Consider the following 58539-nt stretch of genomic DNA (forward strand, 5'->3'; position numbering starts at 1 on the left):
TAACCTTTTGGAACTTGTGCCTGCTTGCTTCAAACCCACAATTAGAACTCTCTGAGGGAAACCTGTTTGGATACTGCCTGCTGGACCCCAATAAAGGCTTTTGCCCACACATCCATATCTCTCTCCCTGCCTGTCCCCTATGACCTCCGTGTGTGTGGATTCCAGGGATGTGTGCCCTCCAGGACCTGTATGTAATAAAAAATCTTTATTTCCACCTTGTGTCTCTCCTAATCACCAAGGGAGTGCTTTCCATCTTAAAGATCCTAAATTAAAACAACATCCCATGTGCAATTCCTATCAATGTTCTAATAGCCTTTTTTGTGTGTGTGTGCAGAAACAGAAAAACCCATCCTGAAATTCACATAAAAAGAAAAACCCATCCCGACATTCACATAAAATTTCAAGGGACCAAGATACCAAAACAATCTTTTTGCTTTGTTTTGACAGAGTCTTGCTCTGTCACCTGGGCTAGAGTGCAGTGGCGTCAGCCTAGTTCACAGCAACCTCAAACTCCTAGGCTCAAGAGATCCTCCTGCCTCAGCCTCCTGAATAGCTCAGACTACAGGCATGCGCCACCACACCCAGCTAATTTTTCCTATTTTCAGTAAAGACAGGGTCTCGCTCTTGTTCAGGCTGGTCTTGGACTCCCGACCACAGGTGATCCTCCTGCTTCTGCTTCCCAGAGTTCCAGGATTACAGGCGTGAGCCACGGTGCCCAGCCCAAAATAATCTTAAATAGGAACAAAGTTGGAGGGCTCACACTTACTAATTTCAAAACTTACTACAAAACTACAGTAATGAGAACAGTATGGTACTGACATAAGGACAGACATAGAAAACAAGGAAATAAAATAGAGAGCTGAGAAATAAATGCTTGAATATATGATCAAGTGATTTTCTACAACACTACCAAGATCATTCAATGGGGAAAAGACAGTCTCTTCAGCAAATAATGTTGGGAAAACTGGGTATCTACATGCAAAAGAATGAACAATTCCATTATGATGGAATCGTTATATATCTTCACTGTGGTAGGTGTCACAAGAAACTACCGGTGTGATAAAACTACACAGATATAACATACACACACATACACATGAGTGCATATCTGGTGAAATCTGAGATCAGTGGATTATATCAATTTCCTGCTTGGGACATTGTACTATAGTTATGCAAGATGTTAGTACTGGAAGGAAATGGATGTATTATTTCCTACAATTACACGTGTATCTACAATAATCTCAAAATTAAAAAAGAAGTTTTGTTGAAAAGTGAATCACTATAGTCTGACTCACACGCAAGGGGAGAAGAATTAAACTCCGAAGAGACTGAATGTTTTTATCTCTCTCCTGCCAAAAAAACCCCCAAATGTTGAATCCCTAATCCCCAATGTGATGGTATTTGGAGATGGGGCCTTTGAGAGATAATTAGGGTTAGGTGAGGCCAAGAGGCTGGGGCACTCTTGATGGAATTAGTGCCCTTGTAAGAAGAGATACCAGAGAGCCTGCTCTCCCCCTCTCTTTCTGCCACGTGAGGACACAGCAAGAAGGTAGCACTCACCAGGAACAGAATTTGCTGACACTTTGACCTTGGCCTTCCTAGCATCTAGAACTGTGAGAAATAAATGTCTGTTGTTTAAGCCACTCAGTCTATTGTATTGTTACACCAGAGCAAAAGACAGGAACAGTAAGGAATTTACAGCCATCACACCAGAGGTTTGTCATGGAGGGAACAGAGTGTTAGGATTAAGCCTGAGCTCTGAAGTTGGAAGGAACTGAGTTCACACCCAGGCTGGGGAACTTGGACAATGCCCTTGAGCTCTCTGAACCTCAGAAGTCCCTTCTGTAAAGTGTAAATAAGGGGGTTGTGAAGCTGCCTTTAAACTGCAAGACACATGGCCCAGCACCATGTAGGCCCTCAATAAACAGGGTAAGTGCAGTTCTTATCAGTAATATTAATGTATTTTTTGTATTTGTTCATGCTAAGGATACAGTGGAACAGGCAAGGCAGGGTCTTACACGGTTTCAGGTGCCAGGCTGAAGAGCTTCGACTTGCCCTCAAGAGCACTGGGGAGCCATGGAGATGTGTGAGCAGGGGAGAAACGGGGAAAGGTCCCCTTGGGACTGGAGCCAGTGATTAGGAATTGAAGTTTGGGACACTGGGGAGGACACCGGGACAGACACCCAAAGTGTGTCTAGACCTGAGAGGTGGCCATCAGGATGGAGAGAGTGAGAAAAAGACAGTAGCTCAGGATGAGTACTGGGTATGGGACTTGAATGCTGACCCCATGAGCCAGGTTGGGAGGAGCAGTTAAGGGGGGTGGGGTCGGGTATGGATTTCAGTTTTGACTTTGCTTTGCATACATCGTTGCCTTTGCTTAGGATGTCTTTTCTCATTGTGTCCCAAAGATCCCTCCTCTGAGAATCCCTCCGGAGCAGACTCGGTTTGCAGTTTTCCCGGGAAGCCGACTGCTCATCCGCCAAACATCTTAATCCCAGCGTACCTCGCTCATCCTGTCCCTGGGATTTTCCCTGGGGCAGTCTCTGGCCAGATCCATCGCAGGATCCTCGCGGCCTGGAGGGAACATTCATTATTTGTTCATTAAAAAGTAAACGGGATCTGTACGAAGGTGCCGCAGACCAGGCTGTGGCCACACGGGGGCAGCAGTGGACAGGTCAAAGAGTCTGAAAAGGATGCTCAGGCGCTGGATCAGCGCAGTATCCCCAGAGCTTCCCTTCCCAAAACATCCCCTCCTTTTTTAAAGGGGGGGGCACCATGACCCAGCTGTGCCCACCCACCTAGGGGCCCATGACCCACAGCCCAACAGCTGGTGAACATTGTGCAAAGCCTAAGTCAGATCAGTCCCTCCTCTGCTCAGAACCCTCCATGGCTCCCACCTCACCAGGGGTAAAAGCCCCCTTCCCCGCAGTCTCCAAAGCCCCACAGATCTGGGCCACCCACCCCCTCCTCACCTCTCTGTCTTCATCCCCACCGTCATTCCCCATTGCTCACTCTGCTCCAGGCACAAAGCTGTTTTTGGTTCCTCAAATCAAATTCACGATTAATTTGGGTTTTCGAAGCTTTGAGGCCTAGAAAACTCCACCCTTTTGGTTCCTTTGTAAATGTGTAGTCAATTCAAATTAGGTTTAAAAACACAGTTTCCCTTTAGCCTCTAGATACAATTATGGAGATTATGTTTCTTATAATATGGAAAAGTGGATCCTCAGTTTTTGTTTCGAGACAGGGTCTTGCTCTGCTGACCAGGCTGGAGTGCAGTAGTGTCATCATAGCTCACTGCAGCCTCAAACTCGTGGGCTCAAATGATCCTCCTGCCCTAGCTTCCCCAGTACCAGGGACTATAGCGCCAACCAGCCTGAGCAAGAGCAAGACCCCATGCTCTACTAAAAATAGAAAAAAATTAGCCAGGCTTGGTGGCACTGTCTGTAGTCCCAGCTACTTGGGAGGCTGAGGGAGAAGAATTGCTTGAACCCAAGAGTTTGAGGTTGCTGTGAGCTAGGCTGACGCCACAGCACTGTAGCCCAGGCAACAGAGCAAGACTCTGTCTCAAAAAAGAAGAAAGGAAAAGAAAAAGGAAAGGATGAAGAAAGAAAAGAAGAAAGGAAAGGGAAGGAAGGAAGGAACGAACGAACGAAGGAAGGAAGTCGGTTTTGCTATGTTGCTCAGGCTGGTCTCGAGCTCCTGCCCTCAAGCGATCCTCCTGCCTCAGTCTCCCAAATTGCTGGGATTACAGGCATAAGCCACTACACCTAGCCCGGGATCATGACTTTCTAAGAAGCCAATGGATACCTATTAGTGTTCATCTACAAATTTAGTGAGTTGAAATCATGTAAACATTTTACGTGGCATTTATAAATGTGATATATTTAATTCTTTAATGTTTTTTAAATGTCTCCACCATAAAACCCTTCTGAGGTCCCTAGCAGTTATAATACAAATCTAAAATGTAAACATATAAGTAAGGGGGCAACTTATGTTCTCTTAAACATTCTGATAATACTTCTAAACTCAGCCACATAGCTGAGCAAAGTGGCTCACACCTGTAGTCCCAAGTACTCAGGAAGCTGAAGCAGAAGGATTGATTGAGCCCAGGAGTTCGAGGCATCCGTGGACTATGATAGAGCTTGTGAATAGCTGCACTCCAGGCTGGGCAACATAGCAAGACCCCATTCTTTAATAAAAATATATATATAATAAACTCAGCCAAATTATGGTATATTTTTCAACTTAAGTTACCAAGCTTTAGCAGATAAAAAAAAAAAACACTAGCAACACCGGTTCTCTCCAATTGGGGGACAGGGGTCAGGATTTAAAAAACCATTTGGGATTTTTAAAATTGAAATTACAAGTTGTGGGGCCTTCAATTTTACCTCTACTGCTTCTTTTCATTAGAAGGAAAATGTATATTTGAAGCAATTATGACAGAATGTTAACATTTGCTTCATGTGGTGGATACAGAGGTGTTTTTAAGATTATCATCTGTACTGTTCTGTATATTTTAAGTTTGTAATTGTGGTAAAATACATACCAAATAAATTTACTATCTTAACCACTTTTAAGAGTACAGTTCAAGGCCGGGCGCGGTGGCTCACACCTCTAATCCTAGCACTCTGGGAGGCCGAGGCAGGTGGATCATTTGAGATCAGGAGTTCGAGACCAGCCTGAGCAAGAGCGAGACCCCCCGTCTCTACTAAAAATAGAAAGAAATTAGCTGAACAACTAAAAATATATATCAAAAATTAGCCGGGCATGGTGGCACATGCCTGTAGTCCCAGCTACTTGGGAGGCTGAGGCAGTAGGATTGCTTGAGCCCAGGAGTTTGAGGTTGCTGTGAGCTGGGCTGATGCCACGGCACTCACTCTAGCCCGGGCAACAGAGTGAGACTCTGTCTCAAAAAAAAAAGAGTATAGTTCAGTAGCATTCAGTGCACTCACACTGTTGTGCAACCATCACCGCCATCCATTTCAATTACTTTCTCATCCTCCCAAACTGAAATTCTGTTTGTATGGAACACTAACTTCCCATCCCCCTCCTCCAGCCAGACACCCACAATTCTACTTTCTGGCTCTATTAATCTGATGACCCTGGGGATCTTATATAAATGGAATCATATAGTATTAGTCTTTTTGTGACTCAGTATAATGTCCACTATGTTCATCCATGTTGTAGCAAATGTCAAAATCTTTTTCAGGTGAGGTGGCTCACCCGATGAGATTCAAAACAAAAAATAAAAATGGCTGAGCATGGTGGCTTATGCCTGTAATCCCATTTCTTTAGGAGGCCAAGGCAGGAGGATCACTTGAACCCAGGAGTTCGAGGCTTCAGTAAGCTAGATGATGCCACTGTACTCCAGCGTGAGCAATAGCGAGACCCCATCTCTTAAAAAATAAAAAAATAATAAAAGTAAGGGCAAGCAACACAGGCCGTCACTTAGAAGGCTCTGTAACCTGGAGCAAATGACTTAAGCTTTGTGGGCCTCGGTGTCTCATCTCTAAAATGGGAATAAGAAGGGTACCTATCTGTCATCTCATGAGCTTGTTATGGGTATTATCCACATTATTCTACACAGAAATACTGAGGAATGCCTGGCACCTAGGATGTGCCTTTAAAACACTTTTTATTAATATATGAAGTGGTTGTAACAGTCAAAGGAATTAAACAGTCTGTTGCCTGGTCTAGAGTGCAGTGGTGTCAGCTGAGCTCACAGCCACCTCAAACTCCTAGGCTCAAGCAAAGTGATCCTCCTGCCTCAGTCTTCCAAGTAGCTGGTATTACAGGTGCATGCCACTGCACCTGGCTAATTTTTCTAGTTTTTAGTAGCGATGTGGTCTTGCCCTTGCTCAGGCTGGTCTCGAACTCCTGACCTCAAGGGATCCTTCTGCTTCCACCTCCCAATGTGCTAGGATTACAGGTGACAGCCACCTTCCCTATCGTAGTTTTTTTTTTTCCAAAGAGAATCAGTAGGGATTTCTACATAGGAATTTGATCATCTGCAAAACCATAATTTTATTTTTTCCTGTCCAATATGGATGCCTCTTTTTTTTTCTTGTTTAATTTCTCTGGCTACAACTTGCAGGTATGTTGAATATAAGTGGTAAGAGTGGTCACCTTTGCCTTATTATGTTCAAGAAGTTTCTATTCCAAGTTAAGTGCTTTTTATGAAGAAAGGGCATCCAATTTTGTCAAGTACTTTTAGTATTTAATTTCCAATTGGTTCAAATTATGAACCTTTGTTTCAACTTTGTGTCTTTCCTCCCTCCCATTCTTTTTTTTTTTTTCCATTACTGATAAAACTTCAGGGAGAATAAGGTCCTCCATAATGTAATATTCATTATTTTTTTCCTCCAGAGATTCTCAAAAGAATATTATCAGGGTTATGGGCTGCTTGAATCCCTTTAGTGTGGCTACAAAGGAATACCTGAGACTGGGTAGTTTAAAAAGAAAAGAGGTTTATTTGGCTCACAGTTGTGCAGGCTGTACAAGAAGCAGGGCAACAGGTTTTTGTTGCTTTCTGGTGAGGACTTTGGTGCTGCATCAAAAGAGGGTGGAAGGTCTCACCAGGCACATGCAAAGAGGGACCAAACAAGAGGAGGAACCTCTGCTTCATAACCCACTTGTGGGGACCAATCCATCCCTGAGAGAACTAATCATGTGTTACCAGAACAAGAATTCACTTCCTACTCTGAGAACAGAACAGGCTTTCATGAGGGATCTGTCCCCATGACACACACATCTCCCACTAGGCCTAAAACCAACACATTGGGGATCGAATTTCAATAGCAGTTTTGGTGGAGACAGACCACATCTAAAGCATAGCAGGGGCCTCCTGTATGGCAACAGAAGCTTCACAGTTTAAGAACACCAGCCTTGGTTCAGGTTTGAACACCTTTGCTGAACTACAGGGACGCCATGGGTGTTGTCTCTGATAAGCTATGATCAGGGTCTTTGTTGAGTCAGAGGCCAGGGCAGCAGCGGCATCAGCAGCAGAGGTACTTAAGTGTCCTGATAAGTGTGAACTTCAGGATACCATCTAATGGCAGCCTCCCACCCACTCTCCTCTTTCTTTTTTTCAAATAACTGCTCTTTTAGGAATGACCACCCAACATACACAGCATATAATCTCACCACCAACCCCTAGCCTAGACCTATAGGTCAAGGCCAATGCCCAGCATCAGTTGCAGCTTCATTCTAAAACACAGGTAGGTGTCCAGGTGCAAATGCTTGACCCAGGACCACTTTAAGGAGTACCCAAATTCCACATTCCTCGATACCAAGGACTTCTGGCAAGTGCCTACTTTGGTCGTCTAAATTAAGAATTGAGACTTGGCAGGCCTCTACAACACAGAGCAGCAAGCAGCAGCTCAAGGTGCATGCTAGCCATCAGGCAGCAGGGGAGGTTAATGACTCAAAACAAAAGACAGACCCAGAGGGTGGTGATCACCATCTAGATATAAGGTGCCAGCTGTTATGGTCACCTGAAAAGCTGTGGTTCTGATGCTGACACGGATGGGTATGTGGCACACACAAACTGAGAGAGTATTAAAAGGGTTATTACTCATATAATTGAGGTCACAGGGAGAGCAGGGAAATCCTCTAAAGCAAGTGTGAAATGGCATGAGAGAGGAAAGCAAATGGCATTCATATCCCTTACAAATATTGACACAAAAATATTCAAATAAGTAACAGCAAGCCATATTGAGCAACATAATGAAAGCATTATGCAACATAACAAAGTGAGATTTACCCCTGGAATAAAAAGATGGTTCAAGATATGGAAATCGAATAATGTGATAACACACATTAGCAAAACAATGGGAAAAATAGCAATCATCTTAATTGATGCAAAACAAAGCATTTGACAAAATCCAACACCCATTCACAAAAAAAAAAGAGAAAGAAACAACACAATAAACTTGAAATAGAACTTCCTCAAAGTGCTATAAGCCATATATGAAAAACCTACATCATCATTCTTGATGGTGGAAAAACAGATTTTTAATATCTAAGATAAAAAACAAAACAAGGATATCTGCTCTTACCCATCCTTCTCAAAGTGTTAAGAAAGCTGGTTCCAGGAAAATCAGACAACAAAAGCATTCCAGATTAATACATATACACAAAATCCCACAGACAAACAAAAATCACAAACATTTTGTCACTATACTCACAGATGAACAAACTCAGACACAGGCACATAAACTCACAATCCCACAGATTTAACAGCCCAGACACCAAAAGATGATCCCAGAGACACATAGACCCTGGATGTTCTGATCTCATCTCTGGGTTTCTCTGGCTCCTCAGGAAAGATACATTGCATATTTTTGCTTGTTTTCTTGTGTCCTAGAATGTTAGTATCAAGGGACAGAGATATTAGCACATCTTTGTTCACTAAACCAATTAGAGAACATGTTATATAGAAGAGACTGGTATTTACTGAGTATCAGGACTCAGACAGACACACACATAAATGGGTTTTACACAATCCTAATCATAGACCAAAATACACCAGATCTTCAAAGACTGCATTGTTCTCACCCCCATCCCATGTGACAGAGGGAACTCCTTGGCTCCCAAACCAATCACAAATGTGGCTCCTTGAGCCCATTCTGATGGTAAAGGGATTTCACACTTCCAGAGCAGAGTACAAAAAATCTTACCTCTATAAGAGTACAAAATAAGAGCCCAAGAATACAAAAAGGTGGACCTGCAATGGGTTGAGTAATAATGTTCCAGCCCCTCAAACTGCTCTAAATGTTTCCAGAAATATACCCCACATGACTTGATCCTTTGTCAGTTTGCTTTTCCACTGAGACCTCAGTTAGAGCAGCAAGGGTGTGTATCGCATGGCTCATCAGACATGCCTTCCATTGCCACTTATGGGTAGCCATCACCTCCAGAGGCCACATCTGCTGGCAAACCTTGCTCCAATTAGCCTCATGGGGCCCTACTGTATTCACAGAGGCCTTGGATGCTGCCACTTGACCCATACCTGCTGTTGGGGGAGATGTAGAACTAGTGAGCTCAGACTATAGGTCTCCAGGTGAGAGAAAGATCACTTTCGAGGCCCAGAGAAAGAATGGAAGTTGTCACAAGGGGAGACAGTGACCTCTTTCCCTTCATAGTGCCACTTCCCTTCCAGGACACTCTGATTTGTTCTGCAAGAAACAGGGGGCACTGCTTCTGACAAAGGAAGGGCCCAACACCTACTACCCCTGTTCAATTCACAAAAGGGAGAAATCATCAGTGGCTCCAGAAGCCAGTTGGTTGGGAATTTACCTTCCCTGATAGGGGTGACGTGAAGAGTCACCTCTTGGCCTGTGAAGCAAAACTGACACTAGCATTTCCCATGAACCACAGGGCTGGAGCTCTGCAGGGTGGGTACTGTTCCAGAAGAAGTAGATGGTAGTCTTGGTGGGGAGGATATAAAACTAGCCCTCAAGCAGTACACATTCAGCATGCATTGAGGTGATGGAGGCTAAAGCATAGTCAGTGCACACACCACAGAATATCTGAGTAGAATGAGCCAGAAAGTTTGGGGTAGGCAGGTTAGGGCAAGTAAGAACTTTGAGTGTGTTCTATAGCTAAGACATGGCAAGGTGTGTCTTTGAGACACCATTAGTGGTTTTGAGACTATTCTGTGGTGGTTGGTGCAGAGCTAGTGATTATGGGACAGTGGATATTGCATGGTCAAGGGCCATGTGTCCTGTGGCATGTGTTCAGCCATTGCTTCTTCAGTCCTCTCACCTCAGAACCACCTGAGTTTGCCACAGAGAAATGTTCCAGTGTGAGGCAAGAGTGAATTTTTAGACATGTTTCCCAGTAAGCATACACAGTGTAAGCTTGAAATGGGAAAATGGGAGCTGGAAATGGCCTTGTTGATGCCCATAAATTAAGAAGTCTCCATGCAGATCCCACTTGGGAAAAACTATGGGATGCAATTTTGTTTCGGAAACAGCATTCCCACAGATCTGAACAGAACAACTGGTTTAAACACAGACAGATTCTGGGAGCCCTATCACTTTAATCTAGTAATGTGTGTGAGCAGGTACCATGCTAGAAGTTGTTTCCTAACTACAGACTAGGTTCTAAGAAAGGCCTGTTAGGGCCCAAGTCCTTCTTCCCCAGTCCTTCAATTCTTCCTAAGAAGGCTTCCTAGGTGGAAGAAAGACGTATTATACACATAATTGAAGGACTTTCCATATCAATTACACTCAAGAAGTTGCTCTCCAGTATGAGTGGTTTCATGGTTTCACAATGAACTGGGAAGAATAAAGAATTACCCACATTGTTTAAATTTATAGAGGTTGTCTCCAGCATACATTCTCATGTGTCCTCAAAAGATTGTGTGAAATGAAGGCTTTCCCACATTCCTTAACATTCATAGGGTTTCTCTCCAGAGTCTTTTCATGTATTTACAAGCCTAGCAGAATGGAAGGTTTTCCCACATTTTAGAAAGACTTCACTGCAGTATGAGTCACGTCTTTCAAGTGAATTAGGACAACTGAAGGCTTAATCGTATTGTTTACATTCATATAATTTCTCTCTGGTGTGAGTTCTCTCATACATTTAATAGGAACTAGAACAACTGACAACCTAACAACATTGTTTACATTCTTAGAGTTTCTCTCTATTATGAGTGCTTTCATGTAACTGAAAAGACCTTGAATAACTGAAGGCTTTACCACATTCCTTACATTGATAGGGTTTCTCTCTAGTGTGAGATCTTTTATGAACTTGAAGGGATCTGGAAAAACTGAAGGCTTTACCACATTCCTTACATTCATACGGTTTCTCTCCAGTGTGAATTCTTTTGTGTACTTGAACAGAACTTGCACAAGTGAAGTATTTACCACATTCCTTACATTCAAAGGGTTTCTCTCCAGTGTGAGTTCTTTCATGCCTTTGAAGATGACTGAAAAAAATGAAGGATTTACCACATTGTTTACATTCATAGGGTTTCTCTCCAGCATGAGTTCTTTCATGCATGCGAAAGTGATTGGAATAAAGGAAGGCTTTACCACATTGTTTACATTCATAAGTTTTCTCTCCAGTATGAGTTCTTTCATGTATTTGAAAGTAACTTGAACAAATGAAGGTTTTACCACATTGTTTACATTCATAGGGTTTGTCTCCAAGATGAGTTCTTTCTTGCACTGCATAGGAATTATCAGACTTGAAGACTTTCCCACATTCCTTAAGTTTATAAGGATGAACTCTGGTGTGCGTTATCATGTGTCTTCGATGGTTTGAGTGAAAGAAGAAGGCTTTCCCACATTCTGTACATTCATAGGGTTTCTCTCCAGTATGAGTTCTTTCGTGACTTCGTAAATACATAGGACAGCTGAAAGCTTTACCACATTGCTTACATTCATAAGGTTTCTCTCCAGTGTGAGTTCTTTCATGTCTTTGAAAAGGCTGGATATGATTAAATGCTTTTCCACATTGTTTACATTTGTAGGGTTTGTCTCCAGTGTGATTTCTTTCATGGTCTCGTAAGGAACTGAGAAACTTGAAAGCTTTCCCACATTCCTTACATTCATAGGGTGTCTCTCCAGTATGAATTCTTTCATGGCTTCGAAATGAAAAGAGAAATCTGAATGCTTTTCCACATTCCTTACATTCATAGGGTTTCTCTCCAGTGTGAATTCTTTCATGAATTCGAATGCTGTGGTAACGAGTGAAGGTTTTCCCACATTCTTTACATTTATATGGCTTTTCTCCATGTTCCCGTTCCTGATATTCATTTGTTTTCTTTCCAGTGTGAGATTTCATGTGCTCATTAAGCAATGAATGATGCATGAAGAGCTTCCCACACATGTTGCATTCACATGGCTTTACTTCAGTAGAAGTTTTCTTGTTCATAGTAAGATTTGGAATCTGGCTAGTGCTTTTTCCATATTGATTACCTTCTTTACTTTTACAGAGTCTCTCAACCACATGACCTCTGTAAAAAATGAGTGGCACATTATTAGTGGCTTTTTTACTAACAATTTTATATTTATTATTAGAATTACAGTACTACTTCTAAGTGATTTATTTTTTACACCCTAAACATTTTTCACAAAATATTCTTGGAGAAAATTTTCTAAGAATGAATAAATTTGAAGCTGTGCTTATTATTTTGCTTGATTTTTTTTTGTTTGTTTTCTTGGGGGGTTGGGGGGGTAAGAGACAGGGTCTTGCCCAGTTGTCCAGGCCAGAGTGCAGTCACCCAATCACTGCAATCTCCAACTCCTAGGCCCAACTGATCCTCCCACTTCAGCCTCCCACCACCACACCCAGCTAATTTTTTTTTCCTTTGTAGAGACACGATCTTGCTATGTTACCGATGCTGATCTCAAACTCCTAGCCTCAAAGGGTCCTCCAACCTTGGCCTCCCAAAGTCTTGGGATTACAGGCATGAGCCATAGTGCCCAGCCTATTTGCTTATTTTTATAATTTCATGCAATACTAAGATTCTCTCATGGGCCACATAAGTACTTTCGTGAATACAACTCACCTTAGATTTCTCCCCTGGTTTTTGTGGTCATCTTCAATGTCCTGGTCATTCCATTTTTTCCCTAAAATGCAGACCCAGAAAACTCATTATAAAATATAGAAAATTATAACATTCTAGGTCCATGGTTAACTGTGACCTAGTATGGATTATTCACCAACTATTCCCCTTCCAAATTTCAAATCTTGGAACATAGTTGATGAGTAAGCAACACTTATGTTCTACTTAACTAAGCAAAGAAATGTTGTTATCCTTACCTATACAGGCCAGGTTATCGAAGGTTTCGCACATTACATCTCTGTAGAGTGTTTTCTGTGAGGAATCCAGCAAAGTCCACTCCTCCTGCGTAAAGTTCACAGCCACATCCTCAAAGGAGACTGAGTCCTAAAATATCCCATGTGTACAGGAAGATGGGTGAGACTGGCAGTACTAAGGATCTATACACAATTCATAAGAAGTTCACGTACAATTCTGTGATCTAGAAACATTTAGTGTATGACTTGCTTGTCAGAACTATGTCCCCAATCACTTCCTGATAAATGTAACACTACCATAAACACATAGAAATTACTTCTATATTTAACTGTGATCACTTGAAGCCTCATTGTTCTCTAAAGGCAGACTCAAAACCACCTTAGAGAAATGAGAGGGAGACTATACAAATGAAATAAATTTTAAGACCATCAATTCCTTGTGAGAAAAACCTCTTTCATTTCCCACCTTATTACATACCACATAGCTCTGTGTCATTTCATGATACATGGGGTCAAATCTGGATGAGGTTTTAGTAAATGAATACACCTATAAGAAATGTAAGATATCCTTCTAATCCCATCAAAAAACATCAGAGACCAAGAAGAGTCTGTGGAAAGCCAAAGTGTAACAAGAAGCCACTGGCCATGTTGTCCTGAAAGACGCCAGGCCATTAGAAGTATGCACATTGGGCTGGTTGAATTAATATATTCCTTTGCAGAGTGTTAATTTTAATTTGTGTAAAATTTATCACAAGTTCAGTTTTCTCTTTTTCTCTTTGTCACACTTTATGTTTCTAGAATTATTGAGAAGTTAAAAAACAGGCATGATAAAGCATAGCAACTTAGACCTCTACAAAATGCCTACACTCATGTAAAGGTTTATTACTCACATCCTTGAGATCTCAGAGAGGGCAAAGCAAGTACTCAAGCAGTCGTGAAATGCCTATGAGAGCAAGAAAAGGAGCATCTCTGGGGAATTTTATTGAGGTTAGGGAATGGGCTGGTGTGAGAGTTTAAGCACACAGGCAGGAGCTTATGTGAATTAGATGTCTTGCCAGCACCAAATGAGGGTGACCTGGCATTTCCTCCTTCCACATCTGGATGTGGGACACAAGGGTGGAAAGCAGTATGAGGTTTTAAAGCTGTCAGCAGTCAAACATCATGAAAAATGAAGTCAGAGACTTCCAATGCCTGATCTGACAAGGAGCTTAGAAGCTGTCATTCCCATCCATGGAAGTAAAAAGCAAACTTAAAATGAATAACTCTTCTTAGATCCATCAAAGTATTGAAACCATAGGGCAAAGTTTTATCCCCCAAATTAGAGAGACAGACAGAAAATGTAACTATTTTTGTAATAGCCCAGAACATTCTGCTGTTCTTAAGAAGGCCTGTCTTAACAAGAATCTATTTCAACAAGGCCTAACTAGCATTTTACCAGAGCCTAATAGACATGGAGGTGTGTGAAGGCAAAAGTTTTTTTCACTTCCCAAAACCAAATATGTTGTATCTTTTCCAAAACTACTTCTCCAACTCTCTGACACAAACTACATGTCCTAAAATTCAATTCAATTCTAATAGTAAATACCAGGAATTAGTGTCAGAATCCACAGATTAAGGGCTCAGTCCCACAAGACTGCCCCCATGCTGGATACCAGCCACAGAATGGGGTGCCCAGCCTATACATACTTCTATTGAGCTAAATAGAACTGGGGGGGGTTCACACAATACCCCTTGTAGTTTAATAATTCATTAGAACATCTCTCAGAACACAGGAGAACCTGTAACTTAATATTACCATTTTAGTACAAAGAATTTAATTCAAGAACAGCCAAATAGAAAAGGTGCATAGGTCAAAGTATGAGAAGTGGGGGTGGATAACTTCCTAGCACCTCAAAACAATCACCAACCTGAAAGTTCTCTAAACCCCGATATTTATGGGCTTATATGGAAATCTCATTAAGTAGATACGATTGATTAAATCATTGGGTATTGGTGATTAGCTCAATCTCTAGTCCCTTTTCCCTCCAGTGAAGTTTGGGGTATGGCCAAAAGTTCAAGGCAGGCTATTTTTCTGGTCATCAATTCCCACCCTGAACTTTGGAGTCACTTCTTTACAACAAATGTAAATCCTATCACCATCACCACACAGGAAAATCCAGTAGATTTAGGAGCTCTGTGCTAGGAATCACACATAAAAACCAAATGTCTTCCTTATCAAACCACAGTTCAGGAATACAGCTCACCAAAAAACTGAGACCTAATCATAAGACCATAGCATTTTTCCCCTCCACCCACAGCTTAACAGTGTGTCATTAGGGCTTCTGATTAAAAATAGTTGGATATAGCCAGGTGTGGTGGCTCATGCCTGTAATGCCAGCACTCTGGAAGGCTGAGGTGGGAGGATCCCTTGAAGCCGGGAGCTTGAGACCAGCCTGGGCAACATATCAAGGCCCTGGCTCTACAAAAAAAATTTTTTAAATTAGCCGGGCATGGTGTTATGTGCCTATAGTCCCAGCTACTTGGGAGGCTGAGGTGGGAGGATCACTTGAGCCCAGGAGTTTGAGATTGCAGTGAGCTATGATAATGCCACTGCACTCCAGCCTGGGGAACAGAGCAAGACCCTGTCTCTTTTTGTTGTTGTTGTTGTTGTTGTTGTTGTTGTTGTTGTTGTTGTTTGAGACAGAGTCTCTGTTGCCCGGGCTAGAGTGAGTGCCGTGGCATCAGCCCAGCTCACAGCAACCTCAAACTCCTGGGCTCAAGCAATCCTACTGCCTCAGCCTCCAGAGTTGCTGGGACTACAGGAATGTGCCACCATGCCCGGCTAATTTTTTCTATATATATTTTTAGTTGTCCAGATAATTTCTTTCTATTTTTAGTAGAGATGGGGTCTCGCTCTTGCTCAGGCTGGTCTCAAACTCCTGAGCTCAAACAATCCGCCCACCTCGGCCTCCCAGAGTGCTAGGATTACAGGCCCGGCCGACCCTGTCTCTTAAAAAAAAAAAAAAAAGTTACAATGAAAGAATTTTCCACTGTTTGTTTCTGCACAATTCAAACTTGAAGTTTCTAGAGTATTCCCAAAATTACAGAAAAGATAAAATCAAGGCAATTTTATCCTCTGACACCTCACTACCAAAAATAAACAGCCTAAAACCAGCAGGATAAACCTATAACTAAAGGCCTACTTACCTCAGTTCCTTTTCTCTAGTATTACCATGTCCAGATTTTAACAAAAAATCACAATACATACTAAAAGACTTAAAAAACAGTTTGAAAATCAAATGCAAGCACCATAATCAGGTTCAGACATAAAAGAGATGCTAGAATCATCAGACTAGAAATTTAAATGAAGCCTGATTACTATGCTAAGGTTTCTAACAGAAAGAGTGAACAGTATGCAAGAACTAATAGGTAATTTAACCAGAGACATAAAAATTCTAACAAAGAATCAAAAGGTAATGCAAGAAATAAAATACGCTCCAACAGAAATGAAGCCACTTAAGGATGTGTCAATACAGTGGAAATATCTGAAGAAAGAATCACTAATCTTGAGGAAATGTAAATATAACCTTCCAAAACAGAAATGTGAAGGAAAAAAAAGAACAAAAAAGACAAAACACAATATTTAAGAACTGTGGAAAAATCGCAAAAGCTGTAACACACCTAATGGGAATAACTGAAGAAGAATGATTGAGAATTTCCCCCATGATAGAAATCAAAGCGCATATCCAGGAATCTCAGAGAACACCAAGCAGCATAAATACCCAACAACCCAAACCCAGGCATATCATATTCAAAGTGGAGAAAAATAAAAAACAGAGAAAATCTCGAAAGAAGTTACGAGGGGGAAAAATACCAACACCTTAGTTATAAACATGTATAAGAATTAAATCACACTTCTTTTCAAGAATGATGCAAGCAAGAAGGGAGATTAGAATGAAATATTTAAGACATTGGAGCCAGGCGCAGCGGCTCACACCTGTAATCCTAGCACTCTGGGAGGCTGAGGTGGGAGGATTGCTCGAGGTCAGGAGTTCGAGACTGGCCTGAGCAAGAGCAAGACCCAGTCTCTACTAAAAATAGAAAGAAATTATATGGACAGCTAAAAATATGTATATAGAAAAACTAGCCAGGCATAGTGGCGCATGCCTGTAGTCCCAGCTACTCGGGAGGCTGAAGCAGAAGGATTGCTTAAGTCCAGGAGTTTGAGGTTGCTGTGAGCTAGGCTGACGCCACGGCACTCTAGCACGGGCAATAGAGCAAGACTCTGTCTCAAAAAAAAATAAAGACATTAGAAGAAAAAAAGCACCCACCTAGAATTTTTTTTCCTTTTTCATTCTTTCCTTTCTTTTTTTTTTTTTAAATAGAAAAGGTCTTACTATGTTGCCCAGACTGGACTCAGACCTCCTGCCTGAGCCTCCCAAGTAGCTGGGACTACAGGCACACACCACCATGCCTAGCTAATTTTTCTATTTTTTGTAGAGACAGGGTCTCACTGTTGCCTAGGCTGATCTCAAACTCCTGGCCTCAAGTGATCCTCCTACCTTGGCCTTCCAAAGTGCTAGGATTATACCATGTAATACTTTTTCCTTAGATACTTCCACAACCAGTGTAGTAATATAGAGTTACTTCAAAGAGGACCTAGGTTAGTTATAAATACATACTGCAAATTCAAAGGCAACCACTAAAACAGTTTAAAAAAAAAACCAAAAAACCACTATCTGATATGCTTAGAGGAGAGGAAAAAATGAAATCAGGTAAAATACTCCATAAAAGCAGAAAATTTAAGATAAAGAGTGGAAAACAACAGGCACATATAGAAAAGAATAAAAAAAAAGAAAAAGATAGATGTTAACTAAATCAATAATCAGCCTAAACATCAATGGTCTAAATACAACTGAAAGACAGATACTGTCAGAGTGGATTAAAAACCCCACCTGATATATGTTGTCTACAAGAAATCCACTTTAAATATATCAATCACATAGATATACCATAGGTACATCAAAAGTAAAGGGATGGAGAAAGATATACCATGCAAAGACTAATAAATACAAAAGTTGGCATGGTCTTATTAATTTCAGACAAAGCTGACTTCGTAGCATGAATACTTCAGCGACAGTGGCATTGCATAATGATAAAGTAGTCAACTCACCAAGAAGACAAAGCAATCCTTACTATATATGTGTATAACAACAGTGTGGCAAAATACATGAGGCAAAAACTGATAGAACTACAAGAAGAAATATATGAATGCATTAGTATAGTTGTAGACTTGAACACAACCCATCACAGATCCAGCAGGCAGAAAGTCAGGAAGGACACAGTTGAATTAAACAGCACCACCAAATAACTAGACTTAACTTAAAAAACAGAATACTTCATAACACATTCTTCTCAAGTTCACATGAAACATTCAACAAGACATCTCACTTTCTTAGAAATAAATACATCTTAAGAAATTTTCAGTACTATGCTCTCAGATCAGATGGCATCAATCCATAATCACTAACAGAAAGCTTGAAAGCTCACAAATACTTGGAGATTGAGCATCATATTTCTAAATAATCCACAGATGAAAAATGTCTCAGGAGATATTAAAAATTATTTTGATTTACATAAAAATAGGATTTATCAAAATTTGTGGAAATGCAGCAAAAGTAGTGCCTGAAGGGAAATTAAACTATAAAACACATATACCACCAAAGAATCATCATCTGTAATCAATCATCTCAGTGTATACCTTAAAAAACTAAAAACTGAGGGGCAGATTAAACCCAAAGTAAGCACATGAACATAAATAATAAAAGAAGAAATGAATGGATGTGTGGGAAAACAACAGAGAAAAATCAACAAAACTAAAAGCTGATCTTGTGAAAACATCAATAAAACTGACAAACGTCTACTCAAGCTAACTGAGGGGAAAAAGACAATAATGATTAATATGACAAATAAAAGGGTAGAAATGAAAATGAAAAAAATTTTTTTAAAAATCCAACATCCATTTATGATAGCAAACTAGGAATAGAGGGGAACTTCTTAAGAAACAACACCTACAAGAAACCTGCAGTTAACATCATACTTAATGGTGAATAACTATATGCTTTCCCAGTAACATGAGGAACAAAGAAAGAAAGATCCCTCTCACCATTTCTATTCAACATTGTACTGGAATTCCTAGCTAGTGCAACTAAGATTAAAAAAAAAAAGGAAATAAAAGCTACATAGATTGGGAAGGAAGAACTAAAACTGTCTTTTTGCCCTTGATCTTTGATAAAGAACCAAAGTCAGTCAGACATCAAAATATGTGGAGTGTGACTAATTACAAGACCAACACGACTAAGGAAAATATGCATTCACAATTTCTTGTTCTTTTATAAAGAAGAACTGTAAGGATGCATACGAAATTAAAATTGTTATTTGGAAGTGGCTGAAGCAAGAGCACTGGAGTGGACCAGGATAAGTTGGCAATGAGTCTTCTCAAGTTAGACTTTCCAAGTTTATAAGTTTTTTTTTAAAACTTTCACATGCTTTATATACAAAATTGTCAAATTTTGTAATGAATATTTTGTAAATAATGGTACATTTAGCTATAATTTCCTATTTTCCCTATTTATGGTGACTTTTTGGGACACCATGTATTTTAAATACACAGAAATTTATCTAAACCACATTTTACTTTTAATAGTCTTTCCTTTTAATTAACTTTTTTTTTTTTTTTTGAGACAGAGTCTCACTCTGTTGCCCGGGCTAGAGTGAGTGCCGTGGCGTCAGCCTAGCTCACAGCAACCTCAAACTCCTGGGCTCAAGCGATCCTCCTGCCTCAGCCTCCCGAGTAGCTGGGACTACAGGCATGCGCCACCATGCCCGGCTAATTTTTCTATATATTTTTTTAGCTGTCCGTATAATTTCTTTCTATGTTTAGTAGAGACAGGGTCTGGCTCTTGCTCAGGCTGGTCTCGAACTCCTAAGCTCAAACGATCTGCCCACCTCGGCCTCCCAGAGTGCTAGGATTACAGGCGTGAGCCACCGCGCCGGGCCTTAATTAACTTTTTAAAAAATTTAACTGTTCTACACAGGAAACTAAGATTTAATCTGTTCAACACTAAAGGTGATTTAAGTGCAAATCATAAAATATGAAAATTTTCAAATTTCTTTCTAACTAAAATCACAAGGGGCATCATAGTTTTTCCTTCCAATACATCTAATACTAGAGGGAATTTTCAGAAATGAGTAGCATATTATAATATATTGGGGATTCAGAATCAACCCCTTAAGTGTACTAGCATTTTCAAGGAATATATATATATGCTTTTAGTTGCTTTCCTTATACCACTTAAAATAGGAATTCAATCACTTTAGGAATAATACAGCCTTTAATTTTAAAATTCAGCTGGGCACAGCGAGGGTGACTAGGGAGGATAAGATGCCAGGATTGTTTGAGCCCAGGAGTTCATGACCACCTTGGCAACAAAGCATGACAACGCCCTACCACCACCAAAAAAAAAAAAAAATTCTCTAGGGACTTGCACCCAAAAAAGTGATATAAAATACCCCGATCTCACATCTTTATGTTCTCTTTCCTAAAAAGAACAGAAATTCTGTTTGTTCCAGAATATTCTTGTTTTACGGACATCTTACCTCACAATCAACTCACATTTTCCCCTGTGAAATTAAAAATCGTATATTCAAACAAGGGAATAAGACCACCGAGTGCAGGCCTGGCCTGGCGCGGTGGCTCCTGCCTGTAATCCGGGCACTTTGGGAGGCCCAGATGGGAGAATCACTTGAGGCCAGTAGTTGGAGACCAACCTGAGCAACACAGCAAGATTTTATCTCTACAAAAAATACAAAAATGAGCTGGGCATGGTAGCATGAGGTTGAGGCAGAGGATCGCTGGAGCCGAGGAGATTAATGTTGCAGTGAGCTATGAATACGCCAGTGCACCCTAGCCCACGACAGAGGTCTCAAAAAAAAAAAAAAAAAGGATTACCAGGATGGTGCGGTGGCTCACGCCTGTAATTCTAGCACTCTGGGAAGCCCAGACGGGAGGATCACTTGAGGTCAGAATTTCAAGACCAACCTGAGAAATTGAAAAAATTAGCCAGGCGTGATGGCGTGCGCCTGTAGTCCCAGCTACTACAGAGGCTGAGGCATCGCTTGAACCCAGGAGTTTGAGGCTGCACAGTGAGCTATGAAGACGCCACTGCACTCCGGCCTAGGCCACAGAGCGAGACTCTGTCTCAAAAAAAAAAAAAAGGAAAGTAAAACCCGTATTCAGAAGGTCACATACATTCGCCAGCTTGAAAGCAGAAGCCCTCAGAGTGGGTCAGTCCCTGGTGACCGGGCGTCTGAGCAGCCACAATAACGACCTCTGGGAGCTCCGAGCGCCCTTCTGTCCCCCGGCAGCGAAGAAATGCTCCTTCCCCGGGCTACAATTCTCACGAGTAAGGAAACTCCATGGATTCGCCTTAAGGTTATGACTCAAACGAATTCTCACAGGCACGACCCCCACACACCGAGTCCGGACCCTCCCGCAGTCACCGCACAATCTGGGGACACGCGGGGCTGCGGCCGCGAAGCTGCCCAGAGAGGGCTCGGAGGCCCTGGCCGAGGTCGCCGCGCAGGGACCAGACAGGATGCCTGGGGGCCCGGCTGCCGGCCCAGCCCCACCCCGCAGGCCGGAGGGACCGAGGGCCGAGCTGCGCCAGCAGCGACTCGGGTCCGCAGACTCCGGAGCGGACCACAGAGAGGACGGGGTCCCTCCACAGCCGGTTCCAGCCGGTTCCAATCACCCTCCTCCCCGCCTGGGGTCGCCCGGCTCCGCACACTCACCGTTTCACCGGCTTCTGCCATATCCCGAAGTCCTCCCTCGGGATCTCTCAGTACCTGCAAGTCACAGCGCGACAAAGGCTGCGCCACAGCTACCGAGAGTCCCGAAGGGCAAGTGAGACGCAGCAGCGCGAGCGGACAGGACACGCCACGTCCACACGCGCGAACGGAGCGTGACCCCACGCGCCTTTTCAAGGGAAGTACCGATTGGACAGTTTGTGCGGCCGCGCCCCTTTGTCCCTGAGTGACAGCCGAGCAGGAGGACACGTGGTTCAGCCAGATGGCTTCGGCTAGGGCTTTTCCTTCCTAGGATATTCCCATTTAAGAAGAATTTGTTCTTTGCCCCAGGTTTATTTTTAAGTGTTCTATTCAGCAGTGTTAAGTACATTCACCTTGTGAAACAGATTTCCATAACTGTTTTCATCTTGCAAATTTAAAACTCTATAACTCCCCATTCACTTCTCCCCACTCTGACACCCATCCTTCTGCTTTCTGACTGTATGAATTTGATTGTAGGTATCTCATATACGTGGAATCATACAGTATTTGTCCTTTTATGACTGGCTTATTTCACTTAGCATAATGTCCTTTGCATATGTCAGAATTTACTTTTTGTAAAGCTGAATACTATTCCATTATATGTATATACAACGTTTGGTTGATCTGTTTACCCTTTCATAGACACTCAGGTTGCCTTCAACTTTTGGGTATTGTAAATTATGCTGCTAAGAACCAGAGTGAACAAATATCTGTTTGAGTTACTGCCTTCAATTCTTTTGGGTATACTCAGAAGTGGATGTCGTGCTGGATCATACAGTTACTTTGTTTTTAAGGATTTGAGAAGCTGCCACGCTCTTTTCCCTAGTGGCTGCATCATTTCTCATTCCTATCAACAGTGCACAAGGATCTCAATTTGTGCTTTCACTTACTTGATGGTGTCCCTCTTTTTTTTTTTTTTTTTTTTTGAGACAGAGTCTCACTCTGTTGCCCGGGCTAGAGTGCCATGCCGTCAGCCTAGCTCACAGCAACCTCAAACTCCTGGGCTCAGGCAATCCTCCTGCCTCAGCCTCCCAGGTAGCTGGGACTACAGGCACACGCCACCATGCCCGGCTAATTTTTTTCTATTTTTGGTTGTTTGGCTAATTTCTTTCTCTTTTTAGTAGAGACGGGGTCTCGCTCTTGCTCAGGCTGGTCTCCTCTCGAACTCCTGAACTCAAGGAATCCTCCCACCTCGGCCTCCCAGAGTGCTAGGATTACAGGCATGAGCCACCACGCCAGGCCCCAAATAATCTATTTTTGTTTTGCTGAATTTCCTATTGGTGTTATATGGAAGAATTTTTTTTTCTTCCTGAGATGGGGTCACTCTGTTGCCTGGGCTAGAGTGCAGTGACATCACCATAGCTCACTGCAACCTCAAACTCCTGGGCTCAAGCGATCCTCCTGCCTCAGCCCCCTGAGTAGCTGGGACTACAGGCTCTCACCACCACACCCGGCTAATTTTTCTATTTTTAGTAGAGACGGTGTGTCACTCTTGCCCAAGATGTTCTTTAACTCCTGGCCTCAAGTGATCTTCCTGCCCCAGCCTCCCAAAGTGCTGGGATTACAGGCATGAACCACCGCACCCTGCCAAAAATTCTTTGCCAAAGATAAAGTCACAAATATTTTCCCCTATCTTTTTTTCTAAACGTGTTATAGTCTTACCTCTTACATTTTGGTCTTTGAGCTCTTTTGGTAAATTATGATAAGTGGGGTTGGGATTAAACCTTATTATTTTTTATGTCACTATGTAGTTGTCACAGGACCAATTTGTGAAAAATAATATTATTTCCTTATTCTTGGCACTGTTTTTAAAAATCAATTGACCATATATGTAAGGGTTATTTCTGATATTTCAATTCTGTGCCATTGATCTCTATGTCTAATTTGCCTTATGTATTAGACATTACAATTTTGGTGCTACCAGAGACTGAATGACACAAATTGTAAATCGGAAAACCATGGAGTTCTTCCCAGTTTGAAGAAGAGTAATAGTTACCTTCACAATGTGTCCTATCATGGGTTTTTCTTAAGAGCACAGCGACGTCTCTCCAAATCCACAATGATTTCCCAGTTAACACTCTGACAGGAACTATGGCTATTTAGAGCACAAATACCCAAGTTATAATTGAAGCAAACTGCAAAATAGGATATCATTTTGACTACCATCCCAGTTTAGTGGAAAAGAAGGTCATGATATTGTGAAATATATATTTTGTGTTTTATCCAAGGTTCCTGGGTCACATCTCCTAAAACTCTTGTAATTTCCTAAGTGCCTAGAGCAATAGGAGTATCTTTTGTTAAAATGTGTCCTTTTGTTCTTAAAACAGTTCTTGAAATAGCTCTGGAACAGCTGGAACAGTGAAAGGGAGGCTTAACAGGACTAGTTTCCTTTTGCTTTTGACCCCCTGCAGTAATATCCTTCAGGTTAAAAAGCTTCTGCTTAGCTCTGCAAATAGACCAGCTAATTGTGGGAAGAATCTGGTTTGTAGTTCAGCTGTAGAAGAAACATGATAACTGTCCCTTTCCCAAAATTAACTACCAGGGAAATAAGGAAAGTATGTACATAAATAATAATGCTGTGCTAAAGATTTATAGGAATACTGTGACCTGACCTATGTCCTCCAAAGTTAACTGACAAAGAACAAGAAGTTTTACAACCTCCTCCAAACCTTGCTGACACTTAGATTTATGTGGTCCTTGGTTACAACTTGCAACCTCTCCTTAACATAAAGAGGAGCCTAAAGTTCATGTTAACTGAAGATGGTTCTTCTTCTTATGATTAAGATTTTTTTTTAGACAGAGTCTCGCTCTGTTGCCCGGGCTAGAGTGAGTGCCGTGGCGTCAGCCTAGCTCACAGCAACCTCAGACTCCTGGGCTTAAGCGATCCTACTGCCTCAGCCTCCCGAGTAGCTGGGACTACAGGCATGCGCCACCATGCCCTGCTAATTTTTTTCTATATATATTTTTAGTTGGCCAGATAATTTCTATTTTTTAGTAGAGACGGGGTCTCACTATTGCTCAGGCTGGTCTCGAACTCCTGACCTCCAGGGATCCACCCACCTCGGCCTCCCAGAGTGCTAGGATTACAGGCGTGAGCCACCGTGCCCGGCCAAGATTTTTTTTATTGTAACACAATTGGGCCTCAATATGTCAGAGGAACAATGGCTGTGGAATGGTTTTTTTCTTTTTTTTTTTTTTTTTAGACAGAGTCTCACTCTGTTGCCTGGGCTAGAGTGCCATGAGGTCAGCCTAGCTCACAGCAACCTCAAACTCCTGGGCTCAAGCAATCCTACTGTCTCAGCCTCCCTGTAGTAGCCCACCTGCAATAGCTGGAACTACAGGCATGTGCCACCATGCTTGGCTAATTTTTCCTATATATTTTTAGTTGTCCAGCTAATTTCTTTCTATTTTTTTTAGTAGAGACGGGGGTCTCGCTGTTGCTCAGGCTGGTCTCGAACTCCTGAGCTCAAACTATCCTCCTGCCCTCCTCAGCCTCCCAGAGTGCTAAGATTACAGGCGTAAGCCACCACGCCCATCCGGCCTGTTTTCCTTTTCTATTGACTAGGCTCTATGGTTACAATTTTAATCTGAATCATTGTCGCCTTTTGTTCCAGGCCCTATGCTCATGGCTGAGGCACAGGATACGCCCGAGGCCCGGGGAACTTATCCACACAAGGCTCAAAGGGACTGCACTCTCCCAAAGGACATATGGGGCCCCAGGACCTGGTTTGATGTTGCCCATCTCCGACCCAGCAGGGAACCCAATTTGGCAGAGGAGTGCCCTGCACTCCTGGAGCAGGGCGATTACCGTTATGCCAATAGCTGCCCAGGGTCTACCAACCAGTTTTCTTTGGATACCTAACCTATTTTCAACTTCAGGCTTATTCATCTGAAAGAATAATAATCCTCACCCCCCCCACCCCCGCCCCGCCCCAGTGCGATGGCTCACACCTGTAGTCCTAGAACTCTGGGAGGCAGAAGCAGAGCTCACGAGTTTGAGACCAGCCTGACCAAGAGTGAGACCGTGTCTCTACTAAACATAGAAATATTAGCTGGGCATGGTGGCTCACACCTGTAATCCCAGCTACTCGGGAAGCTGAGGCAGGAGGATTGCTTGAGTCCAGAAGTTCGAGGCTGCAGTGAGCTATGAATGACGTCACTGCACTTCTAGCCCTGGCCACAGAGTGAGACTCTGTCTCAAAAAATAAAATAAAATAAAAGGATTTGTTCTGTAAAATCTGGATTCAGTCAAAAGGCACTCAAGGATCCAGAAGGCCACATGTGGCCTTGTGGCCCTAAGGCTGCAGGTTCCCCACCCCTTTGGACTAAGGAGTATCAGAAGGCTTTTGATACCATTAAGGAAGAATTAATTTCAGCACACGCCTCAGGGGCTGCCAGACTTGCAAAAGCCCTTCGATTTGTATGTCCACCAAAGATAGGGCATATATCTCAGAGTACTGACCCAAACCTTGGGGAAGAGTCCACAATAGATTGCCTATTTCTCCAAACAATTAGACCACACTGCCGAAGGATAGTCCCCTTGTCTTTGAGATTTGGCAGCCAATTGTGACATATTTCAAGAAGCTGAGAAATTAATCCTGGGGCAGCCCACCACTCGTATTTGCCCCTCACTATGTCCTTTCTTTGCTGGAACAAAAGGGAGGCTACTGGCTGACATCAAAGAGATTGGGAAAATATCAGGCCATTCTCCTAGAACACCAACATGAGGCTATAAGTTACTTTTGCCCCAAACCCAGTGCCAAATGTGTGGGGGTGATGAAAGGACAGGTGGAAGTCTCAGCACTACCATGGTCAAAGATCAAAATAGAGTCACACTCTGTATTACACATGATGAGGTGACTTTTAAGGGTTTGTAAACAACGGTCACAATCCCATGAGAGGCCTCTCAACAATTTGCCAAGCCCCTGATCCCTGGAGGACATCAGACCCTCCTGTTCCTGTGTGGCCTTGCCTGGGGACCTCTTGCTCTGGACTTGCTCTTCAGTGGGTCTCTCCATATGGAAACGGAGACTGTAATTCCCTGTGCACACCAGTGTCCCCACGTTCCGAAGGAGCTGCGGGAAGACTTCAGTGTCTGACTCTAGATCCCGAACAAGCTCTGTTTAAACGCAAATGTCCACAGAGGCCACAAGTTTCACCCACGGGAGGGAGGGGGCTCTGCTCAGCTAAGTGAACTCTCCGCTGGCTCCAGTTCAGACAAAGGAAGGTGGGGCTCTGTCAACTGTCCAATCAGGGGCGCCTCCGGGAAGGAGGGTGTGTGGCCAGGTTACGTGGCAGCGTCTTACGTCACTATGCACTTCTGCGGCGCTCTGCTGCGGGTGTCATCCTCCCTGAAAGTCTGAAGTGGCTCAGCGGCTACCTCAGACGCGCGGTGCCCTGCCCTAGCTGGGGGAGCGGTGAGGAGGACCCCGGGAGACCCCCGAAGCCGAGAAATGGTGAGTGACTGGTTGGGACCCGCGCCTCCCTGCGGTCCCCTCCGGAGTCTATAGACTCGAGTCGCAGCTGGCGCAGCTCGGCCCTCGGTCCCTCCCGCCCTCAGGGTGGGGCTGCGCGGACAGCTGTGCTCCCGGCCGTCCCGCCCCGGTCCCTGCGCGGCGACCTCGGCTCCGAAGACCTGTCTGGCCAGCTGTGGCCCGCAGCCTCGCGTGTCCCCAGACTGTGCGGTGACGGCGGGAGGGTCATCGAGGCAGGGTCCCGACTCGGTGTGTGGGGGTCGTGCGTGGACGGGGCTGCGGTCTGTGGGGTCCCGAGTCCCTTTCTTCTCCCCAAGGGGACTGGTTTCCTCCAGAGTCTTTGACAGACGTGGGAAGCAGGATCTCAAACCTACCACCCTGTCTCCCAGCCTAGCTCTTCCTGGGGCAGGCCATCATCACTCTCTAGATTTCCCGATCTCTCTCGCATTTCTAAACGCCAACTTCTCTCCAGTTAAAAACATCGTTGTCTACTCTTTGTCCTCTGTGGTGCGTTTCAGACACATGCAGTATTTCAATAATCATTTTTCAGCACAGCAATGGAAGACTCTTTTTAAAAGATTTATTTTTTGCTTGTGGATATTTTACATCAGAGAACAGCAAAGGATAATCACTGGAACTACTTTGTATAAAATCCTGTGCTTCTCCTGCTACTATCTTTCCTGTGCACAGACATGCTGTGGGAACTCCTTTGGGTTGCAGTTCCTCTTTGGAAACTTTCCTGGGTGATCTGTCCTTTCAGCGCAGTTCCAAGTCAGCACTGCCCCTCCTTGGGTTTGTCACCTTGGAAAGATTTATTCGCTTGAGTCTCACCTTTTCAATAAAATTAAAATGTATGTCATCAGTAGAGCTTGAGAGGCAGTATAAAATATTTCCGAAGAGGCAGGACAGAGGTGAATCTCAGAAACAATAAAAGATCCTAGTGTTACACTACATTTGTTAAAAATTCTTGTTTCCCTTTGTTCTTCTCTGAGGACAGGCCGGTCTGTTCTTTCATTTTCTTTTGTTTTGATGATTTCAAATGGCATTCTAGGACTTAGATTTGCAATACCTAGGAGTGTTCAGATATGATTAATTCTTTAGTGAACGATTTCTTCCCATGGAAATAATTAACTGGCGTATTCATTTTCTGAAAGCAGTGGATACTGCTGGGTTTTCTTGTTGAGTTAGCAAAAGTGCTTTACAATTTCCTTGCTTCTTTTACACATAAACACTGGCTTTGAGTAATTTTGCCTGGATTCTTAAAGATTGTGTTTGTCTCATTTAAAATGATCAGTAGTGGTCCAGAGCCAGGTGACTGGGGAGCCGAGGCCTGAGGTTAGTGATTCCAAACTAAGGCCACTCTTGAACCTGCAGAGGGAGGCCATTGAAGGTCCAGATGATTCTTCCTGGGGAGCCTCCCCTGCAGGTGTCCCAGCTGCTCACACTGACCTTGGGAGGAGCCCTTTGTACTGAGAGAAGCTCAGAGCTCTGGAAAACTGAAGATGTTTTCCAGGGGAAAGGGTGAAGCCCTTTCTGATTCTTTCTTTCTTTTTTTTGAGACAGAGTCATACTCTGTCACCCCAGGTAGAGGGCAGTGGCAGATCCTGGCTTACTGTAACCTTGAACTCCTGGCCTCAAGTGATTCTCCTGCCTCAGCCTCCCAAGTTGCTAGGATTACAGGTGTACCACCTCCCAGAGTGCTGGGATTGCAGGTGTGAACTACCATGCCCAGCCCTTAGAATGATTTTATATGTAGAAATCTTAAAAGTAGACAAGCTGGGTGCAGTGGCATATGCCTATAGCTCCAGCTACTGTGGGTGGGGGGCTGAGGCAAGAGGATTGCTTGAGCTCAGGAGTTCGAGGCTGCAGTTAGCTATGATTGTACCTGTTAATAGCCACTGTACTCCAGACTGGGCAACATAGTAAGACTCCATCTCTTTTTTTAAAAAGATACATTTAAAATTAAATTTTTAAAAGGAGCCAGGCATGGTGGCTCATGCCTGTAATCCTAGCACTCTGGGAGGCTGAGGCTGGAGGATCGCTTGAGGTCAGGAGTTCAAGACCAGCCTGAGCAATAGCAAGACCCTGTCTCTACAAAAAATAAAAGAAAAAAGAAAAAGAAAAAAAAGAATAAATACAAAATTTTTAAAGGAAAGTAATTTAATTAAAATAAAGATTCTTAAATAGTGAAATAAGCTTTATGTAAATTCATTCATTTTAAATAAATAATACACATGAAAGTGCATTTTTAAAAAAAACAAAAGCTAGGAAAGTCTAACTTGAGAATACTCACTGCTAGCATATCCTGGTCCCCTTCAGTGCTTTTGCTCCAGCCATGCCCAAATAACTAGCCTTGATAATTTCTTGTGCATCCTGTTAGTGATTTTTTATACAAAAACATGTAATTGGAAATGCATATTTTTCTCACTCGTGCATGTTCTTAAAATGAATAATCAGTCTCAACATTTCTTGATATTTGCTGACAGTTCCAACCCCCTCCTCCAGGTTCCCCTAGTGTTGTACACCTGGACAAGCTGAGAAAATCTGGGGGCTCCCCTCTGGGCCATGCTGGAGATTAAAACCCCAGAAGCCCCTGCCCATGAGGGGAAACTCCTACTGACCCACCCCAACCACAAAACCCAGTTCAAGCTCCTTTTCTTGCCCTCTTAAGCCATTTGCCACCTGCTGGAGAGGCCATCTCTGCTCTCCCCAGAGACCACAATCTTGTGAATATCCTCTCAGTATATGAGTGGTACACCATCATCTGTTTCAACATCAGAACATTACCTCTGCAGGTGACCGTAGCAGTTGGCATTGTGAGCACGTTGTCCAGACTTTCACCACCCTGTGGGTCTGTCTGCTCTTGCATTGAGTTGGTAACCATCTAGGCTCTGATGGCAGGAATGTACTTTGGGCTGCTGCTCTCTGGGGAGCTGTGCCTTCAGTGTGCTGCTTTTTGTTGCATCATTGAGACCTACCAATCCTGGGTTCAAGATTCCATAATTCTTTGGCATTTGGGAGCAAGAGTATGGGACTGGGGCCCTCCTTAAAGTAGGACTCTTGGGTGATTGTCTAAGAGTTGTCCCTTTATGGTAAAAGAACTCTGGGGGCCGGGCGCGGTGGCTCACGCCTGTAATCCTAGCACTCTGGGAGGCCGAGGCGGGTGGATGGCTCGGAGTCAGGAGTTCAAGACCAGCCTGAGCAAGAGCGAGACCCTGTCTCTACTAAAAATAGAAAGAAATTATCTGGCCAACTAAAAATATATGTGGAAAAAATTAGCCGGGCATGGTGGCGCATGCCTGTAGTCCCAGCTACTCGGGAGGCTGAGGCAGTAGGATCGCTTGAGCCCAGGAGTTTGAGGTTGCAGTGAGCTAGGCTGACGCCATGGCACTCACTCTAGCCCAGGCAACAAAGCAAGACTCGGTCTCAAAAAAAAAAAAAAGGAACTCTGGGAATCTCTTACCTCATAGGTACCAAAATATAAATCAAGGGTAACACATGTCTCTAACATTTTTTGTGACACATCTTAATAACAATATAAAACATCCTCGGAAATATCATAAAAATTTAAAAATAGGCATTGGGGAGTCCTTAGGGTCTCCTAATGTTCACCTCCCTGGCTCCTCTGTCTCATCCTATGGATGACTACTGTCCTGATTCTTTGGTGATTCTTCATACCTTAACCATCTGTTCTTTTTCACAAGTAGCATTTTGCCTCCTTTGAAATTTTAATACATGAGTATTAATGAAATTACATGTAAAAAGCTTTTTGGCCAATCCTTTGCTTTAGTATGTTTTCCACATGCTAGTATCTGAGGCTGCAGGCCATCTATCTATTCACTCATCAGTCAAAATGGTTCTGGTATTTAGAATTTTTTTTTCCTTAGGGTCTCGCTTTATCACCCAGGCTAGAGTGCAGTGGCACCATCATAGCTCACTGCAACCCCACACTCCTGGGATCAAGCAATCTTCCTGCCTTGGTCTCCCAAAGTGCTAGGATTTCAGGCATGAGCTACCCTTCTCAGCCATATGTTTAGGATTTTTCATGTTTATTTTTTGCTATGAGAAAATACTGCCTTTATCACTTTTGTTTCAGTCTCTAAGGGAAGACGCACAATAAATTATCTGGAAACTGGATAAAGATTGCTGTCTCTTGGTTGAATTTAAATTTACAAGAAAAAGCAGTGGAGTGTGTCAATGGACATTTCCCTCATTTGTGCATAACTGTTCTCTATAGTCATCAACCCTAGGGTTATCTAAGTGACTAGTTTTTGTCTTTCTAAACAGTATGAAATAAGATCTATTTGCCATTTTATTTATTTTATTTATTTTATTTCATTTTTTTTTCCTAATTAGCAAGGAGATGGACCTTTTTCATATATGATGTACTTAGTGCATGGGAATGAGAGAACCTTAGAACACAGCCTCTAGGATGGTGCTTGGGAATCATTTCCTCCTGAAATTGGAAAAAGGAGATTTTATGTTCTTTTAGAGGAAAGCACTCTTGAACTCTTTAATTAAATTTTATAATCATGGACAAATTCACCATCACTCATTGTGGACATCAGGGAAGTCCCTTGCAAATTGATACTCTTAACCTGTTTGTCAAGGTCAGCAAGGCCCAGATTACACTGTATGGGTCTACCAGAAAGTGCTCTTCTGACATCTATGTCAGTGTGTATGTTTGCTAAAAATTGGTTGGAAGCAGCTGAGGCTCATGAGTTACATGGATTTTGTGAAGGTCTTAGATGTCAGGTCTTCTTCCTTGTGTCTGAGCTGTATCTTCCAAGTAATTTTCTAGTCCCTTGAAGTAAAAGGAAAAACTGAGTGTTTGGTAAATATTACACAAGTTGAAATCAATGCTCTTCTAAGAGAATATTTTCACTTGGCCAGCTGAATCTGAGTACTTCTAATGGACTCAAGTACTGCAGGACAATATGGTGAAATCTTGTCACACATTGGATTTGCACAGGCCTCCTCTTATGTGTAATGAAGGGAATAGAAAAAAAACTTACAGGTTTTCAATGTGTAGTTATTCATTAAAACCTCATCCCAGTTTGATCCTGTAAGAAATGAGATAAAAGAGTTTCTCATAATGAATTGATTATCTTAAAATTTGTTTCATTTGTATAGGATTTCTCTTACTTCTCCAAGTTGAACTGGACACACCTTAAAGAGCAATATGACTTGTAGTGACCAGAGTAAAAATATAGACCAAAATCTACATGTTCAAGGTACTGTTAAGCTTATAAGGAAGTGATTGTGGACAAAGACTTAAAGTTCTGAAAACCAAGTTGAGTGGAGACCACAGAATCATACATGAGCTTATAAATTGAATATGTGTCTCTAGTGCTGTCAGTCTCTCCCATTGTCCTGTACATGTGGGATGTTTTAGGACTCGGTAGCCTTTGAGGATGTGTCTGTGAACTTCACCCAGGAGGAGTGGGCTTTGCTGGATCCTTCACAGAAGAAACTCTACAAAGATGTGATGCAGGAAACATTCAGGAACCTGGCCTCTATAGGTAAGGATGATGTCATTTCTTCACTTAGTCATTTAGGGAAGAAGTGTTTCTTATTTATCGTCACTATTCCAGGATTTGGAATATGAAAAGGGAATACTTTGGTAAATGAACCAGACATGGTCACAGCTCATAATGGACCTAGAATCTAATAATTTCTCTGTAATTTCTCATAATTTGTAATGATTATTCTGGATCTATGTTTCAGGAAAAAAATGGGAAGACCGGAACACTGAAGATCAGCACAAAAATCCGGAGAGAAATCTAAGGTGAGTGGCACTCACAAGAGATAGCAGTATCCCTCAAAAGAGGCAGTATCCCTTGAAAGAATCTTAGTTTGCTGTGAAATTTTTAAAACAAGCAAACAAAACAAATAAGCTCAGCTTCTCATATATTTATTCTCAGAAAGTTTTTACCAAAAATGTTTTCTTAAATTACATAGATGTTCAGTGTTTGAAAAATTTCATCCTTGGAAAGAGTGTTTTAAAACCCCATATATCAATATGGCATTGATAATAGCTATGGATGAACCCTCTTGCAGAACATTGAGTATATTCATTTTCAAACAATTCAGACAGGGCAGGAAACTTACAGTTTCCCTGAAAATGATAAAAAGCTAATTCTGCTACCTAGTAATAAATATAAAGCACTAAAGAGACAACCATTATTAACATTCTTCTAATTTTTTACAGAAGCCATATGGTTGAGAGACTCTGTGAAAGTAAAGAAGGTAGTAAGTGTGGAAAAACTTTCAGTCCAAATCTCACTTTGGCAAAGCAGACTACTGGAGTAAAACCATATGAATGTAGTGTGTGTGGAAAAGTATTCCTGCGTCGTTCATCCCTTACAAGGCATGTGAGGTCTCACACTGGACTCAAACTAGATGAGAAGCCATATAAATGTAAGGAATGTGGGAAAGCCTTTAGTTATCTCAAATCTTTTCAAAGACATGAAAAGTCTCACGCTGGAGAAAAACCCTATAGATGTAAACAATGTGGAAAAACCTTCATATATCACCAACCCTTTCAAACACATGTACGTACTCACACTGGAGAGAAACCCTATCAATGTAAGCAATGTGGCAAAGCTCTCAGTTGTCCCAGTTCTCTTCGAATTCATGAAAGAATTCACACTGGAGAAAAGCCCTATGAATGTAAGAAATGTGGGAAAGCATTCAGTTGTCCCAGTTCTATTCGAATACATGAAAGAACTCACACTGGAGAGAAACCCTATGAATGTAAGGAATGTGGCAAAGCCTTCATTTCCCACACAAGTGTTCAAACACATATGATAACACACAATGGAGATAGACCTTATAAATGTAAGGAATGTGGGAAGGCATTCATTTTTCCCAGTTTTTTACGAGTACATGAAAGAATTCACACTGGAGAGAAACCCTACAAATGTAAACAATGTGGTAAAGCCTTCAGATGTTCTACTTCCGTTCAGATTCATGAAAGAACTCATACAGGAGAGAAGCCTTATAAATGTAAGGAATGCGGGAAATCCTTCAGTGCTCGTCCAGCCTTTCGAGTACACCTGAGAGTGCATACTGGAGAGAAACCCTATCAATGTAAAGAATGTGGGAAAGCCTTTAGTCGTACCAGTTACTTTCGAATACATGAAAGGACTCACACTGGAGAAAAACCATATGAATGTAAAAAATGTGGGAAAACCTTTAATTATCCTCTAGATTTGCAAATACATGAAAGAAATCACACTGGAGAAAAACCCTATGAATGTAAGGAATGTACAAAAGCCTTCATTTCTCTTGAAAACTTTCGAAGACACATGATAACGCATACTGGAGATGGACCCTATAAATGTATGGAATGTGGGAAAGCATTCATTTTTCCTAGTGCATTGCGAACACATGAAAGAACTCATACTGGAGAGAAACCCTATGAATGTAAGCAATGTGGAAAAGCCTTTAGTTGTTCTGGTTATGTTCAAATACATGAAAGAACTCATACTGGGGAGAAACCCTATGAATGCAAGGAGTGTGGGAAAGCCTTCATTTATCCTACAAGCTTTCAAGGACACATAAGAATGCACACGGGAGAGAAACCCTATAAATGTAAAGAATGTGGGAAAGCATTTAGTCTTCACAGTTCCTTTCAAAGACATGAAAGAATTCACAGTGGAGAGAAACCTCTTGAATGTAAGCAATGTGGAAAAGCCTTCAGTTTGTCCACATCCTTAAAAAAACATGCGAGAATGCACATTGGATAGAAACCCTACAAATGTGAGAAGTTGGGGAAAGTTTTTAATTTTAACAAGTACTGTCAAATTTGTGAAAATTCCCACCATAGAGAAATCCTATATATGTAATTAATGTGGAAAGCTAGATGCAAGGTAATTCATGTACAGTCAGATGCCACATAATGAAGACCACATAGACGTCAGTGGTCCCATGAGCTGAAAATTTTCTATCACCTAGTGATGTCCTAGCAGTTGTAATGTAATACAAGACATTACTCAAGTCTTTGGTGTTGCTGTTGTAAACAAATCTGCATTTCCAGTTGTGTGAAAGTATAGCACATATCATATGCAATACATGACGTGGTGATAAGTGATTATATTACTGGATTATATATTTACTATACTTTTATTGTTATTTTAGAGTATACTCCTATTTATTAAAAACAAAAAAGCTAGGCCAGGTGCGGTGGCTCACGCCTGTAATCCTAGCACTCTGGGAGGCTGAGGCGGGCGGATCATTTGAGCTCAGGAGTTCGAGACCAGCCTGAGCAAGAGCGAGACCCCGTCTCTACTAAAAATAGAAAGAAATTATATGGACAGCTAAAAATATATATCAAAAAATTAGCCGGGCATGGTGGCTCATGCCTGTAGTCCCACCTACTCGGAAGGCTGAGGCAGGAGGATTGCTTGAGCCCAGGAGTTTGAGGTTGCTGTGAGCTAGGCTGACGCCACGGCACTCTAGCCTGGGCATCAGAGTGACACAGTCTCAAAAAAAAAAAAAAGCTAACCGTAAAACAGCCTCAGGCAGGTCCTTCAGGAAATAATCCAGAAGGAATTCTTGTCATAGGAGATGACAGCTCCATGCGTGTTAGTGCCCCTAGAGACCTTCTAGGTGGACAAGATAAGGAGGTAGAAGACAGTGATATTGATGGCCCACACCCCTCTGTAGGCCTAGGCTAATGTGTGTGTTTGTGTCTTCATTTTAATAAAAAAGTTTACAAAGTAAAAAAATATATATATTGCAAAATATTTAATAGAAAACATACAATAAGGCTGTAAAATAGGCAAATATTTTTGTACAGCTATACAATGTATGTTTTAAGTATTATTACAAAACAGTCAAAAAGTTTAAGGAATTTTAAAGCTTATAAAGTATTAATCAAAGAGTTACTGTAAGCCAAGCTTAATTTTAGTAGTGCAGAAGGAAAACTATTTTTTTATAAATTTAATGTAGCCTAGTGTACAGTGTTTATAAAGTCTACAGTAGTGTTCAGTCATGTTCTAGGCCTTCGCATTCCCTCACTAATTCACCCAGAGCAACTTCCAGTCCTCAAGCTCCATTCATGGTAAATGCCCTATACAGGTGTACCCTTTTTTTTATGTTTTATGCTGTATTTTTCCTCTGCCTTTTCTATGTTTAAGTATGTTTAGATACACAAATACTTACTGTGTTACAGTTGCCTGCAGTATTAAGTACAGTAACATCCTGTACAGGTTTGTAGCCTGGGAGCAATAGGCTCTACCATACAGCCGAGGTTTGTAGTAGACTATTCCATCTAGGTTTGTATAAGTGCACTCTGTGATGTTTGCACAAAGACGAAATTGCCTAATGATGGATTTCTCAGAATATATCCCCATTGTTAAGCAGTGCATGACTGTATAATGCTCCAGAAAAATCACAACTTGAAGAAAATGTTATGAAAGTCAAAAATATGTTTATCAGTTGCTCATTCTTCAAGTGTATCCCTTGACTATGGATTGCTACTTCTTTTGCAAGGAAGCTTTGAAGTGAAATAGTTCTGTAAATACTCTTTAAACAATAGTCCAAAAGTTTAAAAGGTTGTGTTTTCTTATGAAATCAATTAATAAACTTTTTCTCTTTCTATTTTGACATCTGGATCCATGGGTGAATTGAAGTGTATTTTTAATATACAATTAGGTTTGATATTTCTATCATTTTTCAGTTCTCTAAGAGCTTGTTGAAAAATGACACATTGGTAATTGTGTTTTTCCTGCTGGCCTTGTGCAGAAGGTAATGGATATCTCTTAGCCATTATATACATTCCACCTTTCTTTTGAGAAAAACCTTTTAAGTTTTTTGGCCAGAATGGCCTTATTCCAGTTTCCTTTTTGTTAAATATCTGGCATAAACTGGTAAGTATGCAAAGTTTATCATAGAGTACAGTCTCATGTGAATTATACTCACCTTTGCCTTTTGTTCTTTATTATTCCTTCTGGCTGGGGTTTAGATTATAGAGTTTGAATTAAGAAGAGACACCTGTGGGCCCCTTAGAGGCCCCACCTGCAAATGGAAGCACTCTAGGGGTTAGAGCTTAAATATATGAATTTGGTGGGGGGGTACACATTTATTCCATAACATTCCATCCCTGGCCCCCAAAATTCATGTGCCTTCCCACATGCAAAATACATATATTGCGTCTCAACATCCCTGAAAGTCTGGACTCATTCCATTATCAACTCTATAAAGTTCAAAATCTCCTATCTAAATACATATATAATACCTCAAGTCTCACCCATACCTGGTTTGGGTGAAAGGCTTGAGATATAATTCATCCTGAGAAATATTGATTTTTATTCCATAGGCCTCCCATGGAAGGCCCACAGGAGAATGAAGTCCCTAGGGCACCTTACTGAGAACCTCCCTGTACCACCAGAGCCAGTCCTCCTGTGCAGAATTGGAAACATTTCCCCAGGTGCTTCAGATGACCAAGCACCAGCACAGGACCTGGCCATGTCCAAGCAGCCAGCCCTGGGTCTTCCTGTTTGACCCAGGTTGTCCTTAAAAGGGTTTTTTCTGGGGGAGGGGAGGGCGGTGTCCAATGAATAGGCCCCACAGGAACTGCAACTGGGCACTGAGTGCCATCCATCGGCCTCTCTGTCATTCTGAGCCTGTGTCTCACCTTAAGAGGACTTAGAAAAAATTTCAGAACGCACTTTCAGCGGCGGTGCCCCATGCCAGCCCAAGACCTCCCTGACCGCGATCTTGGCCCCAAGAGGGAGACCTAGAAAAATCTTCGGACCGCACTCTCCATAACCGGGCAAGTGGCCGAGCTCAGGGTGCCCTAGCCCGGTCACCTGCGAAAGCACAAGTCAGTCCCCACGGGCGGAGGGGACCTCCGTGAGCTAGTGAGGCAGCCCGCACAATTCCCAGATGCTGCTCGCCCCCCACGCTCCTAAAGGATCAATCTCATGGGAACCCGTACTGAGGCGGCCCGTGTCGCCTCGGAGATGACCCTGCCGTCGCCCCCGGCCTCCTGGAATTTAATCCTGGGCTCCGCAGCCAGATCCTGTCCCAGGCTTTAGGCAGCTGAGCTCCAGGGACGCTATAAAAGTGGCCACCAGGCGGCGCTCGACAATGAGTGCGAGCCCGACAGACTTGGACGCCCAAAAGCCACCTCATCCAGGTGTCACTTCAACTTGAATCCCGGCCCATAGCGGTCAGGGGGTGCCCTGGTGGGCCCGCAGCACCCTCCACGGAGCTCCCTGAATGGTCAGGCTGAAGCCAGCCTCCAGAGGGGCACTTAGGAAATTTTCAGGAGGTGCCCCAAGTGACCAACCCCACGTGGGACTGTGACCTGGTCTCCCTGGCCATCCCGGGTCAGTTCCCAGGAGGCTTAAAAACATTTTTGGGAAGCACATCTGGCAACTGAGCCCCACGCGGGATCATGACTGGGCTCAACCACTCTCCAAGCGGTCCCAGTCTGCCCCACTACTGCCTCTCTCTGGAGGAGGACCCAGAAATGTTTCAAGTGATATGATGCAAACTTGGGACCACAGCTGTGTCTGGGTACCCTCTCTTGGTTGGCTTTCTGGCCCAGAATTGTCCCCACCAACAAAGGGGGACTTAAGCACCTTTTAAGTGGGCACCTCAGAAGACAGTGCCCTAAACAGGACCACAGCTGGCTTCGGAATGCCCTCCTCAGCCTCACTGGGCACTCAGGCTGGTCCAGGCTTCAGAGGGGTACTTAGAAATGTTTTGGGTGGATGCATCCAATGACCAGGCCCTATACGAGTCACTGAGCAGACCCGGGGCACCTCACCCCTGGCTCTCACTGGTTGGCCTGGGCCCATCTTTCCTTATAGAGGAGGCTTGGAAAACACTGGAAACCACTGGGACACACATCTTCGATCCAGTCCCTAGGCCACCCCACGGGCATTTATATCCAGCCTGGGCCAGTCGTGGCCTAGTGAGAGGGATTTTGGAAACTTTTCAGGAAGGAATCTTAAAGACCACCACCCAAGCAGGACTGGGATAGGTCAGTGCATCCTCTCCCAGCCTCTCTGCCAGCCTGAGCCTTGTCCCCTCCCATGGTGGAAGAATACAATGGCCAGGGCACATCAGAATGGCATCCAGGCCACAGTCACACTCCCAGGACATACTGGTCCCTTTGGTCCTCTCCACATCACCAGAGAGGATTAGAAATGCTTTTTTTTCATGGCATTACCAGAAAACAAAAACAAAAGCCAAACAAACAAAAAGGAAGAAATGCTTTTGGTTGGTGCCTCCTTAATTAAACAGGTTCCCACCCAAGATCATTGCCATGCCCCTAAGGCCCCCACCCCAGAGCTCTTTGGCTGGCCCTGGCCTGTCCACACTGATCAGGACATAGAAATGTTTTCAGAGGATACTTCTGTTGACAGAGCCCTAGGTGGGACAGTGACGAGGCTGAAGGTGCATTTCTTGGGCCTCCATGTCTGGCCCAGGCCTGTGCTGGCTTCCACAGAAGGTCATAAAAACTTTTCAGGGTGTGGTCCCATGACTAGGACCCATGGCACCCTCTGAGGGTCTTCCTGTCATGCCCAACCCAATGCCTCACCTTTGAATGGAGACATGGACCCTGTTCCATGAAAGGGCTGTCTACACAAAGTGATCCCCAAATGCAGAAGGAGCCATGAAACCAAACAACAAGGCAAATCCAGTTTGTCAGTAAAGAGTGATTTACTGGGGAACTTAGAGACAGAAGCGTGGTCTTGGGCAGCAGCAAGCCAGGTAGATATCCACACCTGTCACCCTGCAGTCCCAGGGCTTATCTACCATAGGGAATGGGTATCCGTGAAAGTTACAGATTTGAAGTCAACTCTCCAGAACAGACAAGAACACTATGTGCGTTATAGCCTGCAATTTATATGATAACATCAAGGTTGCTGTGATCTAGTGCAGAAGTTATGGTCAGTCCATGTTCTTCCATGAGAGACAGTAAACACAGTAAAACTCAGGAGGCATTCCCAGGACTGGCATGAATCCAAAATTAACATGGCAGATTAGCATTCAAGATGGAGTCACTTTTGTCTCCACAGGTATGTTTTCAGGAGGCACCACCAGGTGGGTTCAGTACCAGGACCCTGGCAGAACAACAGCCTAGCCCAGGTATCTACCATGAGGCTCTCTGGCTAGACTGTGCCTGTCCCCACGACCAAAGTATGACTTACAGAAATTTATGGGGGTATATCCAGTGATCAGCCCCCCATGTGGGACTTAGGGAGGACCAAGGACAACCTCCTAGGATCTCCTTGGCCAGTCTGGGACAGTGCCTATGCCCAACTTTGGAAGGGGACTTGAATATGTTGGCCCAAGGAGCCATCCCTGAGGCTCACCGTCTCAACAAGTCCAATCTCTGCCACCAGAGGAATACTTAGAAGCAATGTTGGTGGGTGCCTCCCATGGAGGGGTCCTATGCAAGAGGGTACGTTCCCCAGACCACCCTGACCAGCCTCACTGCTTACTCCTTCTAGAAGGAGACTTTTAGGGTGCCTCCTCAGGCCTCTCTGGCCTGTCTAGATGATCCATCTCTTTAGAAGAAATTTTTGAGGGGCACATCTAGCAACCAGGTCCCATGTGTGATTGAAAGCAGACCCAGGTTGTCCTCCCCTGGTGTCCCTAACTGGCCTGGTTTCGTTCTTTGCCCCAATCCTACCTCTAAGAACTTACAGATATTTCCTGGAGGCACATCCCACACTCAGAGGCCCGTGCAGAATGGCAGCTGAACCTGGGGTACCCTCTGCTGTCTCTCTCTTTGGCTGGAGCCAGTGCCCACCACTGGCAGGGGACTTAGGAACTTTTTCAGTCAGAGCCCCCTAAAACAGGGCCCACATGGGGCTGTGGGCAAACTCAGGTCACCCCCTCTAGGTCCAATCCCCCTTCCTGGTGGGGGACTTAAAAATGTTTTGGAGCTAGATGTGGTGGCTCATGTCTGTAATCCCAGCACTTTAGGAGGCCAAGGCAGGAGGAGCACTGGAGCCCAGGAGTTGGAGACCAGCCTGAGCAACAAAGCAAGACCCCATCTCTACAAAAAAATTTTAAAACTTAGCAGGTTTGGTAGTGGCATGCACCTGTGGTCCCAGCTACCAGGGAGGCTGAGGTGGGAGGATTGCTTGAGCCTAGGACTTGGAGGCTGCAGTGAGCTATGATCGCACCACTGCACTTTAGCCCGGGTGACAGAGTGAGACCCTGTCTCAAAAAAGGAAAACAATGTTTTGGGGGGTCGTATCTCCAGTAATGGGCCCAAAGTAGCAGATGGGAGCAGGGAGCCCTCTTCAGGCTTCACTGGCTGGCCTGGCCTGACCCTCCCTCAACAGGGAAACTTAGGAAAAGGGAGACATATCTGGTGATCAGGCCCCATGTGGGTTCCCTGCCACCCCGCCCTGGCATCTCTAACAGGCCCATGACAATCAGGCCCACTGAAGCGGTACTTGGAAACACTACAGGGCTAACATGGTACCACCTTCCCTTGGCTTCCCTGTCCACTCTTGGGCCAGTCCTTATCATAAGAGTAAGGTAGGGAACATTGGTAGTTTGTGCTTCCAAAGACTGGCCCCTGTGTGAGACCACAGCCAGGTGAGTTACTTCCTCTGGAGGGAAACTTTTTGAGAGGTGCATCCAGCAACTGGGTGGCACACACGAACAGGGCTGGCAAGCCCCTCCTCCTGTGTCCCTATCTGTCCCGGACAGTCCCACTTCTGGAGGGTGACTGTGTGAATTACTGAGAGGCACATCTTAACACTGGTCTTCACATAGGCTATAGACAGGCTTAGGATGCCTTTCCTCACTTCCGTGAGCCACTGAGGGACTTGTACAATGCTGTGCCCATAGGAGGGGAAGTCAGTTCCTTTTGAATCTAAACCTTGGGCTTGGCTGGGCACAGTGGCTCATGCCTGTAATCACAGCACTTTGGGAGGCCAAGGTGGGAGGATCGCTTGAGGCCAGGAGTTTGAGACCAGCCTGAGCAACATAGTAAGACTCCATCTCTACAAAACTTTAAAAATTAGCCAGGTGTGGTGGTGCATGCCTGTAGTCTCAGCTGCTTGGGAGGCTGAGGCAGGAGGATCCCTTGAGCCCAGGAATTCAAAGTTTTAGTGAGCTATGATTGCACCACTGCACTCCAGCCTGAGCAATAGAGTGAGGCTCTCTCTCTAAAAAATAACAATAACACTAAAAACAATAAACCTTAGGCTTTATCCCAATGTCTCTGTCCTCTGCAACAGACCCCAGAGTATACCAAAAGCCCAGGGTGCACCAGGCTCTCTGCTCCAGCCCACCTGTCCAAGGCTTCACTTTAGGCCCTGCTTCTGATTTCACCTCATCCACCAGGACCTCCCAGATTCCTTGCCCTGGCAGCCCAGCCCCCCTGCAGCCATGTCAAGAAAGACTCAGGGTGTATCTTGTTCTCTGGGCGTAGGTCCAGCACAGGCCTACCCTCAGTGACTTCTCAAGACAGCTGTGCCACGGCCTGAGACAAGGAACAAAGAAGGAGGAGGGGGATGGAGTGGAGAGTGAGGCCGGGTGAGGATCGTGAAGGGTCTGCTGTGAGGATTCCGGCCAAAAAGTGACCTCCCTGCAAGGCCTAGGGCCAGGGCTCACCGAGGGTTTGCTGACTTTTCTGGGTCATACATTGTATTCCCCTCCAAAAATCAAACAAAAACACCCACACTCACTCACACTGCCACCTGTGTCTCCATGGTGGCATTTTAATGGCTTTTGTTGGTGGCAGCAACAGCAAGAGGAGAGGGAGAGTCTGCTCTATCTCCAGAGGCTCCAAGGGGGCATTCTAGCAGGTCTAACCATTCTTGTTCCATTGAACTGAGGCCAGGAAGGTACGGATTTCCATGGGCTGCAGTGTGACAGCGGCTGGGTCCAGTAGGTAGGGAGAGCGGGGTGTGGGGCCTGGGGAGGTGCAAGCGGGGTGGGAGGAGTGAAGGGTGAAGACTTCTTCTGCCTCACCCCACTGTGCTCCCTCCCCTGGAGATGGACGTAACAGTCCCTCCCCAAATCTGTCCCCAGGGCCTCCCAAACCCTTTAAACTGCTTCTCTGGGCCTGAATATCATGCCCCAAATCCCCTCCAGCGCCTGGCCACAGCCCTCATACCCTTTGGCCAACCCCAGTGGTAAAGGTCACCCTCCCAGAACTAGACAAGGGCAGAGAGTCTTGTTCTTGGGACTAAACTCCACCACCAAACCTTCAAGACCCATTGCTAGTTTGCTGCCCCATTGCAAATCCTTAAGCCCCTACCCTGGATCCTAGGACTCATGCAAGACCCCCGGCTGCCCACCCCAGGCAGGACCCCCCACAACCCTTGGCCAGGTCGCCACCTGTGTTTGGTCTCCACTTGAGCCGGGAAGCAGTGGCCCGGGGCTGGTTGGCCGCCAGCGTGGTCTCCTGCAGGCCAGTGATGGTGAAGGCGGAGAACATGTCCTGTGGGCAGTGGATGGGTCCAGGTGAGTGCAGGCAAAGTGGCCCGGTTTCCCCTCTTCCCCTCTCTCTCGTCTCCTTCCCAGTTCCGCTCTCCTCACCCGCAAGTCCAAGGTCACAGGGGAGCTCAGGTTGCGTAGTGAATCCTCCCCCACGGCAAACTGGTGCTCCAAGCGCAGCAGCAGCATCTCCGGGCCCCAGCGGGCCAGTGTGAGCAGGTGCACCGAGGGCGGCAGCTCCCGGTGCAGCCCTGAGAACTGCGGAAGACCGGACACGTCTGAGTCGCAGAGGGGCGGGGCTTTGACTGAGAGGGGCGGGGCCGAGCTGCGGTCAGGGGGGCCGGGAGTGTAGGGGCGGGGTTTATCCAGGGATGGGCGGGGCTCAGCCAAGTTGGGCACTCAGGGCGGGAGACCTGAGCCAATGAGCGGATAGGGCGGTCTGAAGCTGGGGGCGGGTCCCAGACCTGGGAGTCCCTGATGGGAAGGGACAAAACTCTGGCCTGAGACCTTGTGGCGTTAGGGCGGGGCTGAAGCTACGGAGAGGCGAGGCTGGCCGAGGGGTTGGGTAAAGCAGGATAGAACCTGGAGGAGGGAGGGGATGAGGGGGGGGCTTATGGGGCAATGGGCGTGGTTTCAGTGAGATGGGGCGGGGCCAAGACGAGGAGGAAGTTAAGGGGATCCACCCGGGGCTGTGCCCTGATACAGTCCAGGTAGGCTGTGGCTGGGCATAGGGCTGAGCGGGACTAGTTACGTCCTCCCCAGGGCAAATTAGGGGAGGGGGTGGGCCAGGAGGGTCCCCGAGGAGCCCAGGACAACCCGCACTCAACCCCGCCCCCTGGAGGCCTTATTCTGGCCCTCCCTTTATGCTTGCCCTGTCTCCCCACACCTGCTTGCGTGGAGCAGCCCGGAGGTTGTAGAGGGCGCCGCCACCCCGGGATAGCACCACCTGCGGGGCCAGGACCTCCTTCTCTGCCAGCAGCCGGTGCCCCGCGGCCGCAGTCTGGACGGTGTCCAGCAGCACGAGGTGGCGCCCTCGCACCCACGCCCCTGACCCTGACTCCAACAGTGGCTCCCCTACTCCACGTCCATCATCTTTCACCAGCCTCCGGTGCACCTGGGAGGAGAGTGGCCAGGAGAGGGTGAGGGTTGTAGGTCTCTCGGGTGTCCCTGGGCCAGAAATTGGGTAAGAGCTTGTGGGAAAGTCAAGAGAAATTAAAGGGTAGGGGGGACAAGATGAGGATGAAGGCGAGGATCTGGTAGGGGGACCCCAGCAGAGGCAGGATCCAACCTGGCAAGGGGACCAGGACAGAGGGAGGTAAGTACCTAACGCAGGACCCAGATAGGGCACGTCAGAACCTACAGGGGGTACATGGGTAGGGATCGGATAAAAGCTGGGGAAAAAGTCAAACATAGGAATGGAGTTCTCAGCTTAGTGACAGTCATAAGCCTTCAGAAACAGCCTTCAAGGTCCAGCAGGGTGACCTGCCCTGGATGGGGCTCTGACCTACTCACCATGAGCTCCAGCGAACCATCTCTCAGGCTGCTGCCCCCCTGGGAGCGGTCGGTCAGCACAGTCAGCTGCACTTTCCCATCCTGGGGGGTGAGGAGCAGAGTGAGAGGCAGAGGTTCCAGCCAGCCCCAGCCTCACCCAGGCAGTCAGGAGATGATTTGGATGAGGGGTGGCTCCCACTCTGTAGAGGCGGGGAGGGGCGGCATGGGGTAGGGGTACCGTGATATAAATCCGAGTGTTCACGGGATAGTAGTTTCCTGCCACCGGCTCGGTCTGGTTCAAGTTCCAGGTGGGTCGATAATCCCGCCTGAGGTAAGGCGTGATTTGGTCATGTTTGGGGTCTGTGTCTCTCACTCCTCATATCCCCTTCCCCCTCTCCCTTCCACACTCATGTGGTCAGGAAATGCCCCGCCCATGGGCCCCAGCATATCGCAAACCACCGATCCATGCCCTCGGTCAATCCCACCTCCTCTCTAAGATTTCGCGGCCATTGCTGTCTGTGTAGAAGACTCCGTCTGTCTCCAGCGACGTGTCAAAGCGGCTGATGACCTCCTTTCCCCAGGAATCGCTATAACCGATGGGATGGTAAGGTTGTGAGCCCTCACCTAAACCCCATCTCTGTCCTTGTCCTTCACACCCCAGCCCCAGCCTGTACCACTCACCCTACAGGGATGGGCCCCACCGTCCACTCCAGCTCCAAGTGTCGCTGTCCTGGGTACAGGCGAACCACCTGGGAACACCAGGCTGAGAAGTTCTGGTGCAACTCCTGCACCAAGGCCGTCTGCGGGCACATGGGGATGAAGGCCAGGTATCAGCCCACACCTGAGCAGAGGTGAGCCCTGCAAAAGTGCCCCCCACCCATAAATGCCTATATCAGGGTTGACCCCACCAACAGCATGCCTGCATTTTCTACTTCAGTCACTGTCACATAATTCGTGAATGTGGCATGCATGCTTGCTGCCCTCCATTCCTCCATGTCCCCTGCTTAGAATAAGATGCTAGCTTGGCACATGGCTACCTGAAATAAAGGTAGACTGTCTAGTCTTTCCTGAGACTATCAGTAGCTGTGTGACTATGGTTTGCTCCCCCACCCATCCACCATGGAAAGTAATCAAAGTGGTGTGAGCAATGTTCCTTGTCCCTTTCCCTCTGCCACCAGCTCAAATGCAGATGTGATGGCTGAAGCTTGGGCAGCCATCTTGGGCCATGATGTAGAAGTGGACTGTTGAGGAAGGCAGAGCAATGAGAGAGAAGGAGTCTGGGTGGCTGTGGAATGACCCCACCTTCACTGGATGGCCCGGCCAGACTTTCTGTTAGAAGGAAAGAATCTTCTATCTTGTTCTAGGCACAGTTAATTTGGGGAACTCTGTTCAAACAGGCAAAACTACATCTTAATACAATGACCCAAGTGTGCAGATGTTTACCTCAAAGGGAAGCACATCAAAGGTGGGGCTCTTGAACCTGCGTGAATATCAGTGTTGCCAGTACCTACCCTGTTCCCACCATAAGAGGAAACATCAGTGAGAGGCCTTGGGAAACTGCTGTTTCCAGCCAGATGTACCCTCAGATATCCACCCTAAGTGAGACTCACCCAAGGCCTAACCAAGTGTGAACTCTTAAATATCCACCCCAGATATAAACTCTTCTTACTACAGACCCCTGGGCTCAAGCGATCCTCCTGCCTCAGCCTTCGAAGTAGCTGGAACTACAGGCACATGCCACCACACCCAGGTGATTTTTCTATCTTTTGTAGTCTCCTATGTTGCCCAGGCTGGTCTCAAACTCCTGACCTCAAGTGATTCTCCCACCTCGGCCTCCCAAAGCGCTGGGATTATAGGCATGAGCCACCGCGCCTGGTGCTTGGTGAACTTTTGAAGCAGCTACAATTGGCTCCCCCTACTCATGAGCTAAGTGGGAAGAGGCCACCCCTAATCTCCAAAGATAAGTGTAACTGTGACACCCACAGATGTGAATGACTTTGTATGTGTTTCCTTGGGAAAGACTCTTACACAATCAGCCTTGAATATCAACCCTGTGGGAGAACCCTCAAATATTCCTAAGACTTGGGTCTTAGCTCCCTTTTCTGAAGATGTCAATCCTCCCACCCCCACTCTGCACACAGCCTCCTGGGCTCCGCACCCTCCCCCTTCCCCTCGCCAACTGCCCACTCGTCATTCCTGGTCACAGACCTTCACCAGTTGGATTTGAGCCCAGCGGCTCACAGGCAGTGGTTGCTGTCTGCTTGGTCTAAAGATGTAAGCACCTGAGACCTGGGAGCTTATTCTGTCACCTACACTGGCGTTGTACCTGCAGGCGGGGTGGGTGAGAGTCAGGTCCGGGCTCCACACACCACCCACCTCCCTGTGCCTGGTGGCCCTGCCTCACCAGAAGAAGGCCTGCTGAACAGGAAGCAGGAGGTTCTTCTCCATGTTTTCAATCTCCACCAAGAGCCCTGTTTGAGGGCTGAACTTTGCACGGATGTACTGGGAGAAAAGAGTTGACAGATGTTAATCACCACTGCCTCAGCCAACAGCAATCCCATCCATCTCAGGGCTCAGGACAAAACCCTGGTGTCACCCTTACCTCCTGCCGCTGTCTAACTCCTCACACTTGATCCTAAGTAGCCCAGCCCAACAGCTTCATCTTCAACCTTATCCTCAATCTCTCCACTTTGGGGCCTTCCAGGACTAGTGCAGATCCCAAGGTTTCCTTGCAGGCCCCCCCACAATCTGTTCCCCGCAACAGCCAGAAGGCACCAGTGACACCCTAAGTCTCATCATAGCCCTTGTCTTCTCCAAACCAGGGACAACTTGGGCATCTGATCCAGGAACCAAAAATGCCAGGACTCAAGAGACTTTTAGGGGCCCACAGGAATGTTTGGACTTCTTTTAGAATCAGAAGAAAACATGACTACAATAATAACATATTATAATGAAGCCTGCCTGGGTTATATTTATTGCCATAACAACACCATCATAAAAATTAAATTTTTTTAATGGAAGAAATGGTCCACAAAAGCAAAAGTACTAGGGCCCAGGACAGTCTTAATGCAGCCCTGTCCTGCCAGTGGCTCCTTTGCAGTACAAGCCAAAGTCTTCCTATTGGTCCTCAAGTCCTGAACTGTCACCTCCTTATCCTGTCCACAAGGAACACTGGGTTCCTTGTGGTCACTTGAATATGGCACACCCTCCTGCCTGAGGGATTCTGTGTGTGCTGTATGTGCTCTGCCTGCCTGGATTCCTCTTGTCCCGGATAGCCACACAGCTTTCTCCCTCAGGTCTCACCTTAAATGTCACCTTCTCGATAAGGCCTTCCCTGACATCCCCTCTAAAATTGCAAACCAACACCTGCCATCAGCTCCGACCTGTCTATCAAGTGTTACCCATGATCACACTGGGTCCTCATAACAACCCCAGGAAAGGACACTGAGGCTCAGACAAAGGTCACTCCCTCAAGGACACACAATCAGGGGAGTGGTGATAACAGACCATGAACCCAGGAGCTGCTGACCCGGAGTCCATGCAGTTCACCATGACACTGCAAATTTGTCACAGGGGGCAGGGAAGGGGATCTGAATGGGGTCTCACCTCATTTTCAATGGTCAAGATGTGGAACAAGGACTTCTTGGGTCTGGGTTTTGGGGTGTGGACCTGGGGGTCCCGTCTGGTCAACAGGGCTACTGAATAGACACTGAAGCCCAGGGCAGGCACAGAGACTGAGAACAGCAGCTCTGAATGGTCCTTCTTCTCTGTGCTGGGAGTTACCACCACCTGGAGCAAGGGAGGAGGGAAACTGAGTCAAGGTACTGTGAGTACACATATAAAGCCAGATATACATGGAGGTATCAAACTCAAGCTGGGGGAAGGAGCCCTGGGATGGGGGAAAAAATCTAGGTGTTGTGGGGATGGGCAAGGGGGATGGCAGATTCCACGGGAAAAATTGCACAGAAGATTCACAAGGTGGTAAAATTCCACTGGGAGGATAGAAGAGACTGCCTGGGGAGGAGTGAGAGAAGAAGTAGCGGAAGAGATACTTGAGGCAAGGGAGAGATGGGAAGATTTGGGGGAGAAGAAGAGGTTTGTGGGAGGAGGCTTTCTGGGGTAAAGGGGATACTCAGGAAGAAAAGTTCGGGGGGGCGGGGCATTAAAAAGGGGACCTCTCACGGGAGGCAGATGATCCCAAGGCGAGCTGATGTTAAGGGGCAAAGGGGGAGGAGGTATTCACAGGCAGGAAGTGTTCATGGAGGGGATTGGTATTCATGATGGGTGGTACCCAAGAGAAGGAGGTGTCCAAGAGGGGAGGGGTGAACTGTCCATAAGGAGAAGTGTCCAAGGGAGGAATATTCATCAAATGGGCTCACAGAGCTCTGCACAGTCCTGCTATTGGGGTCCCTCACAAGGAAAATTCCTTTTCTGACTGGCAGCCGCACCATCCAATCCACCTTCCGCGCCAAAGGATTATATACGGTGACCTGGAACTGGGGTGAGAGGGTCAGGGAGGGGATGGGGTCACAGCAGGACTTCTCCCAACCCACCCACCTTGCACAGCCACGTCCCTGAGTGGTCCCGGTGTGGTCAAGGTCCTCCAGGCCAAATTCCTTCGTGGTACATTGGTCTCTGTCCTTTCCCAGCTTCACTGCACCCCAGGTCATCTCACCCCACTCAGTACAGTACTCCAAAAACATTTCGCAACTACCCTCTGTACAGTCCATCAACCCCCTCTTCGCCCCACCGGGCGATCTGCAAGGTTTCCCCTGCTCTGGGGGCACCCACGGGACCTGCCTCCCGGCCCCGCCCCTCCCGCCTGGCTCACGCTCTCCACTTGCTGGCTGAGCGGGCAGATGCTGATGTTGAGGTTGGGGCAGAACGTGAAGTCTTCCTTGGAGCCTCTGAGCCACGCCAGCGCGTTGCTCAGGAGAACCTGGGGAGGAGCCCAAAGGGAAGGGTCAGCTCCGGGCGATCCCTCTGCCTCCCCTCCCGAACCCTCCTAGGACCCGCTCCGTTCCTGTCTCCGCCTCCCATAGGCCCCGCCCCAACATGAACATTTCTAGGCCACACCCCACTGCCCTCGACCACACCCCATACATGCCTTCGCCCTATCCTGTCTCCGCGCTATCATCCGAGAAGCTCCACCCCCAAGCGCCTTTCCAGGCCCCGCCCCGGTGCCCTCAACCACGCCCCACACCTGTCTCCGCCCCCCACCTCAAGCCCTCGACCCGCCCCCTTCTTGTCTCCGCCCCCTCCCCAGCTCCGCCCCATGCACCTCGCATGGCCTCCAGCCAGCAGCGAGCTGGCGCGCATAGTCGTAGGCCACGTGCTGTCTGGAGGTGCCGCTGACCGCATCGTGATGCTGGAGCACTGCCATCGCCTCATCTGCAGGCCAACGGTGAGTCGGGTGGGGTTCCACAGGACTCCCGGCCCCGACCACAAGGAGAAGCAAAATGTCTCCGGTGGACAGGGTTCTTTGGGGCTTCAAGAGGGGACTCGAAGCGGCCTAGGCACGGTCTCCAGCTTCGGCCCCGCCCCTGTCCCCTCGGTGGTCCGACACCTACTGAGGGGTGCACTGTTTCCTGAGCCATAGGGTCCCACGTTGGCCGCCGGACCCGCCAGCGCCTCCAGCTGGTTGCACACCTGAGGGACAGAAAGTATATTGGGGCACCGGGCCTGCCTGGCCTCCTGGGCTGCCTCCTCGAGCCCGGCGCCCACCCACCTGCAGGAAGTTGTAGCTGAGGCGCTCGTAGCGTTTGAGGGCCGGCCGGCTGGTGAAATAGCCGGTCCAGAACATGTGGGGGCCGTCCGCATAAGGGAAGAAGTCGTCGTGTTTCACCGACCTGAAGTGCCAGGGGCATTGACAGCAGGGTCATGACCCACCGGGGCATGCCAACCCCCCCCCAAGCTCCTTAGTCCCCCCAAATACCAGGTGAGGTTGGCCTTGTTCAGCTCCCAGAGGTAACAAGCGGGGGTGGAGTAGAGAACATTGACGCTGCTCCCGTTTGCCTGCTGCTGGGGGAGGCGTCTGTGTGAGCCCGTGGGAGTCCGCACCTTCCCGGGGGCCCACAGGGATGCGTGTACACACTCCCACACGTGTGCACACATTCATGCATCCAGTAGGTTTAGAGGGTCTGAACACACATTTCGAGTGCAAACCACTGGTCCAGTGTGAAAATGAATTTGGGTTGAAGCCAATGTTACCAGCCTTGAAAAGATTTCCGAGATGCAAGAAGAAACCTGAACTTTTACTAAACTCCTTTTTATTAATTCCAACTTTATTATTAAAAACTGTCATGGACAAACTAAATGTGACATTATAGGGCAGGAATAATCATTTTTCAGCAGCCAGCACCAGATTGTTACCAAAAGACACATTTTTTATAATGGATGGGAGCTGACTTTCAGCTGAGGGAGGTGGAGGAACAAGGTGACCTCCATGAGGAAAAGGATGTTTGTTCTGCTGGTGCTGTGTCCCCAGTGTACACAGTAGATGCTCAATTAACATGTGAGTGGACAGAGGGCTGTGCATGGGACTACAAGCTTTATGTGCATACACACAGTGAAATACACTGTGTTCATTCAGCAGTCACTCAGTTCTTCAATATGCTCAGGATTGTAGACACAATCTAGAACCAGAGAGGCCAGCCTCTGCCCTCATGCAATTCATAGCCAAGTGGAGGAGAGAGACATTGAACAGATGGCCAGTTGGTTACGACTGACCTGGATGTGGCATCTTAGCTATTGACTGAAGCTGGTAAAAGCACAGAGGAAAGATCAGGGCTCTGCCTGGAGTTAGGTGAGGGCTTCCTGGAGGAGACATGGCAGCTGGTGTCTTAAAGCAGGAGCAGGAAGTTTTCAGTCAGAAATAATGATAAACAACCACTAATACGTATTATGTGCCAGGCACTGTTCTGATCTATGCCAATAAACTCATTAAACTCTCATTAACAGTGCTGTGAGATGGGGACCACCATTATGCCCATTTTGTAGATGAGAAAACTAAGGCACTGAGTGCTAAAAATCATTTCTCAAAGTCACAGAGCCAGTAAGTGGCAAAGTCAGGATTTGAACCCAGGGATTCCATTTCCAGAGTTTGTAAAATGGAGTCAGTGACAGGAGAAACAGCAAGAGCATGTGACATCATGGTGGCCCAAGGACATGGTATTTGCAGAAGAAAGTGGTCAAGATGTTGAAGCCTCCTCAGGGGCCAGGGGTATGGGGGACTGAGAAATGTCTTTTGGAAGGCCCTGGGTGATGGTTGGTTACTGAGAGCTGTTTTTGTGAAACAGCTGTTCAGGGAGCAAATGGGAGGTGGGGACAGAGATTGCTTAGGTAGTGAGATGTCTGAGATGGGGCAGGGGAAAAAAACAAGTTTCTGTGCTGATGGGAAGTAGTGACTGCCTGTGCAAACAGCTACAGCCACAGGCCACTTACAAGGGACACATCAACACATCTGTGGTAGGTAGAATAATAAGCACCAAAGATGTCCATGTCCTTTTGATCACTAGAACCTATGGCAATGGAAGACTGCAGATGGAGCTTATCAGCTTATTTAAAATGAGTTTATCAGCTCATTTTAAAATAGGGAGATTATATTGGATTATATAACATGCCCAATGTAATCACAAAGATCTTAAAACTTAGAGGAGGTGAGAATGAGAGAAAGAGATGTGATTATGGGACCAGGTCAAAGAGATGCTATGTGGCTGGCTTTGAAGTTGGAGGAAGCGGCCACAAGCCAAGGAATGCACACAGCCTCTAGAAGCTGGAAAAAGCAAGGAAAAGTATTCTCTCCTGGAGCCTCCAGAAGGAACCAGCCCTGCCAACTCCTTGATTCTAGCCCAGTGAGACCCGTGTCAGACTTCTGACTTACAGAACCATAAGACAATGTATCTCTGTTGTCTTTGAGCTGCTAAGTTTGCAATAATTTGTTATGTAGCAATAGAAAAACTAAGACAGCACCCAGAGCTATGCACATGACCCAAGGGCCAGGAATACAAGCACATACATGCACATGGGCATCACAAGGTAAGAACACTGACCTGTGCGTTGACCAGCCGGATGAGTTTGTCAAGATTCTTGAACCACATGTTGGCATTCTCATATTGGAAGTCCGAGCCCATGGTCATCACGGTGTGGTTGGTGCGGTAGTGCTGGCTCTGCAGGCCAGAGGGGAGTCCTCAGGCCAGGTGTCCTGGGCCACCCGTGTATAGCTGTGCCTCGGTATATGTGTGGTTAGGGATGTGGGGGCACGGGACTATGGCACATGGCAGCATAGAGACACAGATGAAAGTAGCCACTAGTTGTTGAGCAATTCTCTCAGACCCCTACAGAGATGAGGGCGTGGAGGCACTGGGCCATGCTATCTCTCCTAATGACAAATGCACACAAATGTGGAGGAAGGGTGTGGCAATAGTGAATGGAATACTATCTTCCTCCAAGGGGTATGAGAAGGTTTTAGGGCACATGGGCGATGGAAAGGATTCGGTGCATTGTATACATGAGACCTGCAGGTTCTGGACACCAGGGTTACCTGCAAAAGGGCCAGATGCAGGAAGTAATTGACCAGATCCTTGGCGTTGTACTCGGGGCTTTGGGGGTCCTCCACGACAGGCCCGTCGACACACAGCACGTCCCAGCACAGATGCTTTGGCGGATTGTACATATTAGGGAGCACACCTGTGGGGCCACACCAGGCTCAAGGGGTGTCCCAGCATCCCACACTTACCCTGCGTTCAGAGTTTGCCATGCCCCACCCAGGAAGGGCTTCAGAACTTGCAAGGCCCAGTGCACAAGGAAAATGCAGGACCCTTGTCCACAAATTATTAGGAATTCTAGGACAGTGACCACAGAGCATTAAACTAAGCCCAGGGCCCGTCTGAGCATAGGGCCTCATGGGCCAGCCCTGCCCCCACTGGTCCCCTCACCGGTGAAGAGGTCGGCGATCGGGGGCCTCAGGCTGGCACTGGCCCGCCACAGCTGCTCCATCTCCTGCATCTCCTTGCGCTCCAATTTATCTTGATAATCAAGGCGCCCCAAGAAGAAGCCATCAAAGCCCATCTAGGGGTGGGGCAGGAGGAGACAGTGTGAATCAGTGCCCAGCACTATCACCAAAGTTCCCCTCAGCTCTGGGGTGATGAGTCAGACCCCATGTAGAAAGTGGGGCTGAATGGGGGAGGCCTCCAGTTTCCTTCCAGGCTTCAGAAAGGACCAGAACACACCCCTAGGAGAACAGGGAGCTGGTAAATTGAAAACCAGAACCCACCTCCACTTCCCCAGTGCGGTCAAAGCCCAAAGGAGGCCTGATTCCAGGAGGGAGGGCCCTCTTCTGCAGCCTGAGGATGGATGGGGACAGAGCACAGCTAATGACAGGGTCTCGCTCTGTCACCCAGGCTAGAGTGCAGTGGCATGATCATAGCTCACTGCAGCCTCAATCTCCCGGGCTGAAGTGATCCTCCTGCCTCAGCCTCCTGAGTAGCTGGGACTACAGCAGCTATAGGCATGCGCCACCATGCCCAGATGATTTTTCTATTTTTTGTAGAGACGGGGTCTTGCTATGTTGCCCAGGCTGGCCTCAAACTCCTGGCCTCAAGTGATCCTCCTTTCTCAGCCTCCCAAAGTGCTAGCATTACAGGCGTGAGCAACTGTGCCCAGCCCAAGGCCAGTTTTAAAGCAGAGTAGAGCCAGACAGAGTGGCTCACACCTGTAATCCTAGCCCTTTGAGAGGACAAGGCAGGAGGATCACTTGAGGCCAGGAGTTCGATACCAGACTGGCCAACATAGCGAGACTCCCATCTCTACGAAAAAAAGCAGGGTAGGCACCCACATGAAACCCAGCTTGGGGAGAAGCCAGGATCGTGGCAAGTGGGTGGGGCCAGAACACGGAGAAGGTTGGTTCAGGAGAGGAGGTGGAGCCAGCCCCAGCTGGGTCAGTCTGGGGCCTAGACATAGATGGCTAAATGAGGCCAGAGCAGGAAAGGCATGCGACTCACTCAAGGGGCAGGGCCTCATCGGGCCAGCGGGACATCACTGTGAGATTGCAGGGAAAGGGCGGGTCTTGAGTGGCCATGGTCGGAGTCAGAGTGAGTGAAGGGGAAGGTCCCAGAGAGGTCGGGGCAGCACCTGGGAAAACAGCGAGGCCTGTTCCCGAGAGTGGCCGAAAGGGTCTATGTGCCAGGCCACACGGGGGCGCCCGTCGTTGCCGAATGTGTCCTCCAGGAAGCGCAGCCCAAGTGTCATCTGGTCCACGATGGCGCCGTAGTGGGTGGCCGCCTCATCGTTCATCACCCAGCCACCATTGGCAAACTCCAGGCGTCCTGTTCCAGGAGAGAAAAGGTCAGGGTCAGAGCCGGGAGTGGGGCCAGGATGAGTGATGCTGGGGACAAGAAGGCTGGCCTGTGTACTCAGGCCTGGTGGAAGGAGAAGAGGGGTCTCTCCCAGGCCAGTATAGCTGGATAAGGAAAGAGGACCCCTGTATGGCAGGCTTCCCAGAGGACCCACTGGAGGTGGGGCCTTGACGGATGCACAGGAGTTCTGCAAATAAAGGATTCCATGCAGGCGGAGTGGCACCCATATACAACTGACATGGTGTGATAAAATCTCAGAAACCAGGATTGCAGAAGCAGAAGCTGGGCTGAGCTTCCTTTTTTCACTTCCTTGGGGTTTTCACTTCCTTGGGGCAGGCTCACCCTGGCGCACCAGTTCCCGCACGATTTCCTGTGTCGCATTTGTCTGTTGGTGCCACCAACGAGAGAAGAAGGCGATCTCCACATAGATGAAGCGGCGGGTGGGATCCGCCAGAAGGGCCGAGATGACTGAGTCCAGGATATACTGCACACCAGCATGCTGGTAGTCTACCTTGGCTGTGGACACAGCGGTGTCGACACAGGCTGTCAGGGGCCAGCAAAGCTAAGCAGTATATTCCCAGACACAGGAGCCCAAGGCATTGCCCCCACCCTGATGTCCAGTACCCAGAAAGGACTAGAAGGGCCAGTCCCCACTTTCTACTCACTGCCATAATAGTACTGGTCCACCGTCTTGAGCCAGCCCACGTCGTCATGTGTGTGGGCCACCAGGTGCACATTGAGCATATCTGGCTGTACTGTGGGGCATGTCTGCACAGGGACCCCAAACACACACACACCCCCTATCAGTAAACCCAGAGTTCAGAGGCAGGCTGGGGTGGGGGGGGGGTGGGAGTGGGGGTGGGGGGTGGGGGGGAGAGTGCAAAGTTAGTCTTGATCTAGAAGTGAGTGACTCAAGAAGTAGAGAAGGCCGGCACGGTGGCTCACGCCTGTAATCCTAGCACTCTGGGAGGCCGAGGCAGGTGGATCGCTCAAGGTCAGGAGTTCGAGACCAGCCTGATCAAGAGCGAGACTCTACTAAAAAAATAGAAAGAAATTATCTGGCCAACTAAAATATATACAGAAAAAATTAGCCGGCCATGGTGGCACATGCCTGTAGTCCCAGCTACCCGGGAGGCTGAGGCAATAGGATCGCTGAAGCCCAGGAGTTTGAGGTTGCTGTGAGCTAGGCTGACGCCACAGCACTCACTCTAGCCCGGGCAACAAAGCGAGACTCTGTCTCAAAAAAAAAAAAAAGAAGAAGAAGAAGTAGAGAAGAGGCCTGACCTTGCCTATGTGCAGAGGCCAGGCCCTCGCAGGTGGGACACACACATAGTTGTGCTCATGGATTTAACTCCCACTTTGCACAATCCCACAAAGCAGCTCTCATTTGCACCCAGAGAAAATAATAATAGTAGTAGCTGATGTTTGTTAAGCATTTGCAGAAGGCAGACAGTCACTCTGGGCGATAGACTGGTATTATCCCCAGTTTTCAAATGAGGGGACTGAGGCTCAGAGAGGGGTGGTGACTTGCCCAAGGTCATACAGCCAGGAAGTGGAGGAGCTAGGCTGGAACTCCAGACTAGCTGACTCGAGTCCCAGCTTTCAACCAGTACCCCCTCTACTTACACACACACACACACACACACACACACACACACACACACACACACCGCTGCTCAATCCCGGCCCCTCCAATCGCACAGTTAAGTGCATGAAACGTCCAGGCAAGCGACATGTGGACGCAGGTACAATCAGACAGCCCCATTCTCAAATGCGCACAATCAGATCTCGCAATGATACAAAGCACGCACTCAGACCACCCTATCATATCAGCAACCATTCACTCGGCACCCACAGAACAGACCACCCACACCTTGGGGCCGGTTCTTGTAAGTTTCCACCCCCAGGCCTAGTTCACCTCATATCCTGCAGCCCGAACGCCGGGCGCCGCCAGCAACAGCAAAGACAAACAGGGCAGAGGGGGGAGCGGTGGCCGCAGGCCCCGGGAGCTGGTCCTGGGCCCCGCCGCGCGTGGGCAGCCACGAGAGCGGACCAACAAAGCCCGCGCGCCGGTGCCCATGGCTCAGCGCTGTTTTCCTGAGGCTTCCCGGGCCCCAGTAAAGAAGGGCAGACGCCCCGCCCCCAGAGCACGGTCTGGCCAATCGGCGCCGGCAGGGCGTGGCTAGGTCACAGCTTGGCAGGTCACGGGACAGGCTGTATCATTGGGCAGACCTGGTGTCGCTTGGAAATGCAGGAAAGCCCCCGGCATGTTCCACCCTCAGGGCAATTGGTTCGGCCAGAAGCGCGTTTGGCGTCTCCCCGGCTTTGTGGGGCCTTAGAGTGCCTCCCATCCCCAGCACTGCAAGTGGAGTTGTCTACCCACCTCCCAGTCCCCACAGGATAGAACGGGACGGTCATCAAACCCTGCTCCTAGCCAGCCTTGTCCTCTTTGTCCCGGTGGGAGCCGAGGTCTGTTTTTCCTGCGGGTTCCGGGTTTTCCGAGGGAATGGGGTGTGTGCATGAGACCCTAGGGTGTCCCCTCGACCTTCAGGGCTGGGGATCTCTTTTGACAACTGTGCTTCTATGTATATCTTAGAGCCTGTTCAGATTCTTGGCCTCTCTGTGCAGCATTTCTTCCCCCAGGGTAGGAAACAAGACCCTCTCTGGAATGAGGGTCTTAAGACCCACAATCAGATTAGAGTCTTCCTGTAGGCAGGTGAAAGGAGGGCAGGAGAAGCTCAGAGAGAGACATTCTGTTTCCTGAAGCCTACTTCTGAAGTCTGAAGTGCTTAAACATTAAACCAAAAGATTGTAACAAGGGTTGCAGGAATCACGAGGGTGCCGGGTTTTCCGAGGGAATGGGGTGTGTGCATGAGACCCTAGGGTGTCCCCTCGACCTTCAGGGCTGGGGATCTCTTTTGACAACTGTGCTTCTATGTATATCTTAGAGTCTGTTCAGATTCTTGGCCTCTCTGTGCAGCATTTCTTCCCCCAGGGTAGGAAACAAGACCCTCTCTGGAATGAGGGTCTTAAGACCCACAATCAGATTAGAGCCAGATACCTGAATTCACCTTTTGGCTCCCAATAGGCAAAGAAATACGTCTTTCGAAAGAGTGTTAGTTCATAATGTTAAGTTTCCATCTCAAATACTT

At 46.6% G+C, this 58539-nt stretch overlaps 3 protein-coding genes across 7 annotated transcripts; 1 reads left to right on the top strand and 2 right to left on the bottom strand.

Annotated features, from left to right (window-relative positions):
* Positions 1–6447: 6447 nt before the first annotated feature.
* On the bottom strand, positions 6448–21748 carry ZNF490 (zinc finger protein 490). The gene is made up of 4 exons (XM_045549917.1): positions 21604–21748; positions 12775–12901; positions 12521–12581; positions 6448–11965 (listed from the first exon to the last, which is right to left on the bottom strand). Exons 1-4 carry the CDS (start codon positions 21622–21624, stop codon positions 10636–10638), a joined length of 1539 nt encoding a protein of 512 aa, XP_045405873.1. The 5' UTR covers positions 21625–21748; the 3' UTR covers positions 6448–10635.
* A 5223-nt stretch (positions 21749–26971) lies between these two features.
* Positions 26972–35286, top strand: LOC123637090 (zinc finger protein 791). 2 transcript variants are annotated; one of them, XM_045549930.1, is made up of 5 exons: positions 26972–27095; positions 32247–32347; positions 32509–32635; positions 32841–32901; positions 33325–35286. In XM_045549930.1, exons 2-5 carry the CDS (start codon positions 32339–32341, stop codon positions 34862–34864), a joined length of 1737 nt encoding a protein of 578 aa, XP_045405886.1. In that variant the 5' UTR covers positions 26972–27095; positions 32247–32338; the 3' UTR covers positions 34865–35286. The 2 variants fall into 2 exon arrangements, with proteins under 2 accessions (XP_045405886.1, XP_045405894.1); XM_045549938.1 differs by lacking the exon at positions 32247–32347.
* Positions 35287–42782: 7496 nt separating this feature from the next.
* MAN2B1 (mannosidase alpha class 2B member 1) lies at positions 42783–57495 on the bottom strand. 4 transcript variants are annotated; one of them, XM_045549958.1, is made up of 24 exons: positions 57306–57495; positions 56053–56155; positions 55730–55903; positions 55164–55357; positions 53969–54101; positions 53575–53720; positions 53084–53200; positions 50968–51050; positions 50761–50881; positions 50603–50681; positions 50314–50423; positions 49864–49971; positions 49412–49528; positions 48639–48821; positions 47437–47534; positions 47241–47358; positions 45714–45832; positions 45518–45619; positions 45271–45358; positions 45054–45134; positions 44428–44655; positions 43644–43799; positions 43443–43545; positions 42783–43016 (listed from the first exon to the last, which is right to left on the bottom strand). In XM_045549958.1, exons 1-24 carry the CDS (start codon positions 57465–57467, stop codon positions 42910–42912), a joined length of 3030 nt encoding a protein of 1009 aa, XP_045405914.1. In that variant the 5' UTR covers positions 57468–57495; the 3' UTR covers positions 42783–42909. The 4 variants fall into 4 exon arrangements, with proteins under 4 accessions (XP_045405914.1, XP_045405905.1, XP_045405921.1 ...); XM_045549949.1 differs by having other exon boundaries at positions 50968–51053; XM_045549965.1 differs by lacking the exon at positions 55730–55903 and having other exon boundaries at positions 50968–51053.
* Between the last annotated feature and the right edge of the window lie 1044 nt (positions 57496–58539).

Source organism: Lemur catta, chromosome 1 (genome assembly GCF_020740605.2).
Source record: "Lemur catta isolate mLemCat1 chromosome 1, mLemCat1.pri, whole genome shotgun sequence".
Classification (NCBI taxonomy): domain Eukaryota; kingdom Metazoa; phylum Chordata; class Mammalia; order Primates; family Lemuridae; genus Lemur; species Lemur catta.

Bases quoted from the DNA above. Each gene is read 5' to 3' on its own strand.
- ZNF490 (XM_045549917.1), bottom strand. From the start codon at position 21,624: ATGGCAGAAGCCGGTGAAACG. The intron at 12,902-21,603 runs GTGAGTGTGCGG...GGGATATTTTAG, and splicing joins TGGCAGAAGCCGGTGAAACG to GACTCAGTCTCCTTTGAGGA. The intron at 11,966-12,520 runs GTGAGTTGTATT...CATTTTTTACAG, and splicing joins AACCAGGGGAGAAATCTAAG to AGGTCATGTGGTTGAGAGAC.
- MAN2B1 (XM_045549949.1), bottom strand. From the start codon at position 57,467: ATGGGCACCGGCGCGCGGGCTTTGTTGGTCCGCTCTCGTGGCTGCCCA. The intron at 45,620-45,713 runs GTGAGTGGTACA...CATCGGTTATAG, and splicing joins GTGGGGCCCATCCCTGTAGG to CGATTCCTGGGGAAAGGAGG. The intron at 44,656-45,053 runs GTGAGTAGGTCA...CTCTCCTCCCAG, and splicing joins ATGGTTCGCTGGAGCTCATG to GTGCACCGGAGGCTGGTGAA.
- LOC123637090 (XM_045549930.1), top strand. The intron at 32,636-32,840 runs GTAAGGATGATG...TCTATGTTTCAG, and splicing joins CAGGAACCTGGCCTCTATAG to GAAAAAAATGGGAAGACCGG. The intron at 32,902-33,324 runs GTGAGTGGCACT...AATTTTTTACAG, and splicing joins AATCCGGAGAGAAATCTAAG to AAGCCATATGGTTGAGAGAC.